General features: G+C 35.2%; 2 protein-coding genes across 2 annotated transcripts in view; both read right to left on the bottom strand.

Annotated features, from left to right (window-relative positions):
• The window catches only part of LOC132724402 (uncharacterized), a 5,923-nt gene extending 2,081 nt beyond the window's left edge, over positions 1-3,842 (bottom strand). Inside the window, exons 1-2 of the mRNA XM_060709256.1 lie at positions 2,241-3,842; positions 1-635 (exon numbers count right to left, since the gene is read on the bottom strand). The exon at positions 1-635 is cut by the window's left edge and continues 2,081 nt beyond it. Coding sequence (XP_060565239.1) covers positions 1-498 — 498 coding nt within the window. The 5' untranslated portion in view covers positions 499-635; positions 2,241-3,842. The remainder of the gene's footprint in view (positions 636-2,240) is intronic.
• A 10,039-nt stretch (positions 3,843-13,881) lies between these two features.
• Positions 13,882-67,458, bottom strand: LOC132724410 (uncharacterized). The gene is made up of 5 exons (XM_060709272.1): positions 67,342-67,458; positions 50,934-51,376; positions 29,690-29,758; positions 14,492-14,720; positions 13,882-13,889 (listed from the first exon to the last, which is right to left on the bottom strand). The coding sequence occupies exons 2-5, from the start codon at positions 51,348-51,350 to the stop codon at positions 13,882-13,884; spliced, it is 723 nt and encodes a 240-aa protein (XP_060565255.1). The 5' UTR covers positions 51,351-51,376; positions 67,342-67,458.
• Positions 67,459-72,089: the final 4,631 nt, after the last annotated feature.

Genomic DNA, 72,089 nt, shown 5'->3' with positions numbered 1-72,089 from the left:
TTTCCAGGGCCGCGAGGTTGTCAGTACTGTACACTTTTCCTGGTCATCGAGAAATGATGGTCTGTGGGGGATCAATCTGGGCAATTTGTTACATTCCTTGTCAGGATGAGTCCATTCATCTAATCCATCAAGTATTACTAGGCATTTCTCATTTTCCAAAATTTTAAGCAGGACATCTATAGAAATTGTTTCTTCTAGTCCCAATCTTGAAACAATTTTTTGAAATATAAGGTCATCTATACAGCATAAATTGTCCGCATCTCTCAATAACACTAGGAACAAGAAATCAAATTCTCGCATACAGTCTATGTCATCCTTGAAAAAAAATTTAATCATGTCTTCATCTGGGCAATGAGCTTGACACCACACGTTAGCCAGATACTTTGAAAATGCAGTTTTTCCAAGTCCAGCATCAGCAAGTACATAAATTTCTTGATTTTGCCTTTTTCCAAAAATCTCCGATAATGATTTAACGGGTAAGTTTTCAGCATTTCTCATCTGTGTTGCAATTCTCAAGCTCAGTTCCGGTCTGATATAGAAAGAAGCAAATGTAGTGTCTTTCTCTTGAAAAAGAGGCAACAGGAAAATACGACTGTGTCTTGCCTTGTAGAATTCACACAGACCATCTTTTAACTCTGAAACATATAATAACAAGAATGTGTTTGCTAACCACAAAAGGTGCAGATATTTGTAACCATTTTTCAACAAGAAAAGAAATATGACAAAAATAGCCATGTTTTCAATGACCAAGTATTGATACAAGAAGAATTAGGAATGAACTAGAACTGCCACTGTCATGGCGTGAATATTCCGGCATACCACTTTGTCAGAACCAAAAGTGGCCATTTAGAGCTCAAGGACAACGTCCCTGCAAAATCTGAGGTAACTTAATGCTGGTGCATTGTTAAGTTATGTATTCTACATGCTTCAAATGTGAAAAAGTCAAAATCAATTCACTGCGGACAGGCATTCTTAAGCATTTGAGTAGACAAGCTGATCATAGTAAATATCCCTGTGACCTTGACCTTTGACACAGTCACCTAAAAATCAAAAGGGGTCATCTACTAGTCATAAAAAACCTCAATACCAAATATGAAGACTGTTGACCAAAGCATTCTTAACATTTTCCCTCATATAGATGTGTTTCGACGGTTTTTTGTTCCCCCCCCCCATTTGTGCTATTCTGATTGACTCTGTTTTAAATTAACATTCACATTCAACAACCTTTTCATCTTTCTAATGCTTTAACAGAAAAATCTTCATAACAATGTCTGTTGGGAAAAAAAATACAAGATACTACAAGATACACTATCTCAATTATATCCCAACAAAGAAAGTCTATGTAACCTTGCAATAAAAAAAAACCCTTTAACCCCCAAAACAGAGACCGATTTTCAACTCTAGACCATAATTTGAATATACTTTGTAGAAACCAACAAGCTAATGCCTTGTGAGAAATATCTAAGCTCTAGCCCTTTCCATTTTGAAGTATAAGAACTTTTAAGCTTTTTTTTTTAGTTGCCATAGCAACCAGAGTTTAGCATGGAATGGCATTCTTTGAACAATCTTGACAGAGCTTTATGCAAACAGTATTCCTGCCAAATTTCATTAATATTGGCCAAGTGGTATTAAAGAAGTTGTTGTTTGAATAAAATGTGGACGGACGCCGGACAACGGACCCATTTGATTAGCCATCCTTGTTTGTTTGTTTGTTTCATTTAAGCCTTTTTCCAACAGTATTTCAGTCATATAGGCACAATCCTAAAATAGTTATGATCCAGGTTCAAGTTTGCAGACGACAATGGCGCCAGGACTGTAACAATACTTCTAAATAAAAATGAACAAAGGGTAACCTTCAAAATAAGGCAAAGCAGAGTTAAGAATCTTGTGCACTGCATTACCCAATGAGATCTATCTACTTACAAAGTTTCATTTTGATACCTTTTGTTGTTTCAGAGTTATTTCCTGGACAAGAAAAGCGGACGGACATACTGACAAAGCGGCAAACTAAATGCGCACCCTTCAGGGAGCATAAAAATATGTACATGACCATCTTTGATACCTTAGTCAAATTAGAAGCTTAAGTGTGTCATTTACATTCCCGTAAGGAATGGCCATTCAAGTATGCAGCCACTTTATGTCCTGCCCCTCAATATCAGACTTTGTATTTAGAGTTTATTTTCAAGGCCAAATTTAGCTTGATTTTCTAGATGTATAAAATTAGAGCAATATTTTCTTACCTGCTTTGCGCCTTTGATATATTTCCTCCTGTGTCTGTACAAACACATCTTTGTTACTTTCACCTGCTTTAAATTAGAAACACGTGAAAAAAAATCTGTGTATATTGGGATTCTTCTCCCAAGATTTGCTCTTAATCTAATTATTGTACAATTTTTAATCATTATCAACTGAGGAATTGTACAATACCCTCCATTTAAAACAACCTAGGTATTATCATTTAAAGAGGAACATTTTACAGTTTGATAGATAAAATATTATAATGTGTCAAACAGAAATCTCTTGCAAAAGATGCAGAGTAGCCAAACATTATACAGTCGAACTTCGTTCGCTCGAACTCGGAGGGTCTGTGAAAATTTGTTCGAGAGATCGGTAGTTCGAGCCAACCGAGGTTGAACTATTATTACATAGAACATGTCTAAAGGTTTTCCAGCTTACATAGGTCAAATGATAAATACTTCAATATAATTGTTGTTAGAACATCTGTTTGTCGAATACGTCATATTAAGAAATATTATCCTATTGAAAACAATATTAACGGTACACTGTGTTAATCTATATTCATGTATATTGTAATTGGTTGAGTTCGATTGGGCGATCATTATCCAAACTGTGAACAATGTTCAAAATATATTTATATTTTATTATGGAATTAATTTTATTTTAAACAATGAATTAATTAAATATAAACAAGCAAATTCGTTGAATTTATATCCCCCGCCGAGTACTGGTTATTATTAACACAACAACTGAAGACATAAGGCTTTATTTATATATTAATCATGGCATAAACAGTAATATTCTTTGAACTTGATAAATATTCAGGGAAATAACAGAGCCATAACTTTGTGTAAAATAGTAAAATCTGGAAATGCCAATGAGATGTATGCATACTACATAACTAATCAAGGGCCATAAATCTGAGTTATAAGTATCTGACTGAAACAAGGCGACTATATGCACATCTCCTCTTAGTATCCCATAAAGTTTCATTGAATTCCAGCCGGTGGTAGCAGAGAAGTAGCGAGGAAACAAATATTTTTCTATATGGATACTGCATAACTAATCAAGGGCCATAACTCTGAGTTAAAGTGTCTGACCGGAACAAGCCGAGATATGCTCATCTCCTCTTGGTATTGAAGGTTTCCATAAAGTTTTGTTGAATTCCAGCCAGTAGTTGCAGAGAAGTAGTGGGGAAACGATTTTTACTCTATATGCATACTACATAACTAATCAAGGGTCATAACTCTGAGTTAAAGGGTCTGACCCGAACAAGCCTACGATATGCGCATCTCCTCTTGATATTGATGATTCCTATAAAGTTTCGTTGAATTCCAGCCAGTAGTTGCAGAGAAAACTACTCCGGAAATGATTTTTACTCCATATGCATATTGCATAACTAATCAAGGGCCATAACTCTGAGTTAAAGTGTCTGACCGGAACAAGCCGATGATATGCGCATCTCCTCTTGGTATTGAAGGTTCCCATAAAGTTTTGTTGAATTCCAGCCAGTAGTTGCAGAGAAGTAGTGCGGAAACGATTTTTACTCTATATGCATACTGCATAACTAATCAAGGGCCATAACTCTGAGTTAAAGAGTCTGACCGGAACAAGGCCACGAAATGCGCATCTCCTCTTGATATTGATGATTCCCATAAAGTTTCGTTGAATTCCAGGCAGTAGTTGCAGAGAACTAGTCCAGAAACGATTTTTACTCTACATGCATACTGCATAACTAATAAAGATCCATAACTCTGAGTTAAGGGTCTGACCGGAACAAGCTGACGAAATGCACATCTCCTCTTGGTATTGATGATTCCCATAAAGTTTCATTGAATTCCAGCCAGTAGTTGCAGAGAAGTAGCGCGGAAACGATTTTTACTCAATATGCATACTACATAACTAATCAAGGGCAATAACTCTGAGTTTAAGTGTCTGACCGGAACAAGCCGACGATATGCGCATCTCCTCTTGATATTGATGATTCCCATAAAGTTTCGTTGAATTTCAGCCAGTGTTGCAGAGAACTACTCCGGAAACGAAATTCGGACGGACGGACGGACAACGCCAAAACTATATCCCACTCCCGATTCCATCGGCGGGGGATAAAAAAACATTTTACAGCAACATATATTTGTAGTCATTTACTAAAATAAACACGTACAAATATCATTCTATCAATAGATTACACTGACAATTCACGATACAGGAACCTCGGTTGTAATTAAAGCCGTCCTGGCAAACGTCATTTATTTATTGACTTTTGCGCATTTCAGGAGTTGTTTTCTTTTTATCGTTACTAAAGACGGCAAATATACAATTTTATCATTGCAAACAAATCGGTTACAACACCTTTTATTTTGTATCAATTAACCTTAATTGCCTTTGTCACGATCACGAGGTGTTAAAAACATGTGTCACCGACTGTCAATTATTTAGAACATGTCGACCCGCAACTTTTGTTGTCTGTTTGTGTTCGACCGAAAAGGTGTGATTTACACTATATTTCTGCCGAAGGGACCAGAGATCATGTTCGAGAGTTCGAGCGATGGGTGTTCGAGCGATCCGAGGTAGAACAATATATATTATATAGGAATTTTGCCGGGACTGGACGATGAGTTCGAGCGAAAGGAGGTATTCGAGCGATCCGAGTTCGAGCGAACGAAGTTTAACTGTATTATAATTTTCTTTTAATCAATTCAGAGGATATAAAATGAAATATGATTTTGAACAAAATTGCATTTGTAAAACTGGAAATGTGTCCATAGGACACGGATGCCCCACCATTTCACTGTTTTGTCAATTAACTCTTGATGAAGAATTTTTGGGTCAAGTGGATACAAGTTGAAAATTGCAAATCAAGTACGAAAACTCTACAAATATTGAACAAAAGCTATCCCACCATATAGGAGCGCATGTAAACAAGATGTTTATAAAACATGTATGGCCCCTATCGGTAGCTAATAAGAAGGGATGTCATCTAGAGCTGAAATGGTCATCCAAATATCAGAATCAAACATCCGGATACATCCGGATGTTCAGATTGTTGTTATATTCTTAGTTTTTCTTTTTCCTTTTTAATTGAATGTTACTTATTAAAAATTGTTCGTTATTGACTTAATTTTTTCTATATAGAATATGACTGTTATCGATAAATTTAGTGCATATGGTACTTACGATTTCAAATGAAACAAGGGTGCCATAGTTACAAAATACGCCCGTTTACGAAAGCTTTAGATGGAGATGGGGGCATTATGGATAAGTGTTATCTAGCAAGCAAGTTTTTATTCTTGGCACTGTGTTGTTAAATGAACCTTAAAACAAATCAGTAGGGAAGATATGCACAGGATGTGTGACCTTGACCTTGGTCGCAGGGACCTGAATTTTATGCACGGCACTCAGCCTCACAATGATGAACATTTGTGCCAAATTATATTGAAATCCCTCTATGCATGTAGAAGTTTTGCTTCAGACAAGTGTTTTTCTATGAGCTCTAACTGTGACATTCACCTTTGACCTAGAGACTTGGTTCATGTGCAGGGCACTACGTCTCATGGTGGTGAACAATTCTATAAAGTAACATTAAAATTCCTCCATGCATGTAGAAAATATGCTCCGGACAACATCTGGATATTTAATCATCTCCAGTGACCTTGACCTTGCAAATATTAACCTAAATTAAATGTGTCACACCTGTAGTCATGATAGTAACCATTTGTGCTACAATCCATCAATAAATGATGACTAAATGGTCCCTATACACATCTTCAAATTTTTATCTGAACTTTGACCTCTATGTGTAACATTGACTTTGGTTGCAGGGATCTGAATTTTGCGTGCGACACTCAGCCTCACAATTGTGAACATTTGTGCCAAGTTATATTGAAATCCCCCTATGAATGTAGAAGTTTTGCTCCGGACAAGCGTTTTTCAATGAGCTCTAAGTGTGACCTTGACCTTTGACCTGGAGACCTGGATCATGCATGGAGCAATACATATCATGGTTGTGAACATTTCCATAAAGTATTATAAAAATTCTTCCATACATGTAGGAGATATGCTCCAGGCAAAATCTGGATATTTCACCATCTTTAGTGACCTTGACCTTGCATATATTGACCTAAAGTACATGTGTCACAGCCGTAGTCATGATAATGACCATTTGTGTTACAATCCCTCAATAAATGATGATTAAATCGTCCCTATACACATTTTCATATTTTTATCTAAACTTTGACCTCTATGTGTGACCTTGACCTTGGCTGCAAGGACCTGAATTTTGTGCGCGAAACTCCGCCTCACAATGGTGAACATTTGTGCCAAGTTATATTGAAATCCCTCTATGCATGTGGAAGTTTTGCTCCGGACAAGCATTTTTCAATGAGCTCTAAGTGTGACCTTGACCTTTGACCTAGAGACCTAGTTCATGTGCGTGACATGGCTTCTCATAATGGTGAACATTTCTATGAAATTTCATTAAAATCCCTCCATGCATGTAGGAGATATGCTCCGGACAAAATCTGGATATTTCATCATCTTTAGTGACCTTGACCTTGTATATATTGACCTAAATTATATGTATCACAGCCATAGTCTTGATAATGACCATTTGTGTTACAATCCCTCAATAAATGATGACTAAATGGTCCATATACATATCTTCATATTTTTATCTGAACTTTGACCTCTATGTGTGACCTTGACCTTGGCCGCAAGGACCTGAATCTTGCGCGCGACACTCCGCCTCACAATGGTGAACATTTGTGCCAAGTAATATTGAAATCCCTCTATACATGTGGAAGTTTTGCTCCGGACAAGCATTTTTCAATGAGCTCCAAGTGTGACCTTGACCTTTGACCTAGAGACCTGGTTCATGTGCGCGACACTGCTCCTCATAGTGGTGAACATTTCTATGAAGTTTCATTAAAATCCCTCCATACATGTAGGAGAGCTGAACTGATATTTACTTGAAAATTAAAAAATAATTAAATTTCTATGAGAAAGTATTTACATTTGATAAGGTAATTACTGTATGATCTTTATGAACAAATACCAAGTCTACAGAACACCATAGTTATCACAGTTAAGAATCTTGACCAATGAATGAAACATGTGTAAATAAATGTTACATTCTTTAGAACATACTCAAGTCCAAGAAAGAGGATTATTTTATGCCCTTTGATTAAATTCTATTTTTAGAATTGAAAGTGAAAGTAGATCAAGGGGAGTAATTGTGTAAGTCATTTATGAACAAAGTAATAACTTTGTTGTCGCCCTTTGATTAAATTCTATTTACAAAATCTGGATATTTCATCATCTTTAGTGACCTTGACCTTGTATATATTGACCTAAATTATATGTATCACAGCCATAGTCTTGATAATGACCATTTGTGTTACAATCCCTCAATAAATGATGACTAAATGGTCCATATACACATCTTCATATTTTTATCTGAACTTTGACCTCTATGTGTGACCTTGACCTTGGCCGCAAGGACCTGAATCTTGCAAGCGACACTCCGCCTCACAATGGTGAACATTTGTGCCAAGTAATATTGAAATCCCTCTATACATGTGGAAGTTTTGCTCCGGACAAGCATTTTTCAATGAGCTCTAAGTGTGACCTTGACCTTTGACCTAGAGACCTGGTTCATGTGCGCGACACTGCTCCTCATAGTGGTGAACATTTCTATGAAGTTTCATTAAAATCCTTCCATACATGAAGGAGATATGCTCCGGACAAAATTGGACGCCGCCCGCCCGACCGCCAGGGGCGTTCCCATAATACGTCCCGTTTTTCAAACGGGCGTATAAAAATAATAGCCGAATTAAATATTGAAATTTGGACATAAACAAGAGCTGTAGGTAGGACAGCAACGCTCGACTATTCTTAGTGCTTGATAGTAAAAAAAAAATGCTTGATAAATTTACCTCCTCCTGTTTACAGGTTGGGGTCATGATGGTGAACAAGTGTGCAAAGTTTCAAAGCCATATGTCAATGGACTTTGAAAAAATTTGAACTATTACAAAAACTTTAACTTAAATTCTAAGTCGAAAAAGGGGCATAATTCTGTCAAAATGCTTGATAGAGTTACCTCCTCCTGTCTACAGGTTGGGGTCATGATGGTGAACAAGTGTGCAAAGTTTCAAAGCCATATGTCAATGGACTTTGAAAATATTTGAACTATTACAAATCCTTTAACGTAAATTCTAAGTTGAACAAGAGCTGTCGGTAGGACAGCAACACTCGACTATTCTGAGTGCTTGATAGTAAAAAACAAGGGTGCCATAGTCACAAAATACGCCTGTTTACGAAAGCTTTAGATGGAGATGGGGGCATTATGGATAAGTGTTATCTAGCAAGCAAGTTTTTATCCTTGGCACTGTGTTGTTAAATGAACCTTAAAACAAATCAGTAGGGAAGATATGCACAGGATGTGTGACCTTGACCTTGGTCGCAGGGACCTGAATTTTATGCACGGCACTCAGCCTCACAATGATGAACATTTGTGCCAAATTATATTGAAATCCCTCTATGCATGTAGAAGTTTTGCTTCAGACAAGCGTTTTGCTATGAGCTCTAACTGTGACCTTCACCTTTGACCTAGAGACTTGGTTCATGTGCAGGGCACTACGTCTCATGGTGGTGAACAATTCTATAAAGTAACATTAAAATTCCTCCATGCATGTAGAAAATATGCTCCGGACAACATCTGGATATTTAATCATCTCCAGTGACCTTGACCTTGCAAATATTAACCTAAATTAAATGTGTCACACCTGTAGTCATAATAGTTACCATTTGTGCTACAATCCATCAATAAATGATGACTAAATGGTCCCTATACACATCTTCAAGTTTTATCTGAACTTTGACCTCTATGTGTAACATTGACTTTGGTCGCAGGGATCTGAATTTTGCGTGCGACACTCAGCCTCACAATGGTGAACATTTGTGCCAAGTTATATTGAAATCCCCCTATGAATGTAGAAGTTTTGCTCCAGACAAGCGTTTTTCAATGAGCTCTAAGTGTGACCTTGACCTTTGACCTTGAGACCTGGATCATGCATGGAGCAATACATATCATGGTGGTGAACATTTCCATAAAGTATTATAAAAATTCTTCCATACATGTAGGAGATATGCTCCAGACAAAATCTGGATATTTCACCATCTTTAGTGACCTTGACCTTGCATATATTGACCTAAAGTACATGTGTCATAGCCATAGTCATGATAATGACCATTTGTGTTACAATCCCTCAATAAATGAAGATAAAATCGTCCCTATACACATCTTCATATTTTTATCTAAACTTTGACCTCTATGTGTGACCTTGACCTTGGCTGCAGGGACCTGAATTTGTGCGCGACACTCCGCCTCACAATAGTGTACATTTGTGCCAAGTTATATTGAAATCCCTCTATGCATGTGGAAGTTTTGCTCCAGACAAGCGTTTTTCAATGAGCTCTAAGTGTGACCTTGCCCTTTGACCTAGAGACCTAGTTAATGTGCGTGACATGGTTTCTCATAATGGTGAACATTTCTATGAAGTTTCATTAAAATCCCTCCATACATGTAGGAGATATGCTCCGGACAAAATCTGGATATTTCATCATCTTTAGTGACCTTGACCTTGTATATATTGACCTTAATTATATGTATCACAGCCATAGTCTTGATAATGACCATTTGTGTTACAATCCCTCAATAAATGATGACTAAATGGTCCATATACACATCTTCATATTTTTATCTGAACTTTGACCTCTATGTGTGACCTTGACCTTGGCCGCAAGGACCTGAATCTTGCGCGCGACACTCCGCCTCACAATGGTGAACATTTGTGCCAAGTAATATTGAAATCCCTCTATACATGTGGAAGTTTTGCTCCGGACAAGCATTTTTCAATGAGCTCTAAGTGTGACCTTGACCTTTGACCTAAAGACATGGTTCATGTGCGCGACACTGCTCCTCATAATGGTGAACATTTCTATGAAGTTTCATTAAAATCCCTCCATACATGTAGGAGATATGCTTCGGACAAAATCTGGATATTCATCATTTAGTGACCTTGACCTTGTATATATTGACCTAAATTATATGTATCCACAGCCATAGTCTTGATAATGACCATTTGTGTTACAATCCCTCAATAAATGATGACTAAATGGTCCATATACACATCTTCATATTTTTCATCTGAACTTTGACCTCTATGTGTGACCTTGACCTTGGCCGCAAGGACCTGAATCTTGCGCGCGACACTGTTACCCGCCTCACAATGGTGAACATTTGTGCCAAGTCATATTGAAATCCCTCTATACATGTGAAGTTTTGCTCCGGACAAGCAATTTTCAATGAAAACTCTAAGTGTGACCTTGACCTTTGACCTAGAGACCTAGTTCATGTGCGTGACATGGCTTCTCATAATTAGGTGAACATTTCTATGAAAATTTCATTAAAATTCCCTCCATGCATGTAGGAGATATGCTCCGGACAAAATCTGGATATTTCATCATCTTTAGTGACCTTGACCTTGTATATATTGACCTAAAATTATATGAATCACAGCCATAGTCTTGATAATGACCATTTATGTTACAATCCCTCAATAAATGATGACTAAATGGTCCATATACACATCTTCATATTTTTATCTAAACTTTGACCTCTATGTGTGACCTTGACCTTGGCCGCAAGGACCTGAATTTTGCGCGCGACACTCCGCCTCACAATGGTGAATATTTGTGCCAAGTAATATTGAAATCCCTCTATACATGTGGAAGTTTTGCTCACGCGGACAAGCATTTTTCAATGAGCTCTAAGTGTGACCTTGTCCTTTGACCTAGAGACCTGGTTCATGTGCGCGACACTGCTTCTCATAGTGGTGAACATTTCTATGAAGTTTCATTAAAAATCCCTCCATACATGTAGGAGATATGCTCCGGACAAAAGTGGACGACGCCCGCCCCGACCGCCAGGGGCGTTCCCATAATACGTCCCGTTTTTCAAACGGTTCGTATAAAAATGATTGATACAGTTACCTCTCCTCCTGTTTACAGGTTAGGGTCATGATGGTGAGAAAGTGTGCACAGATTCAAAGCCATATGCTCCTATGGACTTTGAAAATATTTTGAGGTATAACAGAACTTTTAACATAAATTCTAAGTCAAAAAAGGGGCATAATTCTGTCAAAAATGCTTGATAGAGTTACCAGTCCTCATGTCTACAGATTGGGGTCATGATGGTAAACAAGGGGGCAAAAATTTCAAAGCCATATATATCTATGGACTTTGAAAATATTTTTGAATTATTACAAAAACTTTAACGTAAATTCTAAGTCAAAAGGGGCATAATTCTGTCAAAATGATTGATAGAGTTTTCTCCTCCTGTCTACAGGTTGGGGTCATGATGGTGAAACAAGTGTGCAAAGTTTCAAAGCCATATGTTGTCAATGGACTTTGAAAATACTTGAACTATTACACACTAGAACTACTGCCACTATCATGGTGGCGTGAATACCCCCGCATACCACTTTGTCAGAATCAACAGTGGCCATTTTAGAGCTCAAGGACAACCTCCCTGCCAAATCTGAGGTTTTACTATGCCAGTGCAAATTGCTAAGTTATGTATTCTACATGCTTCAAATGTGAAAATGTCAAAATCAATACATTGCGGACAGGACATTCTTTAGCAATTGAAGAAGAAAAGCTTTCTTTTTTTGTCAAGGTCCCTGTGACCTTGACCTTTGACCCAGTGACCTCAAAATCAAATAGGGGTCACCTTATAGTCATGATCAACATCCATGCCAAAATATGAAGACTGTGGGTCAAAGGAATCTTAAGTTAATGAGTGGACAAACTATTTGAAGTCAAAGTCCCTGTGACCTTGACCTTTGACCTGGTGACCTCAAAATCCATAGGGGTCAATCTACTAATCATGACTAACCTCCCATTCCAAATATGAAAACTGTGGGTCAAAGGAATCTTAAGTTATTGGGGCGGACAAGCTTTTTGAAGTCAAGGCCCCTGTGACCTTGACCTTTGACCTGGTGACCTCAAAGTCAATAGGGGTCATCTATTTATCATGACTAGCCTCCATGCCAAATATGAAGACTGTCTTTCAAAGGAATCTTAAGTTATAGGCGGACAAGCTTTTGAAGTCAAGGCCCCTGTGATCTTGACCTTTGACCTGGTGACCTCAAAGTCAATAGGGGTCATCTACTAATCATGACTAACCTCAATGCCAAATATGATGACTATGGGTCAAAGGAATCTTAAGTTATTGGGCGGACAAGCTTTTTTGAAAGTCAAGGCCCCTGTGACCTTGACCTTTTGACCTGGGTGACCTTCAAAATCAATAGGGGTCATCTACTTATCATGACTAGCGTCCATGCCAAATATGAAGAGACTGTGGGGTCAAAGGAATCTTAACTTATTGGGCAGACAAGCTTTTTGAAGTCAAGGCCCCTGTGACCTTGACCTTTGACCTGGTGACCTCAAAATCAATAGGGGTCATCTACTAATCATGAATAACCTCAAGTCCAAATATGAAGACTATGGGTCAAAGGAATCTTAAGTTATTGGGCGGACAAGCTTTTTGAAGTCAAGGCCCCTGTGACCTTGACCTTTGACCTTGTGACCTCAAAATCAATAGGGGTCATCTACTAATCATGACTTATCTCCATGCCAAATATGAAGACTGTGGGTCAAAGGAATCTTAAGTTATTGGGCGGACAAGCTTTTTGAAGTCAAGGCCCCTGTGACCTTGACCTTTGACCTGGTGGCCTCAAAATCAATAGGGGTCATCTACTAATCATGATTAACCTCCATGCCAAATATGAAGACTAAGGGTCAAAGGAATCTTAAGTTATTGGGCGGACAAGAAAAAACCGACGGACGGCTGGACGGCCAGACGGACGTCCGGCCGAAATGGAATAAAAGCCATTTCTTTTGTTATTTTCTTTGTTTAATAGAGGGCCAATGGCCCCTTACTCTATTGTTACGGAATGAACTCTATTGTTCTCTTTTGTTCTGTTTACAGTTAGATGGCCCCCTATCCTTATTCGGTAGTGCAGCCGGACAGCCGGACGTACAAGCTGATTCCAGTATACCCCCCTTACAACTTTGTTGTGCGGGGGTATAAAAACTTTAACATAAGTGGTTACGCCGACGCAGACACCGACGCTCAGGTGACTGCAATAGCTCTACTTATTCTTATCGAATAGTCGAGCTAAAAAGGGGCATAATTCTGTCAAAATGCTTGATAAAGTTACCTCCTCCTGTCTACAGGTTGGGGTCATGATGGTGAACAAGTGTGCAAAGTTTCAAAGCCATATGTCAATGGACTTTGAAAATATTTGAACTATTACAAAAACTTTAGTATAAGTGGTTACGCCGACGCTGACGCTCGGGTGACTACAATAGCTCTACTTATTCTTATCGAATAGTCAAGCTAAAAATGTAACATCGTTGCCGATGACAATCCCACAAGACTTAGAATATTCATTTTGAATCCTACAAAACTTAAATTTGTTTGGTGTTTAATACAGAATTACCACGTGTCTAATACCTGACTCGTAATTATTACAGTAATTATTGATTTTTTGTGGTCTGTGGAGATTATGATGTGTATTGTCAAAAAACTAAAGTACAATTATACAATATGGTATCAACACCACATCTATGTCGATATCTCAACGCATGTTTTTTATCACATTTTCTCAATATTCTGAATTTTTTTTTACGAACATCCGGATCAGCAAATTGGCTCCGGACAGCGAATCATGATCCGAACATTCGGATATCCGGACTCAGAATGACATCCCTACTAATGAGTGATGTGGTCTGGCTGTTATTACTGACTTTTGACTCAGTGACCAAAAAATCAATAGGGATTATCTATTGGTCATGACTAGTCACTAGGTAATTGTGACCATAAAGGTTGTGTGCAGCAATTTTATGACAACATTATCACAAATCACAAGGTCATGGGTCCGTCGGTTGTCCAGTTATTGATTAGAAACTGTTTTGACATACCCTTTGACCCCAAAATCAAAAGAGGTCATCTACTGGTCATGAGCAATCATCATACAAAGTTTGAAGTACCTAGGCCTAAGCGTTTTTAATTTATCAATGGGAAACCATTAGGTCTACAGACAGACTGACCAACAGACAATTGCAAAGCAATATACTCCCACTTCTTTGAAGGGGGGCATAATTATCAAAAATAAATCCAGAAACAAACTTGAATACTGTCGTCTTTTTATCTGCTCGAGGTGCTTCATCATTCTGGAAACATCTGTTTTTATGTCTGTCATTTCATCTTTCAAATGACCAACTTCAGCTTCATAGTCCTTCCATTCATTTAATTCTTTCTGAATCCTTATATCTTCCTCTAGATCTAGAGGGCAGCATTTGAAATTGGCAATCATTTGATGAATATTCATAGCAGGAGAACTTCTTCGAACAAGAATCTTAAAAAGAATATTAAAAAGGATTTGTCAACAAAACATATGTCTTAACATTCAAATTACTACTTTCTGTGGGTTTTATATTCTGTTTTATATAAAATAATGCTTTATTGTTTTACACCGTAGGCATGACAAATATCCCCGACTGCAAATTTGTTTAAAGTAAATACAATTTAAAGTAATCAACAAGAAGCGCCGCAATGCGACGAAAAGCAGGTTTTCAACGACCCAAGTTTTCATGTGACAGAAATCAATAGGTCAAAGTGCACTGAAGTTATTGAGTAGAAGCTGAAAATTCTATTGTCTCCCAGAGATCTAAGTGGCAATCCAAAGCTGCCACTCAGCAATTTTGGTGTCAAAAGGTCAAAGCAAACTCAAGTTATAACATGAAAACTAAATACATTAACCTTGATCACGGACACCTGGGTAGCAATCCCAAGCTTCCCCTTGATATAAGCTACCCATTCATCAAGTTTGGTGTCAATAGGCCAAAGCAAACTCAAGTTATTGAGCAGAAATTGTATTTCTTTTTTTAGTAACAGTGACCTTGACCTTGATCACAGACATCTAAGTAGCAACCCCAAGCTGCCTCTTGATATAAGCTACCCATACACCAAGTTTGGTGTCAATAAGTCAAAGCAAACTCAAGTTATTGAGCAGAAACTGAATTTCTATTTTTAGTAACAGTGACCTTGACCTTGATCACAGACACCTGGGTAGCAATCCCAAGCTGCCTCTTGATATAAGCTATCCATACACCAAGTTTGGTGTCAATAGGTCAAAGCAAACTCAAGTTATTGAGCAGAAACTGAATTTCTATTTTTAGTAACAGTGACCTTGACCTTGATCACAGACACCTGGGTAGCAATCCCAAGCTGCGTCTTGATATAAGCTATCCATACACCAAGTTTGGTGTCAATAGGTCAAAGCAAACTCAAGTTATGGAGCAGAAACTAAATTTCTATTTTTAGTAACAGTGACCTTGACCTTGATCACAGACACCTGGGTAGCAATCCCTAGCTGCGTCTTGATATAAGCTATCCATACACCAAGTTTGGTGTCAATAAGTCAAAGCAAACTCAAGTTATTGAGCAGAAACTGTATTTCTTTTTTTAGTAACAGTGACCTTGACCTTGATCACAGACACCTGGGTAGCAATCCCAAGCTGCGTCTTGATATAAGCTATCCATACACCAAGTTTGGTGTCAATAGGTCAAAGCAAACTCAAGTTATTGAGCGGAAACTAAATTTCTATTTTCAGTAACAGTGACCTTGACCTTGATCACAGACACCTGGGTAGCAATCCCTAGCTGCGTCTTGATATAAGCTATCCATACACCAAGTTTGGTGTCAATAAGTCAAAGCAAACTCAAGTTATTGAGCAGAAATTGAATTTCTATTTTTAGTAACAGTGACCTTGACCTTGATCACAGACACCTGGATAGCAATCCCAAGCTGCCTCTTGAAATAAGCTACCTACACAACAAGTTCGGTGTCAATAGGTCAAAGCAAACTCATGTTATTGAGCGGAAACTGAATTTCTATTTTTAGTAACAGTGACCTTGACTTTGATCACAAATATCTGGGTAGCAATCCCAAGCTGCGTCTTGATATAAGCTATCCTTACACCAAGTTTGGTGTCAATAGGTCAAAGCAAACTCAAGTTATGGAGCGGAAACTAAATTTCTATTTTTAGTAACAGTGACCTTGACCTTGATCACAGACACCTGGGTAGCAATCCCTAGCTGCGTCTTGATATAAGCTATCCATACACCAAGTTTGGTGTCAATAAGTCAAAGCAAACTCAAGTTATTGAGCAGAAATTGAATTTCTATTTTTAGTAACAGTGACCTTGACCTTGATCACAGACACCTGGGTAGCAATCCCAAGCTGCGTCTTGATATAAGCTATCCATACACCAAGTTTGGTGTCAATAGGTCAAAGCAAACTCAAGTTATTGAGCGGAAACTAAATTTCTATTTTCAGTAACAGTGACCTTGACCTTGATCACAGACACCTGGGTAGCAATCCCTAGCTGCCTCTTGATATAAGCTATCCATACACCAAGTTTGGTGTCAATAAGTCAAAGCAAACTCAAGTTATTGAGCAGAAATTGAATTTCTATTTTTAGTAACAGTGACCTTGACCTTGATCACAGACACCTGGGTAGCAATCCCAAGCTGCGTCTTGATATAAGCTATCCATACACCAAGTTTGGTGTCAATAGGTCAAAGCAAACTCAAGTTATTGAGCGGAAACTGAATTTCTATTTTCAGTAACAGTGACCTTGACCTTGATCACAGACACCTGGGTAGCAATCCCAAGCTGCCTCTTGATATAAGCTATCCATACACCAAGTTTGGTGTCAATAGGCCAAAGCAAACTCAAGTTATTGAGCGGAAACTGAATTTCTATTTTTAGTAACAGTGACCTTGACCTTGATCACAGACACCTGGGTAGCAATCCCAAGCTGCCTCTTGATATTAGCTACCTACACACCAAGTTTGGTGTCAATAGGCCAAAGCAAACTCAAGTTATTGAGCGGAAACCAAAAGTTGACGCCTGCCCGCCCGCCCGCCGACTTCGGCATTACAATAACCCGTTAAAAATATTTTTTTAAACAGAGAGGATACATATTATTAACATTTGTCCATACCAATATATTCAATTATCAATATTAAGATCTAAAGGTGCGCGGTTTACCAGTATACAGGTAAACCGTGGTACGAGACATCTGCAGTACGTACCGCTGTACAGACCTGGAAAACCGGAACTTTTAGCTCTAATTTAAAGCAGTTAAAGATCTGTAAAATGTACCAATTGAAATCTGTTTTCTGTTGTATATGTCAATATTTCTTTGAATTAACCTTTTTGCAAGCAACTTTTGTTGCAAGGTCTGAATGCTTTATTGATTACTGCATGTAAGCGAGAATACTAGAGAAAATATCGCTAATTTGATACGAAAACTAACCTCTTAAGTGTAATATCGTAAAGAGGGCATTCCATGCATAAAATTAAGGTGTTACTATTTAAAGTATTGCATCAATAGCACTTTTTAAGCATGTTTTTCCATTTTTCAAGCACAGTTTGTTGCGTCTATATCCTACATAATATTCAACCAATATTACTTTACAAGTCATTTTTTGTTGAAAAACACATTTCCTGGCAACAGCACACTTTAAAAGTTTCTATAGATTAACAAAAAAGATGGCAACAAATAGAAACATAACTGCCACAAATATAAAATATATCTGTCACTTAATAAAGGCTGTATGAGCAAATGTGTAAAAATCTATTTTTAGCACTAGTGACCTTGACCCAACTGACAACTAACTCCATCAAAGTTTATGTTTCTATCAATTATAAACTAGAAATATCACTAAATGTGATTAATACCCCCACAAGACTGCTTCGGAAATGAGGATGTTACTAGTAACAGAATACCTTGTAAAAAAATTGAAATATAGAGTTATGGTTGTAGGCAATTAAAGATAGTTGTGGTTCTTGTATGTTGCATTTCCTTTCAATAAGGTTGGCCATTGATAAATTTTAATTGAATTACTCAGTAATAAGTCTAGAAAGACAAAGAAAAGGAACAAAGGGCAATAACTCTATAAAAACTGAAGATGGAGTTATAGTTCTTGTGCACTGCACTTCCTCTTATTGTGCTTGACCATTGTATGAAGTTGTTTTGAATTCCAACCAGTACGTTTTAAGTTATGCTCCGGACAAGGAAAAAGTATCAAAGGGCAGTAAGTCTGTATTTCGTCAAAATGGAGTTATGGCTCTTGTGCACTGCTCTTCCTTTTAATGTCATGGACAACTGTATGAAGTTGTATTGAATTCCAAACAGTAGTTTTCAAGAAAAGTAACAAAGGGCAATAACTCTGTAATTAGTCAAGATGGAGTTATGGTTCTTGTGCACTGCACTTCCTCTCAATGTGCTTGACCATTGTATGAAGCTATATTGAATTCAAATCATTAGTCTTCAAGTTATGCTCGGACATAAAAAGCAATGGAAAAGTAACAAAGGGCAATAACTCTGTAATTAGTCAAGATGGAGTTATGGTTCTTGAGCACTGCACTTCCCCTTATTGTGCTTGACCATTGTATGAAGTTGTTTTGAATTCCAACCAGTAGTTTTCAAGTCATGCTCTGGACAATGAAAAGTAACAAAGGGCAGTCACTCTGTAATAAGTCAAGATGGAGTTCTTGTTCTTGTGCACTGCACTTCCTCTCAATGTGCTTGACCATTGTATGAAGTTATAATGAATTCCAACAATTAGTCTGCAAATTATGGTCCGGACAAAAGAAAGCAATGGAAAAGTAACAAAGGGCAATAACTTTGTAATTATTTCAGATAGAGTTATGGTTCTTGTGCACTGCACTTCCCATTATTGTGTTTCACAATTGTATGAAGTTGTTTTGAATTCCAACCAGTAGTTTTCAAGTTATGCCCCGGACAAGGGAAAGTTACAAAGGGCAATTACTCTGTAATTAGTCAAGATAGAGTTATGGTTCTTGTGCACTGCACTTCCTCTCAATGTGCTTGACCATTGCATGTAGTTATATTGAAATCCAACCATTAGTCTTCAAGTTATGGTCCGGACAAAAGAAAGCCATGGAAAAGTAACAAAGGGCAATAACTCTGTAATCACTTTAGAAAAAGTTATGGTTCTTGTGCACTGCACTTCCCATTCTTGTGTTTCACAATTGTATGAAGTTGTTTTGAATTCCAACCAGAAGTTTTCAAGTTATACCCCAGACAAGGAAAAGTAACAAAGGGCAATAACTCTGTAATTAGTCAAGGTAGAGTTATGGTTCTTGTGCATTGCACTTCCTCACAATGTGCTTGGCCATTTTATGTAGTTATATTGAATTCCAACAATTAGTCTTCAAGTTATGGTCTGAACAAAAGAAAGCAATGGAAAAGTAACAAAGAGCAATAACTCTGTAATCACTTTAGATAGAGTTATGGTTCTTGTGTACTGCACTTCCCATTATTGTGTTTGACAATTGTATGAAGTTGTTTTGAATTCTAAACATTTATTTTTAAGTTATGCCCCGGACAAGGAACAGTAACAAAGGGCAATAACTCTATAATTAGTCAATATAGAGTTATGGTTCTTGTGCACTGCACTTCCTCTCAATGTGCTTGACCATTGCATGTAGTTATATTGAATTCCAAACAATAGTATTCAAGTTATGCTCCGGACAAGGAAAATGCAACGGATGTCTGGACCGACAGACCGACCAACCGACCACCGGGTGACTCCTATATACCCCCCCTCCAAACTTTGTTTTTGGGGGTATAATAACATCTGTCTATAGAATAAGGTCAATACACCTGTAAAAATGTAAAAATCTATTTTTAACATTGGTGACCTTGACATTGGTAACATTGACCTTGACCCAAATGACCCCTTACTACATCCAAGGAAGGAGGACCTCCCTTGGCATGTTTGTATTAAACTAAGACATCAACTAAAAAATAAAGGCTGTATGAGCAAAAATGTTTATATTTATTTTTTAAACCAGTGACCTTGACCTTGACCCAAGAGACCGCTTACTCAACAAAAAACAAGAACCGGTTGAACCGGGTGATGCTCCCCGAGAAGGTTCTGGACACAGGAAAGTATAACAAGAGCTGTCTGTAGGACAGCACGCTCGACTATTCTAAGTGCTTGATAGTAAAAGAGCCTTGATAATGTTCAATTTTTTAAGTTCAGAAAAGGGCTAATCTTTTTTTTTATAAATTCATGTAATAGGCCTAAGAGAGAGTCTAATTATACAGTATTGGCTTGACTATTCAGAAGGTAATGTCACAAGGGTGTTTTATTGAGTATAATGATACTAATTACCTATGAATACATAAATTTGACAGAAAAGGTACAAAGGCTTGTTATTAAGATGTTTTATGAAGTAAATCACTGCTTTATTATTATGAATGCATAAAATTGTCAAAAAAAAAAAGGCACAAACCCTTCAGTAGTTATTGAGATAACAGCTTACAAGCAAAACTTTACCATGAATTTCTAAGTTGAAAAAGGGGGAAAAAATCAGCCTAAATGCAAGATAGAATTATGGATCTTTGTCAGTGACCTACAATTATGACCCTAAATGCATATGTGAAGTTTTAAATAAATATCTTTAACTGTTATTGAGATATGTAAAACTTGCATGTAAACATTAACCAAGAGACTAAGTAGAAAAGGGGATATGAATCAGCCTTAATGCAAGATAGAGTTATGGAACTTGGTCAGTGACATACAATTATGACCCTCCAATTATGACCCAAAGTGCATGTGTAAAGTTTCAAGTAAATATCTTTGAAGACCTTTAACCTCTAACCAAAATTTCTAAGTTTCAAAGGGGCAAATAATTCTGCAAATATTGCAAGCAGAGTTATGCAATTTTGCAAACTGATGAACATTGTTACTATAAAATAGTATTTTAAATTTCAGTTGAATATCTCAAGCAATAATTGACATATTTGACTTTACAAAAAAACTTTAACCAAAATTTTTAAGTTCCAAAGGGGCATAATTCTGTCAATATTGTAGACAGAGTTATCCAACTTGTCAATCTGATGAACCTTATTACTATAAATAAGTATTGAAAGTTTCAATTGAATATCTCAAGCAATAATTGAGATATTTGACTTTACAAAAAACTTTAACCAAAATTTCTAAGTTAAAAAGGGGCATAATTCTGTCAATATTGTAGGCAGAGTTATCCAACTTGTCAATCTGATGTACCTTGTTATTATAAATAAGTATTGAAAGTTTCAATTGAATATCTCAAGCAATAATTGAGATATTTGACTTTACAAAAAACTTTAACCAAAATTTCTAAGTTAAAAAGGGGCATAATTCTGTCAATATTGTAGACAGAGTTATCCAACTTGTCAATCTGATGTACCTTGTTACTATAAATAAGTATTGTAAGTTTCAATTGCATATCTTAAGTAATAATTAAGATATTTGACTTTACAAAAAACTTTAACCAACGCAGACGCCGACGCGGACGCCGACACCAAGGCGAGCTCTCATATTCTTTGAATAGTCGAGCTAAAAAAATGTACAAAGGGCAAAAACTCCAAAATTAGGCAAAGCGGAGTTATGTTTTTTTTGCACTGCACTTCTATTCAATGAGATCTATCTATCTATTAAGTTTCCTGATGATATCATAGTTATGTCCCGGGTAAAATTCAAAGTGTAGAAATGAACAAAGGGCAATAACTCCAAAATTAGTTCAGGCTTTGTTTAGGTTCTTTAAGCATTGCAGTTCTATCCAATTATATCTAGCTACCTACAAAGTTTCATGTTGATATCTCTAATAGTTTTAAAGTTATGTCCCAGACAAAAGTCAAAAAGTAAAAATAAACAAAGGGCAATTACTTCAAAATAAGGCAAGGTAGAGTAATGATTCTTAAGCACTGCACTTCCACCCAATGAGACCTATCTATCTACAAAGTTTCATGTTGATATCTCTTATAATTTTAGAGTAATATCCCGGACAAAGTTCAAAGTGTCAAAATGAATAAAGGGCAATAACTCCAAAAGTAGGCAAGACAGTGTTACAGTTCTTGTGCACTGCAAACTTACTCAATGAGATCTATCTACCTACAAAGTTTCATGTTGATATCTCTTATACATTTAGAGTTATGTCCCGGACAAAGTTCAAAGTGTAAAAATAAACAAAGGGGGATAATTCAAAAATTAGGCAAGGCAGAGTTAAGGTTCTTGTTCACTGCACACCTACTCAATGAGATCTATCTACCTACAAAGTTTCATGTTGATACCTATTATAGTTTTAGAGTTATGTCCTGGACAAAGTTCAAAGTGTAAAATAAACAAAGGGGGATAATTCAAAAATTAGGCAAGGCAGAGTTACGGTTCTTGTGCACTGCACACCTACTCAATGAGATCTATCTACCTACAAAGTTTCATGTTGATACCTCTTATAGTTTTAGAGTTATGTCCCGGACAAATTTCAAAGTGTAAAATAAACAAAGGGGGATAATTCAAAAATTAGGCAAGGCAGAGTTACGGTTCTTGTGCACTGCACACCTACTCAATGAGATCTATCTACCTACAAAGTTTCATGTTGATACCTCTTATACTTTTAGAGTTATGTCCTGGACAAAGTTCAAAGTGTAAAATAAACAAAGGGGGATAATTCAAAAATTAGGCAAGGCAGAGTTACAGTTCTTGTGCACTGCACACCTACTCAATGAGATCTATCTACCTACAAAGTTTCATGTTGATACCTCTTATACTTTTAGAGTTATGTCCCGGACAAAGTTCAAAGTGTAAAAATAAACAAAGGGGAATAATTCAAAAATTAGGCAAGGCAGAGTTACGGTTCTTGTGCACTGCACACCTACTCAATGAGATCTATCTACCTACAAAGTTTCATGTTGATACCTCTTGTTGTTTCAAAGTTATGTCCCGGACAAGAAAAGGGGACGGACGGACGGAAGGACTGACGGACGGACAAGGCGGCGACTATATGCTCCCCCGAAATTTTTCGGGGAGCATAATTAGAGGACCATCAAAGGTATCCACCCAGAGATTTTTCTACTTATTAACAGACTCTGAAAAAAGGCCTCTTCCCAATTGAAATTTTCTTTAAAATCATGCAGTTTTCCCAAAAATCTTAACTTAAACCAGTTTTTTAACTTCCCAAATCAGCAATTTTAGCGATAATTTTTCCCAAAATCAAGAGGCTAAGGCCTCTTCCCAAGAAAGTGAAAAAAATCACAGGCACCTACTAAATATGAAAGATATCATTAAAGAAATTAAGCAATTAGGAGAAATTTAAGATAAATCCTACTTGCCGAAATAGGTTAACCAGACAAGGCCCTATTTTCAAAGTGAAAAAAGGGAAATAACTGGGAAATATGGATGACACAGTTATATAACTTGGCAATATCATGTACTTTGTATTGATAAGTAAGTGTGGAAATTATAAAGCCATTAGTATAGATAAAACTTAAGATATTTCCAACTTGCCATTTTAGGTTAACCATTATTCATTTTCTAAGTGCTGAAAAAGGCAATAACTTGGTAAAAATGAAAGCCAGAGTTATGTAACTTGCCCAGATCATGTACTTTGTATTGATTAGTAAGTGTGTAAACGTAGAAGCCATTGGTACAGGTAGAACTTAAGAAAAATCCAACTTGCTGTTCTAGGTTAACCTCGTACGGACAGACAGACGTAAGGACGGACGGACTGTTCAATTACTATATGGCATAAAAACAAGAGCCACCGCCGGGCGGGGGCAACGCTCGACTTTTTACTTTTTCTAAACGCAAACACAGAAAGGTTTGAACATATCTTAACGTTTCCTTTTTATAAATTTAGTTGGTCTGTCTTGTCACATTAGTTTTGTTTATCTATTTTGTATATATATATGAATAGAAACATGCAATTCTATAAATAGAAAAACGCAATTTCTAAAAATAGCAACATTACACAATTTCTAAAAATAGAAACATTACGCAATTACTAAAAATAGAAACACTACGCAATTACTAAAAATAGAAACATTACGCAATTACTAAAAATAGAAACATTACGCAATTTCTAAAAATAGAACAATTTCTTAAAATAGAAACATTACGCAATTTCTAAAAATAGAAACATTACGCAATTTCTAAAAATAGAAATAGAAACATTACTCAATTTCTAAAAATAGAAACATCAATTTCTAAAAATAGAAACATTATGCAATTTCTAAAAATAGAAACACTACGCAATTACTAAAAATAGAAACATTACGCAATTACTAAAAATAGAAACATTACGCAATTTCTATAAATAGAAACATTACACAATTTCTTAAAATAAAAACATTACGCAATTTCTTAAAATAGAAACATTACGCAATTTCTAAAAATAGAACAATTTCTTAAAATAGAAACATTACGCAATTTCTAAAAATAGAAACATTACGCAATTTCTAAAAATAGAAACATTACGCAATTTCTAAAAATAGAAACATTACGCAATTTCTAAAAATAGAAACACTACGCAATTACTAAAAATAGAAAAATTACGCAATTACAAAAAATAGAAACATTACGCAATTTCTATAAATAGAAACATTACGCAATTTCTTAAAATAGAAACATTACGCAATTTCTTAAAATAGAAACATTACGCAATTTCTAAAAATAGAAACATTATGCAACTTCCATAAATAGAAACATTATGCAATTTCCATAAATAGAAACATTACGCAATTTCCATAAATAGAAACATTATGCAATTCTATAAATAGAAACATTACACAATTCTATAAACAGAAACACAGTTGTTGTTGTTGTTGATGATGATGATGATGATGATGATGATATATATATATATATATATATACGCACACACACACCAATAAATATATAATTATGGTCATTTAATGCACAAATCTGAGAAAATTCAGTAATTTAACCTTCATGGTCAAGGTCATTAAAGAGCCCAAGCAAATTTGGGTTTGATAAACAACAAGGTCTGGTCCTTAAGAATGTTCTGTTATAATATAAAGTTGATCCCTTCAATAATAGCAAAGTTACAGTCAGTTACCGCCAAAACAATGAAAATTTCAATAATTTGACCTTCAAAGACAATGTCATTAATGAGTGAAGGTCAAGGTCTTTCGGTATATTTTTAACAGTTATCTTTGAAGATTATTATGTTCAAGTTTCAAGACAATCCATTCAAAAATAACAAAGTTACAGCCAATAATAGCCAAAAAAATGAATATTTCAATAATTTGACCTTCAAAGTCAAGGTCATTTATGAGTGAAGGTCAAGGTCTGTCTAGTTATTTTTAAGGGATATCCCTGAAGATTATTATGTTCAAGTTTGAAGACAATCCATTCAAAAATAACAAAGTTACAGCCAATAATAGCCAAAAAAATGAAAATTTCAATAATTTGACCTTCAAAGTCAAGGTCATTTATGTGTGAAGGTCAAGGTCTGGCTGGTTATTTTTAAGGGATATCCTTGAAGATAATTATGTTCAAGTTTGAAGACAATCCATTCAAAAACAAGCAATTATCATAGTATTGCAAGCAATCCATAAGTCCCCTACCGGATGGAACCCCATCAACATTCTGAAGGGCCATTGGCCATTCACTAATGTTTTTATAGTAAATTTGTTGGAAAATTTCTTTAAAAGTGATCACAGGAAACAGTTTTGTTAAAAAGACAGACGGACTGAAAGACACTCTAAATTTAATATTTGAAACATCCGTTACCAAAATATAACAATTTAAAAAGCAAAATTCTTAAAGAGGAGATAACTCTGGAATTAAAGATGCAATTTCATAAAAATTTTCAGCTCTTTTTGACTCATCACAAATATTGTTATATTTGCCATGTTTTAAGCCTATTTGTTGCCAAGTTTGATATTTTTTCAAAATAAGAAGAACAGATAAGACATGCATAATCACAAGACTGCCATCTACCCATATGTCAAGTTTCATAAAAATATGTCCAGTACTTTTTAAGTTATCACTGGATTCAGTTTATGTGTAAAATTTGCCAAATTTTCAGTCTATGTGTTGCCATAGCAACCAGAATTTACAAAGAAAAAGATGTGCATAATCGCCATACTGCCATCTACACATATTACAAGTTTCATAAAAATAATTCTATTACTTTTTGCGTTAACACTGGATCCAGTTTATGTGTAAAAATTGCCATATTTTCAGTCTATTTGTTGCCATAGCAACCAGAATTTTCAATATAGGAAGAAAAGAAAAAGACGTGCATAATCTCCAGACTACCATCTACCCATATTTTAAGTTTCATAAAAATATTTCCAGTACTTTTTGCGTTATCACTGGATCCAGTTTATGTGTAAAATTTGCCATATTTTCAGCCTATTTGTTGCCATAGCAACCAGAATTTTCAACATAGGAAGAAAAGAAAAAGACGTGCATAATCTCCATACTGCCATCTATCCATATATCAAGTTTCATAAAAATATTTTCAGTACTTTTCAAGTTATCGCGGGATCCAGTTTTGTGGACGGACTGACGGACTGACAGACAGACGGACAGACAGACGGACGGACAGACGGACGGAGGGTAAACCTAAAGTCCCCTCCGGTAAACCGGTAGGGGACTAATAACAAAGTAACAGCCAATAACAGCATGAACAAGCAAAAATTGGACTTTTAACCTTGAAGGTCAAGGTCATTTATGGATGAAGGTCAAGGTTAGTGTGGTCTACTGAAAGGTCTTGTCCCAAGGGTTGTTGTGGCCAAGTATGAAGACAATACACCAAGAAATAAAAAAGTTATGATCCAGGTATAAGTTTGCGGACGGCAACGGCAATGGCAACGGCAACGCCGACCAGACTATAACAATACCTCTACTTTTTTTTTCAAAAAAAAAAAAAGTCGAGCTAAAAAACAAGATTGCATTTGTGAAAAATGCTATGCCACTGCATTTATACAACACTAAATAGTAGTGTAGGAACAGATTTTTTTTTGTTTCTATACATCTGAAGATTGTCAAAGTGCATACATTGTCAAAATCTAGGTCAGCTGATATCAAAGTTCACTTTACATCTTAATCTGTGCACATGGTTCAAATTTCATAGCTGTACATCAAAGGACAAGAAAGCAGGTCACATCATCAAAATCTAGGCCACTTGATATCAAAGTTCAATTTTACAACTAAAACTGTGCACATGGTCAAAATTTCTTTGCTGTACATCAAAGGACAAGAAAGTAGGTCACTGTCCCCTTGGGCAAGGAAAAATTTTGACCCAAGGGTTTAATGCAAAACAATCTTGATACAGGTCCACCAAACAACATTAAATGTCAAATATCTAAGCTGTAGCTTTCTCCATTATTTCTCCATTCAAAAAACATTTGTTTTAGTTTCATTTTTGTACATAATGAGAATCAATGCCCCCTGGCAGGGCAAATTTTGACACCAGGGGAAAAATTTGAACAACTTTTGTAGACCTATAGATGATATTATATAGCAAACATAAAAGCTCTAAGCCTTTGTCAAGTCAGAGAAGAGGATTTTTCAAGTTTTTTCTATATATATATATATAATAGGGATGGCAACGAGTAACCGGTTAATCGAGTACTCGATCGAACGTCCGAATATCGGTTAACAAAATTGATATTCGATTACTCGGAAAAAATATTTATTTTCTACTGTTTTTGCGATTTAGAAAGATTAGTTCAGAAATTAGGAAATGTACACGTATCTGTAAAAATACTTGTTAAATGCAATAAAAACATCCTTGCAGAGGTGTGAAAATGATATCTTAAATTAAACGAGGCGATTAGCAATTTGACATGCGTATTGGATTGAACATAGTCCTGTGTCGTTTACATACGGCCTCTTATGATATTTAATAACCTTTAAATATTAGACAGTTTGTAGCCGAAACTTGTTAATTATAAAAACGTAAATATATATACGGAATATTATGTTGAAACTTTGTATTTTGCTACGAGCAGCGGTTGAAAAATTGATATCTCAATTTTCCTACATTGCGAGTAGAAAAATGCATAGGCTCAGAAAGCTACTACAACATAATTTTCCTTTTATTATATACCTTTTCGTTTGAATTATAAATGATTTTCATTATACTACACTTCTATAAGAAATTTCAGAAAATTAAATGTAGCTGTCAAGAAATAAATCTATGACCGACGGGTGAATACGTAGTTTTTGCAAAGCCCGCCACGCCTTTTTATAATTTTGGTGTCCGTTTCCAAATGCTACGTTTATACACAGCTAAGATCGGAACCAACGTCAAAAATAGTCCGGCACTTCCATATATGGTACCGTATTTGTCACTAACATAAAAAGGACTTTTCTATCCGTTGAAGCGTATTTGCGCTTCAAGTTCATCCTGTATTCTACGGAGAAAATTTGTAGGTACAATGTATATCATGTATTTCTTGCAGTCCTATTTATAGTTACGAATTCTATGAATTAAAATTGAAAACGAAAGTAGCATGCAGAAGGTGCTGATATTGTGTGATAAAACTTTAAATATCATTGGAAATCATCCGAGTAACTGAGTACTCGATCGGAAAAATGACCGAGTACTCGAGTATTGATTTTGGTATTCGTTGCCATCCCTAATATATAAGGAAAACCTATGACCCCCGGGGCGGGGCTGATTTTGACACAAGAGGCAAAATTTGAACAATCGTGGTAAAGTACCTATAGATATTAACACATAACAAATATTAAACCCCTAAGCCTTGTATCTTCAGACAAGAAGGTATTTTAAGTTTTTACTATATGTACAGTATATAGTGACAATCAATGACCCCCAGGGCGGGGCCAATTTTGACCCCAGGGCTATAATTTGAACAATCAAGGTAGAGGTCTACCAGACAATGCCTTATGCAAAATATCTTAGCTCTAGGCCTTTTGGGTCTTTACCAGAAGATTTTTAAATTTATTCTTATAATTCCTTTTGGTTGCCATGGCAACCAGATTTCTGCATGGAATGAAATTCTTTGAACAACTTTGGAAGCCCTTCACCCAAATATCAATCCTGCCAAGTTTGGTTGAAATTGGACAAGTGGTTTTTCACAGAGGATTTTTTAAGTTCACTATATAATCAATAGAACACACATACATACAAACACACACACACACACACACACAAAGGTGAATCGCTATATGACATCGCATTGCAGATGCTGGGGTGGCATAAAAACAAAGAGCATTTACTCCAAAAATTAGGTAAGGCACAGTTACGGTTCTTTTGCACTGCACTTCTACTCAATGAGATCTATCTACCCACAAAATTTGAAGTTGATATCTCTAGTATTTTCAGAGTTATGTCCTGGACAAGAAATCTGCAACAACCTGACTGTCCAACGGCACCAGCTGAATCCAGTATATAATATTAAACCTCGATTGCCTGGGATATAATTAGTAAACAACCTTCCCTTCTCAAACCAATATGCTCACCTGCTCAATCTCATTCCACATACTTAAAAAATCATTTCGTTGAATTCCAGCTGTTGATATATGACTCACCTGAAATATGAACTAAAGTGTTGTAGCATAAACAATACAATCATAATTCAATACAGTTACTAAAATGTGGTAAATTCATGTTTATAAACATTTCTATTAAGTTTCATGACTCTAAATTAAATATATTTTCAGCTATGCACATCAAAAATTGAAAATTGCAGATTTTCACTACATTAAGCAGGGCCCTCGATCAACCAAATCTGTGGCCGATAATCGGCCGCAGTCCCCCACCAAAATAGTATGTTTTTTTCCCCCTAACAGAGGTAAAAATTCCCCCTCAAAACATATTAAGTGTTAAAGAAAAAAAAAAAGAAAACTCGTGTTGTTTTTGAAAATTAAAATCAGTCTATTTGACGGCTATTTTGTAAGCAGAATATTGTATACAGTACATGTCTGCACGTTTCTGTTTGTTTTTTTTCCCAAAATCTACCGTCACATATTGGCCATTCATCCTGTAAAAATGCTAAAATTTCAACAGAAATATGCAGAAAAAATCACAATTCTCATCAACAATTCGATTTCAAATTGTTTATTCATGAAATCATTTTTTTTGTCTTCAAAATGTTACATCAACCAAGGTAAATTTTGCCGTAAATTACAAACTTGTAAATTTGTTTTCATGATACTTGATGAAATAACTGATGGAAAACGATCTTATGATAAACAATAAATTTAATTATATATAATTTACATCAGCAACAACTAGAATTGTGGATGTGTAAGCAGAAAACAAACATATTTTGATTTGTCACATATTTTCGCAATGTTGATTTTTACAATTGTTTTACAAAGTCAAGAAAAGGAAGCTTTGTCTTATTAAAAGGTGTGTTTAATAATAATACTAGAAATGTATTTTATGAATATAATTTACTTTAGGTCCATGTATTGTTCATATTAGTGGAAATGGAGACATTTGTCTGAATGTGTTTCTTAATGCTTATTTTAGGGTGGGAGGGGGGAGTGAATCATAAAGAAAGCTAAGCAGCATAAAGGTCTGACGATGTAAGGTGTTAAAAACTTTTCTTAAAATCTTATCAATAACTTTTGAACAGTTTAGTGTTACCTATTTGGGTTTTTTTAAAAATAAGATGCATTAAAATAAAAAACAGCTTATATCTAAGTAACTTTATTTGATATTTGACCATAAAAGAAAAGAGGAAAATTCCCCCTGCTGAGGGTAGCGACCCACTTCCCCCAAATTGGATTGAGGGCCCTGTTAAGGGCAATAACTCTGACAAAACATATAAATTCACAACCTAAACACCTTGACCTTTGACCCATAGGCCCGAAAATCAATTTTAATCATCTATGTTAAGTACAACATTTGATGAAGAGTTGTTTTTTTTACGTTTTTTTTTTTTTTACTGTAAACAAGGTTTTTTAATTGAGACCACAATTGCTTGGATTATATTTATTTTTGTGTAACTGATGCGAGATGTATCCAGACTCTAAGCTTTTTTATCTGTCTCTGTATTAAATTTCTGATTATGTTTTCTAAATTCATGTAAAAGCGAATCTCTCATATTTATCTCATATTCATCAATTCTAATGCTATAGTCTAACCAAGGTTCACTACTTTGCTTAAGTCTTACTTCTTTTTCAGGAGCCACTACATCTTAAACTGGTAAAAAAATATCTTTAACAAAGAAGTCTGAAGGACAGCTAAATCCCCTTCCGCAGTGAACAATAATGTGTACTTCTTGACGTTTTACCAACCACAACCTTGATGTTATGCCAAGCATATCCTCAGCGCATAGTCTCATGATGGTGATTATTTGTGCCAGGATATTTAAAATTTCCATAAAATAAACAAGAGGGCCATGATCGCTCACTTGACCCATCGAACTCATCCGAACAATTACCAAGACAAGCATTATTACCAAGTTTCATGACAGGTCAGTCAAAAATGTGACCACTAGAGTGTTAACAAGGATTATCCATATTTGAGCAGTGTGACTTAGTTTTTACCCAGATGACCCATATTCAAACTTGACCTAGAAATCATCAAAATAAACTTTTCTATTTTTAAATCCAGTTGACCTAGTTTTTCATCTGAGATGTCCCTTGTCCGAACTCATCCGAGCAATTACCTAGACAAGCATCCTGACGAAGTTTGATGACACTTGAGTCAAAAATGTGACCACTAGAGTGTTAACAAGGTTTTTCTATTTTCAGCTCCTATGACCTAGTTTTTCATCTGAGATGACCCATGTTCGAAGACGAACTTATCCGAGCTATCACCTAGATATTAGCACCCTGACCAAGTTTGATGATGATTCAGTCAAAAATGTGACCGCTAGAGTGTTAACAAGGTTTTTCTATTTTTAGCTCAGGTGACCTATTTTTTCATCCGGGATGACCAATGTTAAAACTCATCCAAGCAATCACCTAGACAAGCATCCTCACCAAGTTTGATGATGATTGAGTCAAAAATGTGACGGCTAGTGTTAACAAGGTTTTTCTATTTTTAGCTCCTATGACCTAGTTTTTAATCTGAGATGACCCATGTTCGAACTTATCCAAGCTATTACCTAGACAAGCATCCTGACAAAGTTTAATGATGATTGAGGCAAAAATGTGACCGCTAGAGTGTTAACAAGGTTTTTCTATTTTTAGCTCCTGTTACCTAGTTTTTTATCGGAGAAGACCCATGTTCGAACCTATACGAGCTATCACCTAGACAAGCATCCTGACAAAGTTTGATGATGATTGAGGCAAAAATGAGACCCCTAGAGTGTTAACAAACAAGTGTGGACGGACGACGGACATTCAACGATCCTAAAAGCCCAAGGTGCATTAGTACACATGCTGACCAACATTATTGTAAACTTTCAGGCCTACAAGTCAAATACTTTTAGAGCTATGCATGAACAAGTTGAAAATTGCAAATTAATACCACTGTAAGTCAAGGGCAATAACTCTAACAAAACTGAAAACAAGATTGCATTTGAGAACAAGAGCACCGCTAGGCGGAGCATTATATGCCCGAAATTGATTTTTTTTTTTTTTTTAGTAAAGATGAAGCATTTGTAAGACATTGGAATTAAATATAGTATTACCTCCTTCAAATAACAATCCTCCTTTGAAGTTTCAATATTGTGGTCCAAATGGAACTTAAGTTATGCCCAAGAAACTGTTTTCAGTTCTAAGGTAATACTGACCTTGACCTTTGACCTTGTGACCCCAAAATCAAAAGGGGTCTTCTACCCAATATGGACAATCATCCTATGAAGTTTGAACATTGTGGGCCAAATAGAACTTAAGTTATGCTCCGGAAACTGTTTTTAGTTTTTAAGTTAATAGTGGCCTTGACCTTTGACCTTGTGACCCAAGAATCAATAGGGGTCTTCTACAAAATACTGCGAATTCACTTATATTCGTGGGCATGAAAGTTCGTGGTTTTATCAAAACGGGCATTTTCATGGATTCTTAAATTCGTGGATTTTCATTTTCTTGTTAAAAAAAAAATTCAGTAACCTAATGCAAAGTAATCTTAATAGCCGAACATTTTTACTTACAACATGTACATATCTTTGTCACAACAGCGGTTGTCAATAAATTTAATCCTTGCCTCTGGGCATAACTCTAATACAGTACAGTTACTGCCGATAATTGACTGCAATTAACACATTTATGTGACATGATATGCACCTCCATTGGACACACTGCCCCTGTAATTCGCCGATGTAAACATCGCATAATTTATACGACACCTGGCGAGTTTGAAAGTTTACACTTTACATATTTGACAGTAACTACACGCAACGTCACAGCGACTGTGTAAATTTACATGCATATAAATTATTCTCGGTAAATAACACGAGTATATGTGGATCTTGTAAAAGTCGGTGGCGAATAGCATTCGCACAAATACTGATTAAAATTCATATAAACTGGATCATTTAAAAACAACAAAAGAAAGTACAATGAATCTGTTTTAGCAATCGTATTTTTTATAGTTTTGTGTACTTACGACATTGAGATTAATGTCAAAGACTTTTTTTTTAAAAATTAATAAGAGCAAACTGACAATTCTTTCGGGCATATAAAAATGCTATGCCACCGCATAAATACAACACTAAATAGTAGTGTAGGAACAGATTTTTTATGTTTCTTTACAATTGAAGATTGTCATAATGCATAGATCCCTGACTTATCTAATTCTTATTATCAGATTAGTGGTTAAATCTGTTGTTTATCCAATAAAAGATCAGAGTAGGAATATATCAATGCACCTGAGTCTAGTGAATTTGGTGGTGAAGGTCATATTTCACACAGCCTAAATTTCATGACTACATCAAAGGACAACACAGTAATACACTTTGTCAAAATCTAGGTCAAATGATATCAAAGTTCACTTTACATCTTAATCTGTTCACATGGGTCAAATTTCATAGCCGTACATCAAAGGACAAGAAAGTAGGTCACATCATCAAAATGTAGGTCACTTGATATCAAAGTTCAATTTTACAACTAAAACTGTGCACATGGTCAAAATTCCATTGCTGTACATCAAAGGACAAGAAAGTAGGTCACTGCCAAAATTTTGACTCAAGGGTTTAATTTAAAACAATCTTGATACAGGTCCACCAAACAACATTTCAAGTCAAATATCTAAGCTGTAGCTTTCTCCCATTCAGAAAACATTTGTTTTATTTTCTGTTTTTACTATCTGTACATAATGAGAATCAATGCCCCCAGACAGGGCAAATTTTGACACCAGGCGAAAAATTTGAATAACTTTGGTAGAGGACCTATAGATGATATTACATAGCAAACATCAAAGCTCTATGCCTTGTACCTTCAGACAAAAATATTTTCTATTTTTTTTACTATATGTACATAATGAAAATCAATTACCCCCAGGGTGGAACCAATTTGACCCCAGGGCTATAATTTGAACAATCTTGGTAGAGGTTCACTTCACAAAGTCTCATGCCATATATTTAACCTTTGTCAATTCAGAGAAGAAGATTTTCAAGTTTTTACTTTATACATATAAGGAAAACTATCGCCTCTGGGGCAAGGCAATTTTAACACTAGGGGTATAATTAAAACAACTTTAGTAGAGGACCCATAGATGATATTATATAACAAATATCAAATCTCTAAGCCTTGTACCTTCAGAAAAGAAGATTTTTTAATTTTTTACTATATGTTAACAGTGAAAATCAATAACCCCTGGGGGTGGGGCCAATTTTGACCCCAGGGCTATAATTTGTACAATCATGCTAGAGGTTCACTGCACAATGTTTCATGCAAAATATCTTAATTCAAGCCTTTGTAAATTTAGAGAAGATGATTTTTTAAGTTTTTACTATATACATATAAGGATAACCTATGGCCCCCAGGGCACGGCTAATTTTGACACTAGTCTAGAGGGAAATTTGAACACCTTTGGTAGTGTACCTATAGATAATATCATTTAACAAATATTAAAGCTCTAAACCTTGTACCTTCAGACAATAAGATTTTTTTGTTTTTTTACTAATCTTTATATTGAAAATCAATGACACCCGGGGCGGGGGCAATTTTTACCCCAGGGCTATAATTTGAACAATCTTGCTACAGGTTCACTACACAATGTTTCATGCAAAATATCTAACCTCTAGCATTTGTCAATTGAAGAAATTTAAAGTTTTTACCATAAGTTTTTACTATATACATACAAGGAAAACCAATGACCCCCGGGGCTCATCCGCTTTTGACCCCAGGGCTATACTTTGAACAATCTGGGTAGAAGTCTACCAGACAATGCCTTAAGCAAAATATCTAAGCTCTAGGCCTTTTATGTCTTTTCAAGAAGGTATTTTAAGTTTTTACTATATGTACATAGAGTGAAAATCATTGACCCCCGGGGCGGGGCCGATTTTGACCCCAGGGCTATAATTTGAACAATCTTGGTAAGGGTCTACCAGACAATGCCTTATGCAAAATATCTAAGCTCTAGGCCTTTTGGGTCTTTACAAGAAGGTATTTTAAGTTTTTACTATATGTACATATAGTGAAAATCAATGACCCCCGGGGCGGGGCTGATTTTGACCTCAGTGCTATAATTTGAACAATCTTGGTAGAGGTCTACCAGACAATGCCTTATGCAAAATATCTAAGCTCTAGGCCTTTTGGGTCTTTACAAGAAGATTTTTTAAATTTATTCTTATAATTCCTTTTGGTTGCCATGGCAACCAGATTTTGCATGGAATGAAATTCTTTGAACAGCTTTGGAAGTCCTTCACCCAAGGATCAATCCTGCCAAGTTTGGTTAAATTGGACTGGTGGTTTTTCACAAGAAGATTTTTTAAGTTCACTATATAATCTATAGACCACACACACAAACACACACACAAGGTGAATCGCTATATGCCACCGCATTGCAGATGCTGCGGTGGCATAAAAAACCACATGCAAAGTCCCAGGTGCATAGCTTCACAGTGATGTTGATCATTATTCCTGTAAATTTGGTTGATTCTAACTCAAGCACTCAAGGAACAAATAACAACATAATGAAACGGTTTTACTAAGTCAAGGGAAATGACTCTACAAATACTGGATAAATCCACAAGCGAAACCCTAGGTGCCCAACTAGATATGCTGAGCAAACTTCCCGTAAGGTTTAATGACTCTATGTCAAATCCTTTTTGAGTTACATGCGACACAAGTTGAAAATTGCAAAAAATTTCTAAGTCAAGGGCAATAACTCTAAAAATACTAAATAAATCTAGACAAAAATACCCAGTTGCACAACTGCACATGCTGATCAACATTCCTGTAAAGTTTCATGACTCTATGTCAAATCCTTTTTGAGTTACATGCAACACAAGTTGAAAATTGCAAAATTTTTCTAAGTCAAGGGCAATAACTCTAAAAGAACTAAATAAGTCCGCACAAAAATACCTAGGTGCACAACTATACAAGCTAATCCACATTTCAGTAAAGTTTCATGACTCTAGGTCAAATCCTTTTTGAGTTGCATGCAACACAAGTTGAAAATTGCAAAATTTTACTAAGTCAAGGGCAATAACTCTGAAAATACTAAATAAATCCAGACGAAAATACCCAGGTGCACAAATACACATGCTGATCACCATTCCTGTAAAGTTTCATGACTCTAGGTCAAATACTTTTTGAGTTACATGCGACAAAATTTGAAAATTGCAAATTTTTAATAAGTAAGTCAATAACTCTAAGGCTGTCACAGGAGACAGTGAATAACTCAAAACTAAAAGAAAAATCAATTATGTTAAATTATGTATTAAGCTATAGTAAAAAAATTACATTTGTTAATATAAATTCCAAGATCAAGGGGAATAATTCTAGAAATAGTCAGGCAATAGTTATGAACCTTGTCACACAACATGTGTGTAATGATAAGAAATATATATTTGAAGTTTGAAGTAGATACCTTAACAAGAGGGCCATGATGGCCCTGAAGTCACTCACCTGTATATAGCGCCCCACCCTGCCCCCCAGCAGGGCCAATTTTAACCCAAGGGTTTTTATTTGAACAAACTTGGTTGACACCCATAAGAAGATGTTTCAAGCTAAGCTCTAGCTCATTGGGTTTCTTAAAAAAAGATTTTTTAAGTTTTACTATACACATATAGTTAATAAATGACACCTCTGGGGCGGGGCCAGTTTTGACCCCAGGGCTTTTATTTGAACAAACTTTGTAGACACTTACTAGAAGATGTTTCATGCTTAATATCTTAACTCTAGCTATTTGGGTTTTTCAAAGAAGATTTTTAAGTTTTTGCTATACACATACAGTACAGATAAGGAAAATCAATGACCCCCGGGGTGGGGGCCAATTTAGACCCAGGGCTTTTATTTGAACACTTGGTAGACACCCATTAGAACATGTTTCATGCTAAATATCTTAGCTCTAGCTCTTTGAGTTCTTTAAAAAGAAGATTTTTTAAGTTTTTACTACATGTATATACATATAGGGAAAATCAATGACCCCCTGGGGCGGGGCAATTTTGACCCAGGACTTTTATTTGAACAAACTTGGTAGACACTCATTAGAAGATGTTTCATGATAAATATCTTAGCTCTAGCTCTTTGGGTTCTTTAAAAGAAGATTTTTTTAAGTTTTTACTATATGCATATAGGGAAAATCAATGACCCCCTGGGGCGGGGCCAATTTCAATCCCAGGGCTTTTATTTGAACAAACTTGGTAGACACTCACTAAAATATGTTTCATGCCAAATATCTTAGCTCTAGCTCTTACGGTTTTTTCAAAGAAGATTTTTAAGTTTTTGCTATACACATATAAGGAAAATCAATGACCCCCAATGGCAGGGCCAATTTTGACCCCAGGGCTTTTATTTGAACATACTTGGTAGACACCCATTAGAACATGTTTCATGCTAAATATCTTAGCTCTAGCTCTTTGAGTTCTTTAAAAGAAGATATTTTAAGTTTTTACTATATGCATATAGGGTAAATCAATGACCCCCTGGGGCGGGGCCAATTTTGACCCCGGGGATTTTTTTTTTTAAACAAACTTGGTAGACACTCATAAGAAGATGTTTCATGCCAAATATCTTAGCTCTAGCTCTTTGAGTTCTTTAAAAGAAGATCTTTTTAAGTTTTTTACTATATGCATATAGGGAAAATCAATGACCCCCCGGGGCGGGCGGGCCAATTTTGACCCAGGGCTTTTATTTGAACAAACTTGGTAGACACTCACTAGAAGATGTTTCATGCCAAATATCTAAAGCTCTAGCTCTTACGGTTTTTAAAAGAAGATATTTAAAGTTTTTTCTTTCGGTTGCCATGGCAACCAGAGTTCTGCATGGAATTAAAATTCTTTGAACAATTTTTTAAAGGTGACCACCAAAGGAACATTCCTGTGAAGTTTGGATGAAATTGGCTTAGTGGTTTATGAGGAGATGTCATTTAAAGTAAAAGTTAACGGACGGACGGACGCCGGACGGACGTCAGACGAAAAGGGATCACAAAAGCTCACCCTGTCACTTTGTGACAGGTGAGCTAAAAAGTAAAGAAAATCCTAAGTTCAAAGAGAGATAAATCTGTAAATACTGCTTAAGGTATTACGACCCTAATTGGTACTATAAGGAACTAAAAAATTGACATCATAGGTCAGAAATATACCTTAAAGTACACCTGTATGCAAAATTAAAACAAAGTTTACCGTACGGAAATCAAGTTATGGCCACTTTTCTGAACTCAAGCTAGGATGTTATGAGGGCCCTTTTTTTGGAAATGAGGAACCTTTAAACAAGAAGGTCATGATGGCCCTGGATCGCTTACCTGACACAACCGCATCCAAGCAATGTCTTAAACAAGCATCATGACCAAGTTTGATGACAACTGAGTCAAGCATGTGACCTCTAGAGTGTGTTAAAAAGATTGTTCCATATTTGGGCAATGTGACCTAATTTTTGACCAGACACCACCCATATTCAAACTTGACCTGGAAATCATTTAAAACAACCTTCCTGACCAATTTCCAGGAAATTTGGATCAAAACTGCAGCCACTAGAGTGTTAAAAAGATTTTTCTATTTTTAGATCCTGTGACCTAGTTTTTGACCGGACATGACCAATCTTAGCACTTGACCCAGAAAACATCAAAACAACATTCTTGACAAATTTCCAGAATATTTGAATCAAAACTGCAGCCACTAGAGTGTAAACAAGCTTTTTCTATTTTTAGCTCCTGTGACCTAGTTTTTGACCTGAGATGACCCATCTTCCAACTTGACCCAGAAATCATCAAAACAACCTTCCTGACAAATTTCCAGAATATTTGAATCAATACTGCAGCCACTAGAGTGTTAACAAGCTTTTTCTATTTTTAGCTCCTGAGACCTAGTTTTTGACCGGAGATAATCCATCTTCGAACTTGACCTAGAAATCATCAAAACAACCTTCCTGACAAATTTCCAGAATATTTGGATGAAAACTGCAGCCCCTAATGTGTTAACAAGCTTTTCTATTTTTAGCTCCTGTGACCTAGTTTTTGACCGGAGATGACCCATCTTCAAACTTGACTTTGATATCATCAAAACAACATTCTTGACAAATTTCCAGAATATTTAGATGAAAACTGCAGCCATTAGAGTGTTAACAAGCTTTTTCTATTTTTAGCTCCTGTGACCTAGTTTTTGACCTGAGATGACCCATCTTAAAACTTGACCTAGAAATCATCAAAACAACCTTCCTGACAATTTTCCAGAATGTTTGGATGAAAACTGCAACCATTAGAGTGTTAACAAGTTTTTGACCGGAGATGACCCATCTTCGAACTCGATCTGTATTTCATTGAGACAAACATTCTGACAAAGTTTGACAATGATCCAATCAAAACTGTGACTGCTAGACTGTTAACAACCCAATTGTTGACGACGAACGACGCACGACACACGATGACGGACACCGGACATAGCCCCATCACTATAGCTCACCTTGACCAGGTGAGCTTAAATTCCTTAAAATTTACCCAAATGAGTGACTGTTTTCAAAGTTTCCCTAAATTTTTAAAGAAGTATAATTATTTGTTGATCTTGTCAAATATGAAATCCTTTTACTGTTTAGTTTTGATTTTATTACAATTTGAAAATATCAAGTACCATATTTATAACTAGATTTAACATAATTTAGCCAATAAATACCTGTATAGATTAAAAAATCAAAATTAAACACTTTTTTCTTTCCAAATGGGACATGAGAGATACATAAATAATGTTTAAAGAAAAAAAGAAAGAAAAAAAAAGTTTACCCTTCTGGGGATTGAACCCACAGCCCTCATTTTCAATGTAGTTAACAGTAGTTCTAGCCTATTTGAATACTCTTCAAAGCGGAGGTAATGCATTAGGATGGTAATACCTTAAAGGGTTATGAACATTTTCACATAAAATGTAATTGATGATAAGGAATAAGAATTTGAAGTTTGAGGTAGATACCTTTAAAACTAAACAAGAGGGCCATGATGGCCCTATATCGCTCACCTTAAGGAATAGATCTTATAAATTATTTTTCTTTTTAAAAACAAGCAACAGGTTTATAAAAAATTTTAATGTTATTTAAAGGTTAGTGTCAAATGTAATGTATTTTTGGCCGACAGCAACAGGAATGCTAACAAGTGTATAGAAATACCTCTTTTTTTTTCTTCTTTTCTTTAAAGTACAGGTTGCTAAACAAGAGCTGTCGGTAGGACAGCAACGCTGGACTATTCTTAGTGCTTGATAGTTAAACAAGAGCCCGGTTTGAGCCGGGTGATGCTCCCCGAATAGGTTTTGGACACAGGAAAGTACACCTCTTGTAGTTTCAGAGTTATGTCCGTGGAAAAAGTTCAAAGTGCAATAATTCCAAAATTAGGCAAGGCTGTTACAGTTCTTTGCACTGCACTTCTAATCAATGTGATCTATCAACCTACAAAGTTTCTTGATAATATCTCTTATGATTTCCGAGTTATGTCCTGGACAATTCAAAAAGTAAAAATAAACAAAGGGCAATAACTCCAGAATTAGGCAAGGTAGAGTTATGATTCTTGTGCACTGCACATCTACCCATTGAGATTTATCTACCTACAAAGTTTCATGTTGATATCTCTTATAGTTTTACAGCTATGTCCTGGACAAGATTTTTCTAAAAGGGGAGATTATTAAAAAATAAGGCTTAACAGAGTTATAGTTCTTTTGCACTGCACATCTATCCATTGAGATCTATTCACCTACAAAGTTTCATGTTGATATCTCTTATAGTTTTAGAGTTATGCCCCGGACAAGATTTTTCTATAAGGGGAGATAATTCAAAAACCGGGCAAAATAGAGTTATGGTTCTTTGACACTGCACTCCCCCTCCATGCCCTCTACCACTGTATGAAGTTTCAACAAATTATCTCCAAGGGTTTTCAAGTTATGTTCCGGACAAAGTTCAAAGTATTAAAATAAACAAAGGGCAATAACTCCAAAATTAGGACAAAAAGAGTTATTGTTCGTATGCACTGCACATCTACGCATTGAGATCTATTCACCTACAAAGTTTCATGTTGATATCTCTTAAAGTTTTAGAGTTATGCCCCGGACAAGATTTTTCTATAAGGGGAGATAATTCAAAAACCGGGCAAAATAGAGTTATGGTTCTTCGACACTGCACTCCCCCTCCATGCCCTCTACCACTGTATGAAAATTCAACAAATTATCTCCAAGGGTTTTCAAGTTATGTTCCGGACAAAGTTCAAAGTATTAAAATTAACAAAGGGCAATAACTCCAAAATTAGGACAAAAAGAGTTATTGTTCTTATGCACTGCACATGTACGCATTGAGATCTATTCACCTACAAAGTTTCATGTTGATATCTCTTATAGTTTTAGAGTTATGCCCCGGACAAGATTTTTCTATTAGGGGAGATAATTCAAAAACCGGGCAAAATAGAGTTATGGTTCTTTGACACTGCACTCCCCCTCGATGCCCTCTACCACTGTATGAAGTTTCAACAAATTATCTCCAAGGGTTTTCAAGTTATGCTCCGGACAAGACAACGGACGGACAGACGGACGGACGGACGGACAGACGGACAAGGCGCCGACTATATGCTCCCCCGAAATTTTTCGGGGAGCATAAAAAAAATGCTTGATACAGTTACCTCCTCCTGTTTACAGGTTGGGGTCATGATGGTGAACAAGTGTGCAAAGTTTCAAAGCCATATGTCAATGGACTTTGAAAATATTTGAACTATTACAAAAACTTTAACGTAAATTCAAGTCGAACAAGGGTGCCATAGTCACAAAATACGCCCGTTTACGAAAAAGCTTTAGATGGAGATGGGGGCATTATGGATAAGTGTTATCTAGCAAGCAAGTTTTTATTCTTGGCACTGTGTTGTTAAATGAACCTTAAAACAAATCAATAGGGAAGATATGCACAGAATGTGTGACCTTGACCTTGGTCGCAGGGACCTGAATTTTATGCACGGCACTCAGCCTCACAATGATGAACATTTGTGCCAAATTATATTGAAATCCCTCTATGCATGTAGAAGTTTTGCTCCAGACAAGTGTTTTTCTATGAGCTCTAACTGTGACCTTCAACTTTGACCTAGAGACTTGGTTTATGTGCAGGGCACTACGTCTCATGGTTGTGAACAATTCTATAAAAGTAACATTAAAATTCCTCCATGCATTTTGAAAATATGCTCCGGACAACATCTGGATATTTAATCATCTCCAGTGACCTTGACCTTGCAAATATTAACCTAAATTAAATGTGTAACACCTGTAGTCATGATAGTTACCATTTGTGCTACAATCCATCAATAAATGATGACTAAATGGTCCCTATAACCATCTTCAAATTTTTATCTGAACTTTGACCTCTATGTGTAACCTTGACTTTGGTCGCAGGGATCTGAATTTTGCATGCGACACTCAGCCTCACAATGGTGAACATTTGTGCCAAGTTATATTGAAAACCCCCTATGAATGTAGAAGTTTTGCTCCGGACAAGCGTTTTTCAATGAGCTCTAAGTGTGACCTTGACCTTTGACCTGGAGACCTAGATCATGCATGGAGCAATACATATCATGGTGGTGAACATTTCCATAAAGTATTATAAAAATTCTTCCATACATGTAGGAGATATGCTCCAGACAAAATCTGGATATTTCACCATCTTTAGTGACCTTGACCTTGCATATATTGACCTAAAGTACATGTGTCACAGCCGTAGTCATTATAATGACCATTTGTGTTACAATCCCTCAATAAATGATGATTAAATCGTCCCTATACACATCTTCATATTTTTATCTTTTTTTAAATGGGCGTATAAAAAGTACATGTAATTTAATAACTAAAAAATTCTGATTTAAGATTTTATTCTAGGGAAATACATTTCATTACAATTCTTAATCTTTGAATGAGCTGAACTGATATTTACTTGAAAATTAAAATATAATTAATGTTCTATGAGAAAGTATTTACATTTGATAAGGTAATTACTGTATGATCTTTATGAACAAATACCAAGTCTACAGAACACCATAGTTATCACAGTTAAGAATCTTGACCAATGAATGAAACATGTGTAAATAAATGTTACATTCTTTAGAACATACTCAAGTCCAAGAAAGAGGATTATTTCATGCCCTTTGATTAAATTCTATTTTTAGAATTGAAAGTGAAAATAGATCAAGGGGAGTAATTGTGTAAGTCATTTATGAACAAAGTAATAACTTTGTTGTCTCCCTTTGATTAAATTCTATTTACAAAATCTGGATATTTCATCATCTTTAGTGACCTTGACCTTGTATATATTGACCTAAATTATATGTATCACAGCCATAGTCTTGATAATGACCATTTGTGTTACAATCCCTCAATAAATGATGACTAAATGGTCCCTATACACATCTTCATATTTTTATCTGAACTTTGACCTCTATGTGTGACCTTGACCTTGGCCGCAAGGACCTGAATCTTGCACGCGACACTCCGCCTCACAATGGTGAACATTTGTGCCAAGTAATATTGAAATCCCTCTATACATGTGGAAGTTTTGCTCCGGACAAGCATTTTTCAATGAGCTCTAAGTGTGACCTTGACCTTTGACCTAGAGACCTGGTTCATGTGCGCGACACTGCTCCTCATAGTGGTGAACATTTATATGAAGTTTCATTAAAATCCCTCCATACATGTAGGAGATATGCTCTGGACAAAATTGGACGCCGCCCGCCCGCCCGCCCGCCAGGGGCGTTCCCATAATACGTCCCATTTTTCAAACGGGCATATAAAAAGGGGCATAATTCTGTCAAATAATTGATAGAGTTACCTCCTCCTGTCTACAGGTTGGGGTCATGATGGTGAACAAGTGTGCAAAGTTTCAAAGCCATATGTCAATGGACTTTGAAAATATTTGAACTATTACAAAAACTTTAACATAAGTGGTTATGCCGACGCCGACGCTCGGGTGACTACAATAGCTCTACTTATTCTTATCGAATAGTTGAGCTAAAAATACACTCCCTGTAGCCTGTTTACATCATGAAAATTTTAACAATGACATCATAATTAACAAGACGAAGTACAAATTTGGATAATACTTCAATAAAAATGGGTCAAAGACAGAAATGGCCGGGTTGCATTTGTATACCAAATAACATGACTCATGAGGCTGTGATGTTACTAAAATTTCCTACCATTGACCATTAATATCGAACATTTAACTAAGTCGGTAAACAGGAAGTGGATAAGCAAAGACCTGAACTTTGCACTCACAATACCAAATATCAAGAGGCTGTGATATGTAGTTGCTAAGAAAACTGTTACGGAAATTTCCTTCCACTTACAATTATTCCCGAAATTTCACTAGGTCAGAAAACTGCAAGTGGATGAGCCACATACCTGAAATCATATCAATGCTGTTAACCAAACATCAAGAGGCTGTAATAAGTAGTTGCTGAGAAAATTGTTATGAAAAACTCGTACCATTGACCATTATTATGAATTTAACTAATTAGAAAATTGTTACAAAAAATTTGTACCATTGACCATTATTATGAATTTAACTAAGTCAGTAAACATAAAGTGGAGGAGCGACAGACCTAAAATCGAATCCCATGGTATGGGACAATGTGTTAATGCTGCATACTCAATATCACGAGGCTCTAATAACAGGGTTCCCACTCTTAGATATTTTGAAATTTAAGGACTTTTCCAGGACTTATCAAGGACCTTTTTTTATTTTTAAGGACTTTTTAGAAGGTTAAATTTCAAGCTATTTGATTTTTTTGTCCTATGAATATGTTCATGGTAATTTTTAGAACAACATTTAATAACACCAATATAATACATGTAGTTCATGGCATAAATCTAACTCTATCTAAGAAATACATTCAGTGGTACTTTGTGACAGCAACTGTTTTTGCAGGTTGTCTGCAATTTTCATGTAAGTGTATATTGTATTCATGATTAAAACAGCACCTTTTTTAGTATAACACATTCATTTTTAGTATATTTTGGCTATATTTGGGTATTTCGTGCTTACCAAATATGGAGAGGTCAATTGACTGTGCTCTGCCTTGACATTAGTTCATGTATGTAATACTTTTGTTTAATTTATATTGATTTACCTTTGGCTTTTAGCAGGGTTGTGAGCAATTAGGATAAAAAAATTGCCCAAGGAAACAACCAGACAATGAACTTCCATCTTAGCACGGGCCAATCAAGCAAACTTGAGGTCGATTTGTGACAGTCTTATTAGATTTTCCAAACAAAACCGCTATAGTAACCAGAAACCAAATTTTAAATCTCATAAATGTCAAACTTGTCCTCCCAAAACACTTGTAAATCAAAAAATCATCAACATTCAAGATGCGGAAGTCAATATACTGTGCTAAGACCGCCATTTTGGTTGTTTTATTTACCTCCCCTTTTCCAGACTATTTCCCGTACCTTCCCGGACTTTTTTTATGTATCAACACTAATTCCCAGACTTTTCAAGGCTGGGAGCTCCTGTTTTCAAATTCACGGACATTTCCCGTTTTCCCGGACACCGTGGGAACCCTGTAATAAGTAGTTGCTGAGAAAACTGTTACGAAAAATGGCCCAACCAATTCACCTGCCTGCCCGGAATCAAGTCTCAGTACATGATGGTAAACAGTATTTTTTTTCATATATGTAACTTTTTTTCGAAAACCAGTATTATAGTTGTAACAGATATCCCATTAGTGTTTAAATATTAAAATATTTTTTGATAGTGATAACTCAGGGGTATCATGTTGGCCCAAGCATCTGTGGTTTATATTAGAACACCCTTTCTAAAAAAAAAAAACAACAACAACAACAAACAGCGGGGATCTCAGGAAGGTCAGATTTCCACGTGGCAGACTGTTTGAGCAAAATTTTCATGAGTCAATTCAGTTTTTTCTTCTCTTATTTCTCTACATGAACCATTTTCATGTTTCAAAAATGAATTCAAAAATTACTGTTTGGGAAGTCATTTTGAGAAGATTTTCAAGCTTAAATTGATTATTGTGAGGTTAAGTTATTTTAAAATTACGTAATTTTCTTGCTTAGTTAACAGTATGATAAAGATAATTAAGTATTACTAGCACCATAATTATTGTTCCATTTTCACTTACATTTATCGAGGTCAACATGTACATGTATAATTTTATAAATCATAACACGGGACATCGGGAGGTGATATTTACATAAATACTGAATGTCATGCCTTAATACTTCACAAATAGTTAATAAAACACCTGTTTCAACGAAGCACACAAGTAATTGTATTCATCTTTACTTCAATGATATGAAATACGAGTTTATGTTACAAAATTTCTCAATTTTCTTGATTGGCTAACGTTTCGTCATGTACTTCTGGTTTAGTATAATTTATAATCTCAAACTCGAGGTCAGATTAATACAGGTGATGTACTCTCAGGCAATGTTTTTTTATGGACTGGTTGGTATCTGGGAGATACGATAACCGTATGTCCCAGTTGGTATGCATTATTTAATGATTTGAATCGTATGATTGATCTAAGAATGAAATATTATGGCATAATTCGTTCATCAGTAGGAGCGGTGTAGATATGATTTTTACTGCAAACCGGAAGGATACAAAAAGTAATATCCGTACTGTAAATTAAACTTTAATCTTAATCAACTAATTTTTGTGGAAAAAAACAACATTTTTTGTTCACTTTCATTTCTTTGTGCAATATCTTACACAATAAAATGTGCAAGTCATTGTCAAGAACCGAAATATTTTACATTGTATTTCGGAAATGACACAGTCTTCCTTTCTAATGGTGTTACGAAATTAATGGAAGAAACCATTATTGAATGGGGAAATCAACTTCACTGTAGCTCTCAAATTTGTGCTATTGTGATTGACTCTGTTTTGAATTAACATTCACGTTCAACAAACTTTTCATCCTTCTTATGCTTTAACAGAAAAATCTTCATAACAATGTCTGTTGAGACAAAAAATACAAGATGCACTATCTCAAATTATCCCTACAAAGATAGTATATAGAATCTTCATAACAATGTCTGTTGAGACAAAAAATACAAGATGCACTATCTCAAATTATCCCTACAAAGATAGTATATAGAACCTTGCAATAAAAAAAACCTTTAACTCCCAAAACAGAGACCAATTTTCAAGTTTAGACCATAATTTGAATATACTTTGTAGGAACTAACAAGCTAATGCCTTGTGAGAAATATCTAAGCTCTAGCCCTTTCCATTTTGAAGTATAAGTACTTTTAAGTTTTTTCTTTTAGTTGCCATAGCAACCAGAGTTTAGCATGGAATGGCATTCTTTGAACAATCTTGATAGAGCTTCATACAAAGAGTATTCCTGCCAAGTTTCATTAATATTGGCCAAGTGGTAGAAGATGTCGTTTGAATAAACGACGGACGCATTTGGTTGGCCATCCTAAAAGCTCACCTGCACTTTGTGCAAGGTGAGCTAAAAAACCTCAGCTGTTAAAAAGAGGACATGAAAATTATTGTAGACTTCTTAACATTATTCCTTAAAGTGTGACCTTGACCTTTTGGATAGCAAGCCAATTCTCTCTATGGTGATCACTTGTGCCATGTTATTTAAAAAAAAATTCAGCAGTTAATAATACAAGTTTCGAGCGGACATGAAATGTAGACTTTCATTATGAAATGAAGATATTTTAACATTTGACCTTTAAGTGTGACCTTGACCTTGGGGGTAGCAATCCAATTATTGCGCTATGCACATCCTCATGGTGATTACCTGTGCCAAGTTATCTTAAAAAAATTTAAGCCGTTTGAAAGTTATGGAGTGGACACAAAAGTGTTACGGATGGACAGACGGACGGACATACTTATGAAATGGTACTTATGTGACTTTTCCTTTGATCTTTTTAGCCATTTTTAGTCACACAAGGCTTTAAAAAGACACACAAGTAAAATCGGAATGAATAGGATTAAAGAGAATTTACTGTTACCCATTGTTCTCCAAATCACATAAGTACCTCTGGGTTTGTATGGTTGGACAGACGGAGGCCATTCCTATAATCCCCTTTCCGCTATGCGGAAGGGGGTTAAAAAATAGCCATGACTAATCAACAGATTTGGCCGTAAATACCTAGAGATCTTCATAACAACCTTTCCGATAAATTTACAGGATCTTTGGATTGAAACAGTAGTCACTAAACTGCAAACAAAGTTTTTCCATATTTGAGCTGTGTGACGTAGTTTTTGACCCAATGTGACCCATATTGGAACTTGACCTATAAATCATCAAAACAACCTTTCTGATCAAGTTCCATGATATTTGGATCAGAACAGTAGTCACAAGAGTGTTAACTAGTTTTTTTTTTCATTTTTTGTTCCTGTTCCGAGATGACCAGGAGCAATTACTAAGACAAACATCCTGACCAAGTTTGATGACAAATGAGGCAAAAATGTGACCACTATAGTGTTCCCAAACTAAATGCGGGCAAGTGAGGTATGAGGATGACAGAAGACGGACATTCAACAATCCTAAAAGCTCACCCTGAGCCAGCTCAGGTGAGCTAAAAATTAGCAAATAATTAATAAAATTTAGGCATTTAACCTTGATGGTCAAAGTTATTTATGAATGAAGGTCAAGTTTAGTTTGGTCTACTTGAAGGTCTTGTCTCAAGGGTTATTGTGCCAAGTTAGAAGACAAAACTTTAACAAGAACTGTCGGAGGACAGTAACGCTCGACTATTCGAAAATTTGTCACAAGGGTGTTTCATTGAGTATAATAATGCTTACCTATATGAATACATGAAATTGTACGAAAAGGTACAAACCCTTCAAGTTTCAATACAATCACAGAGAACAAGTGTGTGAAGTTTCAATCCATTCCCTTCAGTAGTTATGGAGATACCAGCTTACACACAAAAACTTAACCATGAATTAATGAATCCAAAAAGGGGAATAATTATGCGAAAAAGTAAATCAGAGTTATGGGACTTGTGCCAATCATCTTAAATAATCACAGAGACCAAGTGTGTGAAGTTTCAATCCATTCCCTTCAGTAGTTATGGAGATACCAGCTTACATACAAAAACTTAACCAAGAATTTCTAAGTCAAAAAAGGGGCATTTTTATGTAAAAAAGCAAATCAGAGTTATGGGACTTGTGCCAATCATCTAAGATAATCGCAGAGACCGTGTGTGAAGTTTCAATCCATTCCCTTCAGTAGTTATGGAGATACCAGCTTACACGCAAAAACTTAACCAAGAATTTCTAAGTCGAAAAAGGGGCATAATTATGTAAAAAAGCAAATCAGAGTTATGGGACTTGTGCCAATCATCTAAGATAATCACAGAGAACAAGTGTGTGAAGTTTCAATCCATTCCCTTCAGTAGTTATGGAGATACCAGCTTACATACAAAAACTTAACCAAGAATTTCTAAGACGAACAAGGGGCATAATTATGTAAAAAAGCAAATCAGAGTTATGGGACTTGTGCCAATCATCTTAGATAATCACAGAGACCAAGTGTGTGAAGTTTCAATCCATTCCCTTCAGTAGTTATGGAGATTTCAGCTTACATACAAAAACTTAACCAAGAATTTCTAAGTCGAAAAAGGGGCATAACTATGTAAAAAAACAAATAAGAGTTATGGGACTTGTGCCAATCATCTTAGATAATCACAGAGAACAAGTGTGTGAAGTTTCAATCCATTCCCTTCAGTAGTTATGGAGATACCAGCTTACATACAAAAACTTAACCAAGAATTTCCAAGTCGAAAAATGGGCATAATTATGTAAAAAAGCAAATCAGAGTTATGGGACTTGTGCCAATCATCTTAGATAATCACAGAGAACAAGTGTGTGAAGTTTCAATCCATTCCCTTCAGTAGTTATGGAGATACCAGCTTACATACAAAAACTTAACCACAGGGACGCCGACGCCGACAAATGGGTGACTGCATTAGCTCGATTATTCTACGAATAGTCGAGCTAAAAATTATGATCAAGGTACAAGTTTGTGGATGGCAATGGCAATGCCAACATACCTTATTTTTATTTTTATTTAAACAGTCGAGCTTTCAATTTCAATCGAACAGAATTGTAGGGTCAGCACTCAAAATGAGATTTGGTCGGGTAACCTGGACCACACAATTTTTTTTTCATGGCATAAGAAAACTTTTATATAGTTAGTTTTTCATCACATACTTACTTTATTTCTGAAAGTCCTTAAACGGCATATATCTGCTTCAACTGTTAGATCAGTTGGTGTTGGTGATGCATTCCAGTCAAACTTTTTATTCAATCCAAAACACTTTAGGCTTCTAAGAAGACAAATGACAAGTGTGATGTCCATATCCGTTGTAGTTGGTGACTGACCAGAAGCTGGAAACAATATGTCATATTGTGTCTGTGTAATTACACCCCGACTTTTCAAACGTGTAATTGTTGACTTTTCACTATCCAAACATGCTCTTAGAGTTAAGCCTTGAGCAGTCAGGGTCTGGTCTAGAATATTTCTCAAAACCTGCAGGCCTCCATCACATATGAGAATTTGCAATCGGAATAGTAATAAACGCTCCTCTCTACTGTGCATCTGTGCAAACATGGTCTGACCACCACTTGCCATTTTCTTTATTTCTAGATTGGTCTAATCTGTGTGATAGAAATCATAGGCATAACTAGAAATGTGTCATCATGCCACGGATGCCCCAGCATGCAGCCAAAATTTCTGATGGTGCATTAATTATTTTTTTCATTTTAAGTTCAAAGCCCTTAAAACTTTTCAATGTTAACACAAACCATTTTCATACAATGTTCAAGGCACTGAAATTATTCAGTCTTAACCTTTTAAAAATAGCATATTGCATATTTGTTGTCAAAATAATGGCTAAAAGTATGAGTGCTGAAACTGAAAGATCAAAATTTTACCAACATTTAGGAAAGATAAGTTTGTCTAAAATCATTGAACCACGACCAAATTCAAACTTAAACTGCTTATTCCTAAGGTGTATCTATATTATTTTCAAAGTGAAAGGGACAGAACTCTGCCAAACAAGATCCACCGCCGGGCGGGGGCAACACTCGACTTTTTACTTTTTCTAAATGCAAACATAGAAAGGTTTGAACATATCTTAACGTTTCCTTTTTATAAATTTAGTTGGTCTGTCTTGTCACATTAGTTTTGTTTATCTATTTTGTATATATATATGAATAGAAACACGCAATTTCTAAAAATAGAAACATTACGCAATTTCTAAAAATAGAAACATTACGCAATTTCTAAAAATAGAAACATTACGCAATTTCTAAAAATTAGGGATGGCAACGAGTAACCGGTTAACCGAGTACTCGATCGAACGTCCGAATATCGGTTAACAAAACTGATAATCGATTACTCGGAAAAAAATATTTAATTTCTACTCTTTTGCGATTTAGAAAGATTAGTTCAGAAATTCGGAAATGTACACGTATCTGTATAAATACTTGTTAAATGCAATCAAAACATCCTTGCATAGGTGTGAAAATGATATCGTAAATTTAACGAGGCGATCAGCAGTTTGACACGCGTATGGGAATGAACACAGTCCTGTGTCGTTTACGTCATTCGGCCTTTTATGATATATTTAACCACCTTTAAATAGCCGAAACTATTTAATTGTAAAAACATAAATATATACTGAATTTTATGTTGTGGCTTTGTATTTTGCTACGAGAAGCAGTGGAAAATTGAAATCTCGCGAGACCGAAGGTCGGAAATATCAATTTTCCAACATTGCGACTAGAAAAATGCATAGGCTCAGAAAGCTACTTCAACATAATTTTCCTTTTATTATATACCTTTTCGTTTGAATTATAAATGATTTTCATTATACTACACTTCTATAAGAAATTTCAGAAAATGAAATGTCAAGAAATAAATTTATGACCGACGGATGAATACGTAATTTTTGCAAAACCGGCCACGCCTTTTATAATTTTGGTTTCCGTTTCCAAATGCTACGTTTATACACAGCTAAGATCGGAACCAACGTCAAAAATAGTCCGGCACTTCCATATATGGTACCGTATTTGTCACTAACATAATACGGAATTTTCTATCCGTTGAAGCGTATTTGCGCTTCAAGTTCATCCTGTATTTTAGGGAGAAAATTTGTAGGTATATAATAAATGCTGTCATTGACATTTCTTATGTTTATATTTATATATGTATTTCTTGCAGTCCTATTTATAGTTACGAATTCTATGAATTAAAATAGAAAACGAAAGTAGCATGCAGACGGTGTTGATATTGTGTGATAAAACTTTCAAGATCATTGGAAATCATCCGAGTAACCGAGTACTCGATCGGAAAAATGACCGAGTACTCGAGTATTGATTTTGGTATTCGTTGCCATCCCTACTAAAAATAGAAACATCAATTTCTAAAAATAGAAACAGTACGCAATTTCTAAAAATAGAAACATAACGCAATTTCTAAAAATAGAAACATTATGCAATTACTAAAATTAGAAACATCATGCAAATTCTAAAAATAAAAACAGAAATTTCTAAAAATAGAAACATTACGCAATTACTAAAAATAGAAACATTTCGCAAATACTAAAAATAGAAACATTACACAATTTCTAAAAATAAAAACATTACGCAATTTCTTAAAATAGCAACATTCCGCAATTTCTAAAATTGAAACATTACGCAATTTTTAAAAATAGAAACATTACGCAATTACTAAAAATTGAAACATTACGCAATTTCTAAAAATAAAAACATTACGCAATTTCTTAAAATAGTAACATTACGCAAATTCTAAAAATAGACACATTACGCAATTTCTAAAAATAGAAACATTACGCAATTTCTAAAAATTTAAACATTACGCAATTTCTAAAAATAGAAACATTACACAATTTCGAAAAATAGAAACATAACGCAATTTCTAAAAATTGAAACATTACGCAATTTCTAAAAAAAGAAACATTACGCAATTACTAACAATAGAAACATTACAAAATTTCTATAAATAGAAACATTATGCAATTTCTAAAAATAGAAAGATCAATTTCTAGAAATAGAAACATTACGCAATTTCTAAAAATAGACACATAACGCAATTACTAAAAATAGAAACATCACGCAATTTCTAAAAATAGAAACATCGCGCAATTTCTAAAAGTAGAAACATTACGCAATTTCTAAAAATAGAAACATTACTCAATTTCGCAATTTCTAAAAATAGAAACATTACGCAATTTCTAAAAATTGAAAAATTACACAATTTCTAGAAATAGAAACATTACGCAATTACTAAAAATAGAAACATTACAAAATTTCTATAAATAGAAACATTACGCAATTTCTAAAAATAGAAACATCAATTTCTTAAAATAGAAACACTACGCAACTTCTAACAAGAGGGCCATGATGGCCCTGAGGTCGCTCACCTGTATATAGGCCCCAGGAGCGGGGCCAGATTAAACCCCCGGGCAGGGCCAATTTTAACCCAAGGGCTTTTATTTAAACAAACTTGGTAGACACCCATAAGAAGATGTTTTTTTACTATACACATATAGTTAAAAACAATGACACCCCTGGGGCGGGGCCAGTTTTGACCCCAGGGGTTTTATTTGAACAAACTTTGTAGATACTTACTAGAAGATGTTTCATGCTTAATATCTAAAATCTAGCTATTTGTTTTTTTCCAAAGAAGATTTTTAAGTAATTGCTATACACATATAAGGAAAATCAATGAACCCCCAGGTTGGGGCCAATTTTGAACCCAGGGCTTTTATTTGAACAAACTTGGTAGACACTCATTAGAACATGTTTCATGCTAAATATCTTAGCTCTAGCTCTTTGAGTTCTTTAAAAGAAGATTTTTTAAGTTTTTACTATATGCATATAGGGAAAATCAATGACCCCCTGGGGCGGGGCCAATTTTGACCCCAGGGATTTTATTTGAACAAACTTTGTAGACACTCATTAGAAGATGTTTCATACTAAATATCTTAGCTCTAGCTCTTTGGGTTCTTTAAAAGAAGATTTTTTTAAGTTTTTACTATATGCATATAGGGAAAATCAATGACCCCCTGGGGCGGGGCCAATTTTGACCCCAGGGCCTTTATTTGAACAAACTTGGTAGACACTCACTAGAAGATGTTTCATGCCAAATATCTAAGCTCTAGCTCTTTGGGTTCTTTAAAAGAAGATATTTAAAGTTTTTTCTTTCGGTTGCCATGGCAACCAGTGTTCTGCATGGAATTAAAGTCTTTGAACAATTTTTAAAGGTGACCACCAAAGGAACATTCCTGTGAAGTTTGGATGAAATTGGCTCAGTGGTTTATGAGGAGATGTCATTTAAAGCAAAAGTTTACGGACGGACGACGGACGGACGACGGACGGACGGACGCCCGGACGCCGGACGAAAAGCGATCACAAAAGCTCACCCTGTCACTTTGTGACAGGTGAGCTAAAAAGGTAAAAGTATCCCTAAATTCAATGACTGGTCCAAAAGGAAACATTATTAATTCATTTTATGAAAATTGTAATCTTGCTTTTGAAGATGTCAATATTTGTATATTTCATTTCATTGAGAAACGTTGTTTTATGTTTGAATTTTTAAGATTATGAAAAATAATTGTGGTTCGTAATTGTTTAATAATTTATTTGCTTTTATATTCACGATATTAAGGCCTTCTCCTACCATAGATATAATATTATTTAAACTGTTACAAATATAGTCGCTGGTTTCTACCAGCCACTAATAAATAGATCTAGTACTGCTATTGAAGATGTCACCATAGATAAATATTGAAAGGCATTTATTATTATTATCCTTTTAGTAGTATCTACAATAAATCATATTATATTCACATTATACCACATAGCATATTCTACCAGCAGGGCTTCCATTAAGTTCCAAACATTGGCGGTTAAAGACTTATAAGATAATAATAGCCCGTGACAATATGAGTCCTTTAATGTCTTTTACCAATTTCATTTAATTTGTTTGTAATTGTCAAAAGCTTTAAATTAAGATTATCATAAAAAAGAAACAACCCTTTGATCACATACAAAATTGTAATGGAATACGTGTATATACATTCAGTGCCGACTTTTAGTAGTAGAATGTGAATGGTGCTTACAATGGCAACACATTCATTGTGATTCAGGTATTTATTTATTTTAAACTAATATATATAATATATTTTTATTATATTAATTAGTTTTTCATAACCTGAGTGAATATGATATTGATTTAATATGCCTAAAAACCCAAATTCTGTACATTCGTTTTTCGCATCCAATGTACTTAATTGTAACGAAATAGGTACAAGAAAAACAAGAGCACCGCTAGGCGGAGCATTATATGCCCGAAAGTGTTTTTTTTAGTAAGGATGAAGCATTTGTAAGACATGGAAATTAGCTGTTCATCCTATTACAGATGTAGGTTGATAAATACTTAAGTTATTAATAATGACCTTAACCTTTGACCTTGTGACCCCAAAATCAATAGGACAATCATCCTGAGAAGTTTGAATATTGTGGGCCAAATGGAACTTTAGATATACTATGGAAACTGTTTTCAATTTTAAGGTAATAGTGACCTTGACCTTTGACCCCAAAATCAATAGGGGTCTTCTAACCAATATGGACAACCATCCTATGAAGTTTGACTAAAGTAGGCCAAATGGAACTTATGTTATGCTCCAGAAACTGTTTTCAGTATTAAGGTAATTGTGACCTTGACCTTTGACCTAGTGACCCCAAAATCAACAAAGGTCTTTTGCCTAATATCGACAATCATCCAATGAAGTTTGAATATTGTGGGCCAAATGGAACTTAAGTAATGCTTCAGAAACTGTTTTCAGTATTAAGGTAATTGTGACCTTTACCTTTGACCATGTGACCCCAAAATCAATAGGGGTCTCCTACCCAATATGGACAATCATCCTATGAAGTTTGAATATTGTGGGTCAAATGGAACTTAAGTTATGCTCAGGAAACTGTCTTCAATATCAAGGTAATAGTGACCTTTACCTTTGACCTTGTGACCCCAAAATCAATAGGGGTATTCTGCCCTATATGGAAAATCATCCTATGAAGTTTGAACATTGTGGGTCAAATGGAACATAAGTTATGCTCCAAAAACTGTTTTCAGTATCAAGGTAATAGTGACCTTGACCTTTGACCTTGTGACCACAAAATCAATAGGGGTCTTCTGCCCAATATAGACAATCATCCTATGAAGTTTGAACATTGTGGGTCAAATGGACTTTAAATATGCTCCGGAAACTGTTTTCAGTGTCAAGGTAATAGTGACCTTGACCTTTTGACCCCAAAATCAATAGGGGTCTTCTACCCAATATGGACAATGATCCTATGAAGTTTGAACATTGTGGGCCAAATGGAACTTAAGTTATGCTCTGGAAACCAAATTGCTAACGGACGGACAGACAGACAGACGGATCCCCAGGGGGTATAACATATGCCCTTTTGGGCATATAAAAAATGCATTAATTGTCAAATAAAGAAAGAAATTATGGGTTGAAAAATCAGTTATGCCGCTTTTCCGTCGATCCGATACCTTAACAGCTAAAATGGCGCATGCGCAGTTCATGTCACAATTTTTGTGACCTAATTTTCATTTACAGCCACAGAAACTACTAAACAGAAATAAAACAGAATGAAAACACCAAAACTTTGTTGATTTGTTGAAATATTTACCTCAAAATAATTACTGCCCTTGAATCTTTGTCATAGCAGACGCTTCTCATCGATCCGATACTCTATTGGTCTCAGTGTAAAAAGAGCTATAAAGGTGGACAACTTTTGGTGAACTACAGGTGTGCTTAAAATTTCAGTCCTGTTATGTCATTTCAAGAAAAAATGTGCACAGGGCAGGGGAGCTGTTCATTAAAATTACTAAATTAACATGTCAACTGTTCTCAAAACAAGAATATAAAACAAGTATTTTTTAACAAATAAACACATAAGTCAACACTAAAAACTTGTGTAACAGTAACTATAAACCAATGAATTATATTTTTTAATAATATGTTTTCTAAGCATCACAGCAAGGACAAAGGAAAGTGCTGAGGCCCCGAACAACTCGTACTGGAGTACAAAATTTGAGGTGAACACAGTGAGAACAGTTGTCACAGTAAGCCCATGTAATAATTTTGAGATCAGGATGATCATTGTCAGGGCTCACGCTGTCGGTCGCCATAGTCGCCATTTGCGATTATTTTGTAAGATTGACGATTATTTTTGCATTTTGGCTACAAAATCTGGCGATTATTTTTTACTTCCAACAGTGTTTATAAAAGGTGTAAAAATCGATAAAGAATGCAGTAGACCTAATTAACACCAGCGGGGTGCATTTAATTGAGTGTCAACTTTTAACGGTCACGTGCTGTTATCTATATTGCCCGAGGTGATAAAATACATGCGAGATGTATAATTGTATAAGTACTTTAAAGATATTGTCCAGCATTTGTAATAACCATCAAATATCTGTCAATTAGCCACAAAAATCGTTTTAGAATTGATAAACTGGATATTGACTTACCCAAAATTTACCGTGAATTGAAGTAATTGTAAATATTGATTTTTTTGTTTTGTTTTAAGCTACTTGACTAAATCGCCAGTGGAAAACATTAACAATGGTAAAATATTTAAAAAGTATTAACTTCCAAACAACTATAAATTATGCACAACAACCAAAATTGTTAATATTTCTTCAGAAAACAGGAAAAATACGATTGTCACATATTTTCTGGACACCGATAATTTTGATATTTATTCAAAGGTGAAATAAGCTATGTTTTGTTTAAAAATCTTTACTACTATGGCAGAAAATTTGTATTACATTGGTGATGATGATATTTTTCAGTAAATTATTCAGAAAAAAGGCTGCATTCTGTGAATGAGTTTGCAAACTTGTGTTATTTCTATAGGCTAATATGACCTAGATCTACTCCAGTTCTGTGTGAAATGTGGAAATAGACAGTGGTTAAAGCTGACAAAATTTGATTAGAACAAACAAAAGAAGTTGTCTGATAACAACATTATGTAAAGTTATAATGAATCTTTAATATTATTGTTATACAGTAATTATACTAATTATAACGTTTTTATTCTGTTCTATAATAACAGTTAAAGTTGTGGGTCTACAAAAAGGTAGTTATCAATATACACAAATGTATCAGTTTATTTGAGAATCCTTATAAAACTGAAAATGTTTTATATAAATGTAATGTTTATTTAATCAAGTGCTTATATTGTTAATCGCTAATTCGTGAAAAGTCCGCTGAACTTTTGGCTATTATTTTTTTAAGTTGAAAATAATGGCTATTATTTTATTTGAGCCAGTTTGAGCCCTGATTGTGATTAGGTGGGGACCACTTTTTACAGACACAACATAGGTCTTCATCTGCAATTTGTTCATCAAAGTCAGAATAGCTATTTTCATCATCCACATGTACAGGTATTGCTTGATGGCAGAAAGTGCTCCTTAAGGTCTGTTGAGAACAGCTCACCATTCGACCATCCTGAATCAGACATCTCCCCTCTTGCACCAAAGGTTGCTACATTCATCAAGTCACTATTGAATCTTTTTCCTTTGAACACAAAGAAAGGTGGAACAGTATTACCAATGGCATTGACACAACCAATGAGTGTTGTTGTGGTAGAGCGTGGTGAAGTTACTGCCTGTGGTTTACAATCTAAAGATGATATGATGTTTGGTGGCCTATGATCTGGTTTAAGTCCTGTTTCATCAAGGTTGTATATGTGCTGTGGCTTATCAAGTAGATCATACTTGACCAGAATATCATTCAGGTTTTTGTAGTAGTGGGCAACAGATTCAGGGGTACAATATCTTGCACGGTTGCTATCCAAACTACTTGGAGATAGGGAAGCTAAACGCGTTTTCCACCTATTTAAAAAACCATACAACCAGTTGTTGCTCATGGGTTTGTTTTTCTCTTTCTTTCCCATATCAAAAGCCAGTTCACCTGCTATCTGTTGCAGCTTAGTGTTGGTATAACCATAGCCAAGAAGACTCATTGCCTCTAAATGCTCAACAAGAACCTCCTCCTCCTCTTTACTAAGTGCCGTAATACCCCCATGGACAAAATTATTAGCATCAACACGACCATCAACACGATCTCTTAAGGTGGTTAATGGGACACCAAACAGTCTTGAAGCCCTTTTCACAGGTAACTTTTTGTCTTTCACTGCCTCATATGCTTTCAGAAGGGACTCAGGTGAATATCTACAGTATCTTCTGTCAATCTTGATTGGCTTTACCTAAACAAAGGTTATAAAAGGCTTTGATAATGAAAACAAGCATTTTTTTTTAATTGGTTTTTAATTGGGATCTATCTATGAAAGGCTTTCAGTTCAATGGGCTCTATCATATGATAACAAAAAAAGCGATCCAAGTTTTTTGGCACATACTGTATCACTAAAGCTTTTCGTGACTCAGATCAAAGGGAAGTAACTTTGCAGAAGTAAAATAAGAATACATATATTTTGGTTATTTATGATAAAAGAGGAATTATTGAAGGTGTTTAACATTATTTTCATGCAAAAACATGTTTTAACTATTGCTGGATATGATTTTACCTGTTTTTTACGCATGATTTATGTGTTTATTGATAAAGGCTTGTCCGACGTAAAACTTGCATATAGTTCGGGTCGCGAGCTCGTATTCGGTACGGAAAATGACGTATCGGATCCACGAGAAGTATCGAATCGATGAGAATAAGGTATAATGAAACAATAACTTAAAAAACAAATAACTTATGATTTGATACTTGCAATAACGCCAATAAACACATTAAATGCTTGGCTGTCAATAATGACAAGTGCGAAAATCCAATCACCGTATAAGCGCATTGATTGCTGCCGAAATTCATGTGCATGTGTCATACATTTTGTTCTTCTATCAAATAGAAAGACCTTGTCTGTGCATTATCTAGTTAAATTAATAAAGAACAGAAGTTGAATATGTATAAATCTACTTGCGAAAATTCATGACATTGTTAATGTTATAGATATTTTCATATAGACTTATTTTCATCAAAGTAACTTCTATTTGAACTACCCTGTTTTCAATTATCTTTTATTTCAATATAGGCCTATATCATTTTTAAACAGATCTTATTTTCGTAATTTTTTTCCCTCTCAGACATTGACACTGAAAGTATAAAAAATTATGGTTAAACCTATCACGAGTCAGAAATACAGTGAGATACACAATCGGTTGTCTTTCCTCACAATTCTACTGATAAGAAAAGCCTGTCTGTACCGTAACTATTACTTACTTTTGAGTCACAGTTTTTATAAACAAAACAAATCGTCACAGATAATCCAATACGTGCGTGTAGTTATAGTTTTTTCACGGTCAAAACAAATAAATATGTCATAACTTTCCGGAGGAAAAAAAACTATATATTTGTGAAAAGTGGGAGATAATTATAGAGAAGTGTGCATAAATTATTACGAACACGCCTTCATCCAATTAAAAAAGTCTTAAAGATGAAGCTAATCAAACACGATTGGCTAGGGGGTGTCTGACAATTGAGTAAATAAACTTCAGAGCAACAGATAAGGTGCGTATTTGCGTATTTACGCAATTAATTTTATAAAATACGCAATTGATTTTTTAAGAATGCGTATCAAAACCCATTAAAAAAAATAAAATACGCAATTGTCTTAAAAACCCGTGCGTATTGTCATTTTCATCACCGCAAAATTAATCTGTCGTACGCTCGTAGTTTTGGACAAATTATATCGATATGCATGCTATCCGAATATTCCCGAATCAATGCTAACTAATCAACGGTCTCCGGTCTTCGACGGTCCCCGGTCTCCAAAGACCGACTAAGCCATATCAATAAAGCATGAGTCAGTCGATTTGTCTACTCAGGTCGACGGTCTTTACAGACCGGCAGAGACCGTTGATTTTGCGGAGACCGTCAATAAGTAGGTCCCAGCTGTATCAATAGACGCTTTGAAAGCAATATGGCGTCGTACAAAAGGGAAAATGATTTGAAACAAAACAGTCGTAAATACATTTAATAAAAAAATCAATGGGAAAACGAACTTGTTAAAAATATTATGAAATATAACATGAGCATTTTATAAGACTTTATATAAAAAATAAAACAATTGTGAAAAGTTCTAGTAAATTGTTAATCCTATTTTCTTTTTAAAACAGTTTAAATTTATTGATATTGAAACCATAAAATTCATATCTTCATAATTGAATACCCAATTAATCTTGAAATCATAGGGTATCGAGTTTTGGAATACCCAATTAAATGGAGCCAATACCCAATTCCAAAGGAAATGATGGAGTAATACCCAATTCACTTTAAAAGCTTATTTGTTGCTCTGAACTTTGATTGGTCTTTGGCTGGTCGGCGCTAAAACATTGTGCATATCATTAATCAATACACGTGACGTAAGAACTGCTGCCCTGACAAAAGATCAAAGGTACCGGTATGGCAATATACATTGTCTTAGCACCTGTTGACACTTAGTTTTTCGTTTGGATATATTGAGAAGGGTAAATGTTTTTAGCGACTATTGTACATGTAAGTTTATAGTCTTCATCAACAAAGCTAATTGGGAAATATGATTTTCTTTTATATACATTTTGTATCGGGCGCTGATTAAAAAACTGAACATTATTATCAAATATCCATGGTAACATTAAAATAAGATTAATATGTTTCTTTGAACATTATGTCATCGTTTCTTTACCAATCAGTTCTTAAAATTGAGCCTGTATCAACGCTAACAGAACTCTCAAAAATGGTCAAAATAATGTCATTTTTTTAGTTAGTCCTATAAATATGACGTCGCTTTGAGATATTTTTGCTTCTGGGCAAAGCAACGTCATATCGAAATTGCTCAAAAACCCATAGCATGTTCCGCCAGAAAATCGGGCGGAACGAAAAACAATGAAGACAGCGTGTATTTACATATTATTTGACCTATTTATGAACAAAACTAAAAAATAAATACCTTTTGTCAAAATAATTTAACTGTCACATCCGAAAAATCATGATTAAATCCTCTCATGTATTTCGATTCCTTTTACAGCCGATAAACAAATGGCGGCCGTAAAGTGCGCGAAATCTGATTGGCTAATTCAAATGCAAGCGTTTATCTGAGTCAGAACAATCTAAAGGAATATTTTTTTAACGAAATAATTGCCCATGCACCGTCAGTGTGTTCGAATATATCTTTTCGTTCAAAAATTTGGAATCAATCTGTAAAGCACCTTGCTTAACCAGTATGGCTGATAGACAAAAATAGATTGATGTTGATATTTTATTTTTAATTGATAAGTACATCGTTTGACAGTTTTTGTGTATGATTGAGCATGAAATTGAAAAAAAATATGATAAGCTTTTGAATAAAGCTTGAAAGGCAGGACAATAGACATTTTTGGAATTTTTTATGATGCTATGCGTTTTTGAGCAATAACTATTAGACGTCGGGCTTGACCGACAAAAACTATAACAAGCCTGTAACGTCTAATATATTGGACTATTTTTTAGTGAGTTGATTGTTTTGGAATATTGCAACCGTTTTTAGTCTATATATCAGGGCTCGAGCTAGTGGGCGATTCGGGCGAAATAGTCGTCGAATTCCGCCTGACTTCGCCGACATCCTACATGAAAGCGAAGATGAAGTCGCCCGATTTTATTGATCCATTATTGAAAAATACCATTAATAACTGTGAATAACATAAATATGAATTACACAGTATTTATTACAAATGGAGTGAAATTAAAGATCGTTTCTTTCGTTATCTACTTTTATTTTCTTTACAACATAAGTGAATATGAATATAATGTCCGGCGCAAGCTTTTTAATAGTAAATCAGAAGGGAATAACTGTTAATCCACCCATGATATGATCCATGATAGGAATCAACTATGGCTTTTTTATCTTCATTTAATGCAATGGCATTCTCATTACTTGTTTCAAACTACTTTTAAACAGAGACATAGATAACAATAGTTATAATAATAGCTATCTATGTCTCTGTTTTAAATTAAAATTGAATATTCTGTTGTAACACAAATCCAATTCATTTAATAAGATATGTACAGTGAGTCAACATAATTGCGATAACATACAACAAACATCGATAAATGAATCTCCTCACTTCTCCCTAAAGTCTCCCCACTTCTCCCTAAATCAGCTGGAGGGAGAAGTGACTTCTCCCTAAATTTTGAACCTAGCTTGAGCCCTGTATATGGTACGTGAACAAGTAACTTAAAAGATACAATACCTTATTTTAATTTGATGTTCTTTTAAGTGCGGGCCCGCTTTTTTCTCAAATGACCCCCTTTTGAAAAGTTTATGGGCCCAAAGGGCCCCCTGGGAATTTGTTCTAGATTGAACACTGTGAATGAATATGAGCGTGTCATATTCCTGGCACGATTATTGGTTGACTTTCCCTCGGCGGCACGAAATACCCAAATATACCCAAATACACCCAAATATACCCAAATATAGCAATATTTATTTTTGTTTGTATAAAATATAGATTATAATGAGAAATAAATAAATATTTATAAAATAACATGACTTAGCCTGCTATAACTTTCAATCATTCTGTTGAAATGGGCAGTTAAGATGTTGTAAGAAAATAAAGTTGTGACATTTGCTTATCTACAATATCGCTTCTTTATGAATGCAATTTTAATTCAAGATATGATATTTGTTGTCTACACTTACATTTTTAAGGTGTAATTTTGTTGAAATTTCATATCATAATAGAGGAATTTAAGAAGTCCATGTTATTAACCCTTTCCCCCATGAGCATATTGTGAAAAATGGCCATTTTCACTGAAAAGCCTCCTCTCACAAGTTCAAACTGCTATGAAACTATGAAAAATGCTTCAATACTAATCAAACTTGGCACAAATGTTGACTGGACCATTGCCTTTGTAACGACATGCTCAGTCTTAAATTTCCTGTTACCATGGCAACGAGGGGACATCTCAAAATTGCCAAAAATCACTTTTTTGCCTCGATTTTTTCCATCAAAATTTATTTCAAAGTGCTGCAACTTCTCAAGGGATTGAGATAGAGTCAAAGGCTTTTCAGCGTTGGTTACACGTTATCTTATGATCGACCTGGGGTCATTTAAAGCCTCTCACAAGTCCAAAATTTTCTTGGCGATGAGGGGGACTCCGCCCCCTTCAAACCCCCCAAACAGAAGGGGCACATCCCCCTTCTGGCAACACCCCTGAAGTAATATTTGGATGGGGGACGGCGCCGAAAAAACGGTCAATTTTTTTAACAACATTTCTCAAACGAAAAACAGTGTTTGGGGCCTAAATAGGGCATTTTTTCACTGTTTGAGGCCTCAAAAAAGGGGGGGGGGGGTCAAAAAGCCGTCGAAACACGCTTATATAAGGGAAAAGGTTAACAAAAAATGATGAAAAACCTTGGAACCACCCAAAATCTAGTTTTTCCATGTTAACATTTGGTCTTTTACCTAATTTTGGTGAAAAATCATTGTTTTGTAATATTTATAATTTTTTTAGTTAACCCTTTCCCTCATGAGCATATTGTGAAAAATAGCCGTTTTCATTGAAAAGCTTTCTGTTACAAGTTCAAACTGCTATCAAACTATCAAAAATGCTTCAATACTGATGAAACTTGGCACAAATGTTGACTGGACCATAGTCTCTGTAACAGCATGCTTAATCCTAAATTTCCTGTTACCATGGCAACTTGGGACGTCTCAAAATTTGCCAAAAATCACTTTTTTGCCTCGATTTTTTCCATCAAAATTTATTTCAAAGTGCTGCAACTTCTCAAGGGATTGAGATAGAGTCAAAGGCTTTTCAGCGTTGGTTACACGTTATCTTATGATCGACCTGGGGTCATTTAAAGCCTCTCACAAGTCCAAAATTTTCTTGGCGATGAGGGGGACTCCGCCCCCCTTCAAACCCCCCAAACAGAAGGGGGCACATCCCCCTTCTGGCAACCCCACGAAGTAATATTTGGATGGGGGACGGCGCCGAAAAAACGGTCAATTTTTTTAACAACATTTCTCAAACGAAAAACAGTGTTTGGGGCCTAAATAGGGCATTTTTTCACTGTTTGAGGCCTCAAAAAAGGGGGGGGGGGGGTCAAAAAGCCGTCGAAACACGCTTATATAAGGGAAAAGGTTAAAAAAAGCTTTAATGGAGTACATATACTGTATCTTGGTTCAAAACACAATGATGGGAAAATGTATATTTGGGTATGTTTGATTATATCTTAGTGAAAGTGTATATTGTATTCATGATTAAAACAGCACTTTTTTAGAATAAAACATTTATTTTTAGTATAATTGGACAATATTTGGGTATATTTAGGCAATATTTGGGTATATTTGGGTGTATTTGGGTATTTCGTGCTGCCCCGTCTAAAGATCTACCAGTAGGCCTATACCACTATATATGAAAGTATATTACATTAGATATACATTACAAAGTACTTTCACTACCTTCACTTATACTCGAGTACGAATTGTACATGCTACTGGCATGCGAGCAGTTCCCGTACAGAAGCACTACCCGTATTTTTCATTTAAACGCTCGATTTTTACCTGCATTCTTCATAAATTCATTTCAAATCAAGCAGATACATAAACGAGACAAAATCTAAGTGTCAGTTTGGCAGTACGTATAAAAAGTCTCATTTTAAATCACTTTCACCTGTGTGTCGTCAAAACGTGACCTTGTTTTCTCTGGGGGATTCCGTCATTGCGCGCATGCGCAAAAATACTTACACGTGAGGCTTGTTAAAGGGTTTTCCACTAATACCACCTGTTTACAAATAAGTAGGCAATGTGATGAAAACTTGTTTAATTATCAGAATTTTGACCAATATTACAATATAAAATAATTATATGTCTTTGATGCGTAAAATATCATGCATACAAGCATGCTATTGCATGTGAATGCGTTGGGGTAACGGTACCGGGTAATAGATACCCGCGTTTAGTCTACGCTCTATTTCCTGAATTACATCTATTTATCTCTTAGATAATGGTCTGTTCAACAATTGTAAATGAAAAATAGGTCCGATATAATAAAATTGTATAATTATCATGGGTTAGATTTTATGTACGGGAACTACTTCTCTTCATACAAAATAATGGATAATTTGGGTACCCCATATGAGGCCTCATAAGTAAGGGTTATTCTATGTTTAGAACATGATGGAATTTCCATGATTTGTGTGACGAGCCGAATATTGATGTGTAACATTCAAATTTTGGTGAGTGAGCGCAATAAAAAATAATGTTTAAGTAACTATGATTTTTGTACGGGAACTGCTCGCATGCCAGTAGAGATTTTAGATCTATAAGACACTGAATCCTCAGAATTCTCTAGTTCATTAACTGATTAACAGTAACTAGTTCTGGCTTCCATAACTTTATATGTCGCTTTTATTTTGACGTTGCGACAGTAACAGGTCTAGCAATACTATAAAACCTGTTCGCTGAAGTATCTATAACCAGGTAACAGTTAAATTCAAATTTAAGTCATCCTGGCGACTAGATAACACAATATTATTTAGGCACCTACCCTTGACTACCTTGTATGATACATTTTCAAAAATATCAGCTGATCACATTCCAGTGTATAAAGTAATGTTATTAGCTAAAATGACATAAGATAACTACAGGGAATGCAATATGGCCGCCGTCCACAAAAACATCCTCGTCAATTATTCCTATCCGAAGATTGACGGAAAAGGCCGAAAAGTTGCGATTGTAAAAACCGGAGACCGTCCAGTTCGTAAAATTTCAAAAAGTTATCATGTTTTGTGAAAAATCTTAGACCAATTGATGAAAATATTACATACGAAAACATACTGGGGAACAACCTGCTGCAGCAGTTGCTTTAATTTTGAATTGAAAGTTTGACAAATAGGAAAAAAGGGTTGAACTGTTGATAGAACTGTTGAACTGTTGATCTATCTACTGTGTTAAGGGGTTCTAACTACAGTACATATATTGTTTATATATGAACAGGATCATTAATATATAATATTGTCTGAGGGAAATACAGATGATGTAACCATAAGTTATAGTTACGTGGTTTGTATTTTCTTCAGGCAATGTATTTCAGTGAGGATCATTTGGTAATATGTTAAAGACGAATTACAGTTGTGTTCACACTACAGTAAAGGTTACACAAAGTGCACACGGAGTGCACTAAATGTGCAACCAGTGCACTACAATGTGCACTTGGTGTGCACTTCATAAAGTGCACTTTGAAGTGCACTAGACCTTAACACTTACCTTTTATTTCAATAAATACTGTAACTATTAGACTTTTACAAAAAATAGAATAGATATTTGTATAATAGTTTTTCATTATGAATTAGAAGTTGTGAATATTGGATTTTGTAAAATATGGCGTAAAATATAAGAACAATAATTTTTTTTAAATTAATCAATTTTATTTTTTTGGTACTTATTGCTATGATAAGTTAATATAAAAATTATAACTTTAATGTTGATAAGAGCACAAATAAGTGTTATTTCATTTAACAAATGTATGTACATGTACAGTAGTCCTTGTTTATTACATATTTCTTTCAGATTTTAAAGAAGTGCTGTACATTTGCTGCACACATTTCTGGTGAGAAGGCTGTTCAAACTAGTTCAAACTACCATAACGAGACAAGGCTTTGAGTGCAGGTTTGACCTTCCAAAGGTCAAGGTCACAATTACTAATTTTGTATCAGTTTCAAAAAATTGTGTTCACTCTGTTTGTTTTAACTGCTAGTATGAAATTTAATCTATTCAGCAGAAATATTTATATTAATTACTGAGATGATATGCAGAGTACATTTTTGGACTACCTCAAGTCAAGGTCAAGGTCACACTGACTCATTCGAAATCCTTATATAAAGTGTATATATTACGAAGGGAGATTACAATGTATGAATTTATTGATATGTGTCCTCATAATCTTATTAATTGAAACTGATGTTGTAAACTTGAGATATGTAAATTCACTAAATAACAATAAGCTGTTAACAAGGCACATAAAATGTCCATTTTTAAGGTATTATATCAAAACTTTGGACATGAATACGGTTTTGCTATACTGTGGGCAGTCTCTCTCTAATTGAAAGACATATATATGTTCATGGGAAGAAATACAAATATAATTAGTTTAGCCAATTGCATTCTGTATTGCTATATTTTTATGAAGGTAATAACAACAAATTTTCATATGCCCAAAAATATTAAATTTATGTTAAGTTTATATATTTTTATGAAGGGTCACTTGTTGACATATTCAAAATTTATCAAATCATGCTCCTGGGGTCGATATTGACCACATAGATATAAAAAAAACAACTTATTTTCATATATGTATTCTTATGTAAAGTTACAAATCCCAGATCTCAGGTATTTTACATAGAAGAACCCGGACATTATCCCCTTCGGACAAAATCCCCTTCGCATACCCGGACAAAATTCCCTCCATGGGTGGACATAATCCCCTTCATGTTTTTGCAAGGCTGGACAAAATCTCCCTACCTACCTGGACAAAATCCCCTTGTTTCATAGGTTTCTAATGTGATTAAAATGTGCTAATTGAATGTGCTATTCTGCTGATCTGTATTATTTTCATGCTTTGAAAAATACTTGATATATTTTCTGCTTATTTTTTTATTAAGCCAGGGCCAAACCTTTTCCACGGGACCTCAAACTCCCGTTACGGAAAAAAAGAACACTATTAAAACTCGTCTATAAATTCTGAAAGATGGTGAGGAAGAAATTAATTGTGCAAACTGGACGTTTCGGCCCAAAACCAAATCCGTCAATGTGCAAAAATCGGCCCCTAGACGTATCGGCCCTTTTCCGCGAGACGTTTCGGCCCTTTTTATTACAGTTTTATTAAAGTATTAAAGGATTTTTTTATACTTAAAATCGATAAAAATTATATTGATTGATCGATGGCACGCAAACAACTAAGATACTTTAATCCTTAATTGATAATCCATGATAGATCTATGGATAATTTAGATAAATGCTATAAAATTAATCAGAGGGGGATTTTGTCCTAAGTAGCAATTTTATTGAGAGGATTTTGTCCACTTCAAAATATCACAATTAAAGGGATTATGTCCAACCATGGAGGGAATTATGTCCAGATATACTAAAATACATGAAGAGGATTTTGTCAGAAGCGGATTTTGTCTGACATTCGAAGAACCCTGCTATTATTCCAAAAATCACTTCACTGATATTAAAAAATGGATGTGCCCAGTGGGTGGGGGATGGATAGTTCTGACATAGTTTACATATACATAGATTTATATTTCAGTATATATGTTTTAAAAGTCTTTTCCTCCAACAAACAACAGCCGAGGCAGAGCATAGATTTTAAGCATGTATCATCACATTGTAGAAGAAGAATTATCAGTTTTATGTTGGCTGTTTGTGTGAGTATTGATGTAAATGTAAAGGGAGGTAATAATTTAAGGGTTGCAAGCTCTGTGGTATTTTCTGAGCTTTGCAATCTAAATCATACTGTATGTATGTTCCTGTATAAGTTTATTTTTATATACTATATTCATCTTGCAGGGCACCGAGATGCAGCGACTGCGTTTAGTTTTTTTTTACTATAACAGTTTGAGTTTGATACATATGGAATTTTGCATGACTAGAGTTGCATAAAAACAACATTTTTGTTCATTTTTTATGACAGCCACACTTTACCCCTGTATATCGTGGCTACTTCCTTTAAAAAAAACACTTAAAAATACAAAAAAAGTTGCCTCGACTGGGATTTGAACCTTAAACGAGCACGTTACCACTGCACCATGGGGAAAGCTTGAATAAAATCAAATAATTCTAAATTTAGTTGTAATCCTAATTAATTTAGGGGATAGCAGGTGTCAAGTGCTGTGTGGCAGCTGTAAAAAGTTGCCCCGTACTTCACTTCAGTGTTGTTATATTTTTCTGGTCATTCTGGATCATTGATGCCAGCACTATTAAGTGTTGAGAATTGAGTACCGCTCAAGCCGGTGAAAGGGGCGTTAGGGATGTTGCACGTATTCATTATCCATCATGTACAGACTCAATCAAACCGAGTCTGCAATTCTCTTGTAATTTTGTTGTGATTAATGCTTCCGAGGGATCACTTTGTTTCCAGATTTTTATACTTCACAACAGCAGGTGTCAAGTGCTGTGTGGCAGCTGTAAAAAGTTGCCCCGTACTTCACTTCAGTGTTGTTATATTTTTCTGGTCCTTCGGGATCATTGATGCCATCACTATTAAGTGTTGAGAATTGAGTACAGCTCAAGCCGGTGCAAGGGGGCGTGAGGGATGTTGCACGTATTCATTATCCCTCATGTACAGACTCAATCAAACCGAGTCTGCAATTCTCTTGTTATTTTGTTGTGATTAATGCTTCCGAGGGATCACTTTGTTTCCAGACTTTTTTCTTTAGGGATCCTGTATTTCTCTATTTTCAAATAGTCATTTGTAAAAATGGGTCGATCTTTCTGTATGAAAAAAAGTTGTTAATTGATATAAGATATATTGTTTTTCGTATATTATGTATTTTGTGACCTATTAATTGTTTTTATAACATTACGAATTATTTTGTTTTTTTTTATCTTTTTTTTTCAATCAAAGATGTAAATGTAAAAAAATATTAATTATGTGAAAGTCTGTTAATTGGCTAATTCTTTTAGCGGTTTGTTATGTATTAATTTTTTCCATTACATTGTATTTGATAAAAAAAACCTGCTGCATAAATATTATAACGACTAATACTGGCATGCGAGCAGTTCCCGTACAGAAGCAGTACCCGTATTTTTCATTTAAACGCTTGATTTTTACATGCATTCTTCAAAAATTCATTTCAAATCAAGCAGATACATAAACGAGACAAAATCTAAGTGTCAGTTCGGCAGTACGTATAAAAAGTCTCATTTTAAATCACTTTCACCTGTGCGTTGTCAAAAAGTGACCTTGTTTTATCTGGGGGATTCCGTCCTTGCACGCATGCGCAATCATACTTACACGTAAGGCATGTTAAAGGGTTTTCCACTAATACCACCTGTTTACAGATAAGAAGGCAATGTGATGAAAACTTGTTTAATTATCAGAATTTTGACCAATGGTACTATATAAAATAATTTTATGGCTTTGAGACGTAAAATATCATGCATACAAGCATGCCATCGCATGTGAATGCGTTGGGGGTAACGGTATCGGGCAATAGATACACGCGTTTAGTCTACTTTCTATTTCCTGAATTACATCTATTTATCTCTTAGAAAATGGTCTGTTCAACAATT

This window comes from Ruditapes philippinarum, unplaced genomic scaffold (assembly GCF_026571515.1).
Source record: "Ruditapes philippinarum isolate M1 unplaced genomic scaffold, ASM2657151v2 ctg1049_1_1_1_1, whole genome shotgun sequence".
Lineage (NCBI taxonomy): Eukaryota > Metazoa > Mollusca > Bivalvia > Venerida > Veneridae > Ruditapes > Ruditapes philippinarum.
This window is presented reverse-complemented; position numbering and strand designations above follow the sequence as displayed.

Excerpts from the sequence above, each read along its gene's own strand:
- LOC132724410 (XM_060709272.1), bottom strand. The coding sequence starts at position 51,350 with ATGGCAAGTGGTGGTCAGACCATGTTTGCACAGATGCACAGTAGAGAG. Across the intron at positions 29,759-50,933 it reads TAAGGACTTTCAGAAATAAA|GTGAGTCATATATCAACAGC; the intron begins GTAAGTATGTGA and ends TTCATATTTCAG. Across the intron at positions 14,721-29,689 it reads TGTGGAATGAGATTGAGCAG|ATTCTTGTTCGAAGAAGTTC; the intron begins GTGAGCATATTG and ends ATTCTTTTTAAG.